The sequence below is a fragment of the Bidens hawaiensis genome, unplaced genomic scaffold, assembly GCF_021521415.1.
Source record: "Bidens hawaiensis isolate Kalapana, Puna unplaced genomic scaffold, B.hawaiensis_p1.1 tig00019091_1, whole genome shotgun sequence".
Classification (NCBI taxonomy): domain Eukaryota; kingdom Viridiplantae; phylum Streptophyta; class Magnoliopsida; order Asterales; family Asteraceae; genus Bidens; species Bidens hawaiensis.
In genome coordinates, this window is record NW_027492901.1 from 260723 (window position 1) to 332811 (window position 72089).

The window sequence follows — 72089 nt, forward strand, 5'->3', positions numbered from 1 at the left end:
GAGGTTAAGGTATATTATATTAATATGAACGCATAAAGAAGAATACATGTCGGTTCAATTAACCTAACCCCATTAACTTTAGAAAATGAATGACAAAGAGATTATAGAGTATTAATACGTGTGCATTATTAAACAGTTAGCCACGCGCAACTCAGGAAGGGAACTACTATTAACGGTGAACATAACATGATCCAGGTGAGTTCTAGCCCCTTTTATGTGTTATGTTTTCGGGGCTGTGTGCATACTACGATGTGTTTAGATTTATACACTTAACTTGAATGGTAAGTGTATATTAGATATATGTTTGCGTATGAATGTGAATGTTATGGATTGATTAACTAGTATGCACGTAGTTGTTATATTGGTTATGATTGAAGGAAGTAGAAATGAAAGGTAACGAAGTAGAATTATATGGTATGTTAGAGGGCACCGGGCCCTAATAATAACTGAGGTATGTGGGGCACTGGACCCTTATAATATCCAAGGTAAGTAGGGACTGGACTCTCAGGATATCCAAGGTATGTAGGACATCGGGTCCTTATTAATTCCGAGGTATTTAGGGTCTGGACCGCTATAATACCCAAGGTATGTAGGACACCGGATCCTTATTAATTCCGAGGTATGTACGGTCTAGACCCTTATAATATCCAAGGTATGTGGAGACCGGATCTTTAAAGTATCCGAGGTATGTAGTCAGCAAGAAGTATAAATGTATGTATGTTTGAGTAATAGATGAACAGGTAAGTATTAATGCGTATCTTCGGACGCGTATTAGTAAGTAAGTGATTGTAATGTATGTTAATTAACTAGAACTCACTTAGTGTAGCTGACTTTTATTATGCACATAGACTAGTATATCGAGGCAAGTTGCTTGATGAGGACACGTGGCAATAAGAGGAAGACTGTCATCGCTATGAAGAAGACACCCGTGTCATTTATATTTATATTTGAGACTTATGTTAATTCTATTTAAGTCTAAGATGTTTATGTTATGATTCGAATGGTTGACTTTTATTTTCGCGAAATGTTTAAATTAACTCTGATTTTATGAATTATGTGAATGAGTAAATCCAACCAGCGAGAAAGTGTCGGGGGCCTTACAGGTTCGTATCAGAGCATAAGTTTGAGAGAATAAGCATCCAGCATGCTTAGACTCGAACAGAGAATGGGACTTAAAGAAAAAAGAAAGAAGATGCCAGTCAGAGAATGCCATGTGTCACTCAAGCAAGCTCGAGAACGGTAAAGTATATGATTAAGTTCATGTAAAGATTTAAGAATATGTGTATATGCATATTAGATGAAAGTAGAAGAACGTATAAATGCTAGCTTATATTTCTAGAAAGGAACGTGTGTATGTTAGCTTAATTGCTAGAGAAGAAGGTGTGTATGCTAACTTAATTGCTAGGGATAAGAATGTAGGTTATTTGTATATTTGCATGATTTAGTAGTAGAAACTAGCACAAGTGAAATCATAAAGGGAAGTATGTAGGACCTGAGGAGTAATGTAAAGAGTTAATTACACTTGGCCACTGTCATTAACTACTTACGTTACAAATCATGTGCTAAATAATTCCTGGAGTGATAACGGTTGTGTTTCCTTAGATAAGGAAAAAAAATAATATGACGAATGTTGCAAAGAGACGAGCACGAGGACGTTGTACTGGATGCTCTGGTAGGACACGTGCCAACCAGAAACTTTTGAAGGAATGTGTGACGTAACGATATGCGAAAGCAGTAGGAGTACAACTACAGAAAGTAATGAAGAAGGATCGCACTTGGAGCTTGTGTTCAAATACATTAACGGAGTGGCTAAATTGTTTCGCATTTCAATACCAACAACGTTCGATGAAGCATTAAAGGCTACCCAGATTGGGAATCCAAGTGGAAGCAACATGAAGGAAAGTGAGATAAGTCAAATGAAATGAGCTAACCATGTAGCATACCTGCAGTAGTTGACTCTACAAGAGAACTTGTTGGGATCGTAAGTGATGAAGCGAATGTTGAGAAAGTAGAGATAATCGAGAATTAGGGGTGACGGTCAACGAATCCTAATTGAAAAGACATGAAAGGATGAGGCTACGTGGTGTAGCGAGTGTGAAGGAAGAACACTAGGAAGAATGTAGTTGTGTACCTGAGACTATTATGAAGAAACCACTAGCGATGCTTTAGTTAAATCTCGTGAATGGTTAAGAATTGTAACATAGAGTTAGAGGGACGTGAGTTCCCTGCAACCTCGTATGTGATGACCTTAGGAGGGTTCGATGTAGTAAACTAGGAATGGGAAGGAATTGGTTGTCTGGGTTTGAGGCTCGGATAGCATGTAAGAATAGGTTAATAAAGTTAAGGTCCTTGGATGGTGGTACAGTGACGGTTTATGGTGATAAGGAAAGTAAGGGGCTTAACGTCATTTCGATAATAAAAGCCGATAAGATGTTAAGGCGTGGGTGCGGTGCCTACCTGGCATATGCTATCGACGCTTCGGCGGAGGCAAAGGAAGTGAAAGATGTTCCAATAGTGTGCGACTATCCCGAGGTGTTCCTAGAGGACTTTCCGGGATTGCTACCGGAACGAGAGGTAGAATTTCAGATCGAGTTAGTACCAGAAGCACAGCCCATTGCGAAAGCACCTTATCGACTGGTGCCGTCCGAGGTGAAAGAACTGATGTCCCAACTGCAAGAACTCCTCGACAAAGGTTTCATACGACCGAGTGTTTCCCCGTGGGGCGCGCCGGTGTTGTTCGTGAAGAAGAAAGACGGAAGCATGAGGATGTGTATTGATTATCGTGAGCTGAATAAGCTTACAGTGAAGAACAAATATCCGTTGCCACGGATTGACGACTTGTTCGATCAGTTACAAGGTGCTAGCTGGTTCTCGCGGATAAACCTTCGATCAGGCTATCATCAGTTGAAAGTGAAAGAGGCAGACATTCCTAAAAACAGCGTTTCGAACGCGGTATGGATACTACGAGTTCCTTGTGATGTCGTTCGGTCTAACGAATACTCCCGCGACATTCATGGACATGATGAATAGGGTATGTAGGCTAATGTTAGATAAGTCGGTCATCATTTTCATCGACGATATACTGATATATTCGAAAAGCAAGACTGATCATGTTAAGCATCTGAGAGAAGTATTGGAAGTCTTGAAAGATGAGAAACTGTACGCCAAGTTCTCAAAACGCGCATTCTGGTTGCATGAAGTGCAATTTCTAGGGCACATAATCAATCCCGATGGCCCCGCGAATATTGAGGCGATAAAGAGTTGGAAGATTCTGCAAAACCTGATTGGAATACGCAATTTCTTAGGGTTGGCTGGTTATTATAGGAGATTCATCCAAGGTTTCTCCAAGATAGTCGCACCGTTGACCGGGATGACCCGAAAAAACTGTGGTGTTCAATTGGGGAAGGCATTAGGAAGAGGTGTTTGAAGAATTGAAGAAGAGGCACACGCAAGCTCCAATTCTTGTTTTACCCGATGGTAACGAGAATTTACTAGTTTGTGTTGATGCCTCGTATCAAGGGTTAGGTTGCGTGCTAATGCAACGAGGGAAGGTTATAGCTTATGCGTCAAGGAAATTGAAGGTTCATGAAAGTACGTACCCGACGCATGACTTAGAGTTAGCAGCTGTAGTACATGCTCTTAAGATTTGGAGACATTACTTGTATGGCACTAAGTGTACTATCTATACGGATCACAAGAGTTTGAAATACCTCTTCGAGCAGAAAGAGATGAATATGAGGCAAAGAAGGTGGCTAGATTTGATTAAAGATTATGATTGTGAAATTAAGTATCACTCGGGAAAGGCAAATGTAGTTGTCGACGCTCTAAACTGGAAGAATAAGGAAGTGTTAGCTATTGTAAAGTCTTACAAGCTGATTGTCAACACAGATCTCTTTGCAGAAATCAGCAAGGTTCAGACAGAAGTGTTGGCAGACGAAGGGTTAATGAAGAAAGAGAGGATTTATGGGCAACAGACTAAGCTAATTGATAATACACAAGGTGTAAAGATTAGATTCGATCAAATGTGGATTCCACGCCATGGGAATCTCATAAGTCGAATCCTAGACGAGGCTCATAAATCTCGATATTCGATTCATCCAGGATCTAACAAGATGTATCAAGGCTTTAAGAAATATTATTGGTGGCCTGGTATGAAGAACGAAGTGGTTTTTTATGTCAGTAAGTGCTTGACTTGTTTACAAGCTAAAGCCGAACACCAGAAACCGCATGGGAAGCTACCGCCTCTAAAAACACCTGGGAGGAAATGGGAACACATCACTATGGATTTCATAACTAAGCTACCACGTACAGCTAAAAATCATGATACCATCTGGGTGATTGTGGACCGTTTAACTAAGAGTGCTCACTTTCTGCCAATACGAGAGGCCATCTCGTCAAAAACGTTAGCGAATGTATTCATTAAAGAAGTGGTAACGAAGCATGGAGTGCCATTGTCGATGGTATCCGACAGAGATACCCGCTTCACTTCCCGATTCTAGAGGAGGTTCCATGAAGTGATGGGAACGAGATTGAACATCAGCACGGCGTATCATCCTCAAACAGAGGGGTAGTATGAGCGGACTATCCAAACCCTTGAGGATAAGCTACGTGCATGCATGTTAGATTTTGGAGGAAATGCGTAAGTTCTATCCGCATTTGTTTATGTAAAAGACAGGTTTCGAGGACGAAATCTTTTTAAGGGGGAGAGACTTGTAACGTCCTCGTTTCAATAAATAAATAAAATATCTCGAGTTGTTTTAGTTATCGTGTCGGGTGATGCCGTTAAATTAATTAAATATTTTAAGAAAATGGATAAGGTTAAGAGAAGTTAATGGATTTGAGAGTGATTATGGGCCTAAAAGCCTTTGGGCTTTGCCTATTTAAACCTTAAAAAAAACCATAATTTAATCCTTATCCTCATCATTTCACCATCATCTTCCCAATCATCAAGACACACACACACACATACCCATATACACATTCCATCCTTTTTATCCATTCAAGTTCTAATCTATCCAAATCTTTAAGGTATGTCCTAAAATCAAAGTTTATCTTTTTTCATCTTCACCTTCATCTCGTTCTTGTTTGATCTAAGCCACTAACAACAAATAAAATGGGTTTGGAAGTTAGTAGTGAAACGAGCCAACCGAACCGACACGAATAAACTCTAATAGAAACAAGTAAAAGAGTCGAATGTTGGTTTAAATGATTTAACAAAATGATAATAGAATCGACTCTAGTGAAACGAAATAAGGGATCTCGAACCCGACTCGAGTAGGTTACAGGTTCGAGCCTAACTCGTTCAAGCGATTATTGAGACTCGAACCAAATAACAGTACATTGTTTCAACCCCAATTAGTTCCCGTAACCAGGTGAACTCGGCTCAAGGCCTCGGGCCGAGTGGTGACAGCTAAGGTCATACTCCGAACCCGGGCTGAGCGGGAACGTAACAGCAAATCGATCCGATAGAATTATAAATCGGATTCAACTAAACCCTTAGGTGAACCGATTCAAAACACTAAGCCCGGTGAAAGAACTCATCGACACGATATCGTTCTCCCCTTATGCGACTCGTTGGTATGCGATTGAGTCCCCGTGCGATTCGTTGGGGTGCGACATGATTGAGATCCCGTGAGAATTGAACCTGTGAGATTCATTGGAGAAAAACAATTCGCACGACTCGATTTTCGTGCGCTTAGAAATCATGCGACTAAGTTAATCCAAACCAATCGCTCGACTCGTTTCCCCATGCGACTCATTTACGTGCAACTGAAACTCGTGCGATTCGTTTGAAGATGCTTGTGCGATCCATGTCGATGCGAGTTATTTAGAGTAGGCTCGACTCCATCCCGTGTTTACTGTGCCATCGCCATTGTTATCGATAGTAAGGGAGCCAAAGGTGGCCGGAAGGAAAGAAAGAAAGGGGAAGAAACAGAAGTAAAGACGGGGAAGGTGGGGTGGGTATGGCTTAAATAATTGGGGTTGAGTGGAGGCATTTTGGTAATTTGTTAATAATAATAAAACTATAATAAGAATTATAATAATAATAATAGCAATAATAAAACTATAGTAATAATAAAAGTACAATAAGGAAATGAGAACTTGGTTAAACCTGAACTTGGTACAAAATATGAACGAAACCCAATACCCGACTCGTTTAAAACTCGCAACCCGCCCTAAACTAAACCAACGATTTATGGGACCCGTTCAAGAAACACTTCAATATAAAAGCCCGTGATGTCAATGAAAGGAACGCACGAACGTAAGATAACTTGTAAAATATTATGTATATATATAAACATAAAGTGTGAAGACAAGAACTTAAGACAAGTTAGAATAAGAATTTAAAAAAATAGAAAAGTGAGGTTAATGTATATTAAATTAATATGAACGCATAAAGAAGAATACATGTCGGTTCAATTAACCTAACCCCGTTAACTTTAGAAAATGAATGACAAAGAGATTATAGAGTATTAATACGTGTGCATTATTAAACAGTTAGCCGCGCGCAACTCAGGAAGGGAACTACTATTAACGGTGAACATAACAGGATCCAGGTGAGTTCTAGCCCCTTTTTTGTGTTATGTTTTCGGGGCTGTGTGCATACTACGATGTGTTTAGATTTATACACTTAACTTGAATGGTAATTGTATATTAGATATATGTTTGCATATGAATGTGAATGTTATGGATTGATTAACTAGTATGCACGTAGTTGTTATATTAGTTATGATTGAAGGAAGTAGAATGGAAAGCTAACGAAGTAGAATTATATGGTATGTTAGAGGGCACCGGGCCCTAATAATAACCGAGGTATGTGGGGCACTGGACCCTTATAATATCCAAGGTAAGTAGGGGCTGGACTCTGAGGATATCCAAGGTATGTAAGACACCGGGTCCTTATTAATTCCGAGGTATGTAGGGTGTGGACCCATATAATATCCAAGGTATGTAGGACACGGGATCCATATTAATTCTAAGGTATGTAGGGTCTAGACCCTTATAATATCCAAGGTATGTGGAGACCGGATCTTTATAGTATCCGAGGTATGTAGTCAGCAAGAAGTATGTATGTATGTATGTATGTATGTATGTATGTATGTTTGAGTAATAGATGAATAGGTAAGTATTAATACGTATCTTCGAACGCGTATTAATAAGTAAGTGAATGTAATGTATGTTAATTAACTAGAACTCACTCAGTGTAGTTGACTTTTAGTATGCACGCAGGCAAGTAGAATGAGGCAAGTTGCTTGATGAGGACACGTGGCAATAAGAGGAAGACTGGCATCGCTATGAAGAAGACACCCGTGTCATTTATGTTTTATATTTGAGACTTATGTTATTTCTATTTAAGACTAAGATGTTTATGTTATGATTCGAATGGTTGACTTTTATTTCCGCGAAATGTTTAAATTAACTCTGATTTTACGAATTATGTAAATCAGTAAATCCAACCAGCGAGAAAGTAGGGCACCCGGGGTCGGGGGGCCTTACAGTCTGATTAGCAGGCTTTAGGTCTGATTCAGTTCAGCAGACTCTTGGTCTGATCAGTAGATTTAGGTGTGATTCAGTTCAGCAGACTCTTAGGTCTGACCTAGCCTTAGAAGAGTTATAGTCGTTTTATGAAAATATACTTTGTATTTATATGACGTTTGGTATGGCAGGCTTTGGCCTAATAGAGTTCATCACATTGGCAAACTTCTCCAAGTAAGTAAACGGGTCCCGCGGATGATTAGCATTTGTACTTATTACTTACCTTATGCTAGAATAGTCTACTAATGATATCCCCCTTCCAGTTACTACATCTCTGTCAAAATATTAGTTTTGATAACATTATTTCTCATGAAAATAACGTCATTATTTTGATAAACATTATTTGGAAAATTTGTTAAGTTTAACGACTATACCCTTAGCTAGGTTCTAAATAACTATGTAATAGAATAACTAAAGTATAATTCCTAACTTAGTCAGCTACTCGAGAATAAGAATAAGAAAATTGGCAGCTCGTCGGTAATGCTTCGTTTAATAGACAGCGGATTGCTAGCAGCGTCTCCGAACCTTGTTTCTTCTCGAAAACAAGCACTCGGAATGTCGGAAAACCCTTGGCATGAATTTCTATGTTATGTGTGTGTTTTAGAAGGTGTTTTGGTGTGAATTGGGTTGAACCCGCAGCTGCCCTATTTATAGCCAGATTTTGACTAACTTCGTGTCGCGCAAATCGCTTATGTGCCGCAATTTTATGCATGCCCATCTCGTGATGCAACGTGTCGACATGTGGTAGGAGACGTGGATTAGATTACTTAACCATGTTTCGCATCGCGTGAAGCCACGAAGAAACCCTTGAAGAATCAACTTTCTTGAATCGTGTGCCAGCTACTTCGCATAGCGCGAAGTAGTTTCAGATCAGCTTCGCGTCGCGCGAAGATTAATGAAAACCAGAATTTTCATTTTCAGTCCTTTGTTTTTCAGAATTTTTATTTTTAGCCCAAAATTAGATAGGGTATTTACACAAGCCACATAGTTAACTAAGCATGCCTAGTAAGCTAGTCAAATGGAAAAGAATTTAAAAAAATAGAAATACATATAAAAATTTAAAATAAAAAAATGTATAGAATAAATAAAAAACTTTACTAAAATGATAACCGTATTTAAGTTCAGGCGTAGAAACGCAAATCACTTTAAGAAAAAGAATTTTAATGTTCGGACTCCGTATGAAAACTTTATTTAAGTTCAAGTCTTAAGACATAAAATGGTTAAACAAAAAAAAAGGATTAATGTGTAAATCATTAAAAAAAGAATTTTTGAAGTTCTGGGGATCGTATAATAACTCTACTAAAGATTACGGATAGAAACGCAAATTCACAAAACATAAGAAGTCTATAATAATAAAGTTTGTGACATGTAAAGCACATAGTCTACTAAAGATCTTACTATACTATTAAAACAACATAGTTTTTCCACATGTCATTTAACTAGGTTATCCACATAGGATGCCAAGTATACAATTTCTATAAATAAATTATCCACCTAATAACAATTTAATTTTAAACATTAACTCATAAGTTGAAGAATGTTTCAAAATAAGTGTTATAATCACCATTTATTGAGTAGCAAAGACCATTAATTGTCTTCATTGTTATTTTCTAAAATTTTGAGACTTTATTATTTTATTTTATTTTTTTGGATTTTGGGAAATTATTTATGAACGTCTGGATTGGATGCATGGATGTTTGGATTGAAATGGTGGTTTAAGTCACGATGTTTGGATTTTATTGTTGCTTTATTAAACGGTTTAATCAAAATTATAATTGTTATATCTCATTGTTATATTCATATTTGTAGCATTCTTTATGTTGTGTACGTATATATTTCATAATTTCAATAAAAATAGTTCTTATAGCACACAACTTATGTTACAACATCTACATGTTTACGATTCATAGCTTACAACATATGATTTCAGTATATGATGAAGTTTTAATTAATATGTCTTTTTTTATTTCATAGTATAAGTTAGAAATATGTTTTAAATTGTTAATATGTCTTAACATATGATTTCAGTATATGATGAAGTTTTAATTAATATGTCTATTTTTATTTCATGGTATAAGTTAGAAATATGTTTTAAATTGTTATTTATCTCTGTTTTTTTGTTGTGTGCTCTATTTTTTAATTAAAACAACAATGTGATACCTTATATTAATAATGTTGGATTATTTGCCGTTTACAACTAATTAGAATGTATAACATATACATATATATACATCTATATAATATATTTCCACCCATGTGTAACATAGGATCTAATCTAGTTTGACACTATAGTTAAATATCGATATCTCATGCAGACTAACATCAATTTATGAAAACAAAGTTCATTGCGAAACTTTCATTCCATAAAATATAAATGGGCAAATTATTAATCATATGACTTGTATGTAAATATGGTTATCTGAATCCTAATTTCCCGATGTCTTTGAAAGATTTATGGTTATAAAATATAAATTTGTTAAAAGAAAATGGTCTATTAGATGATGATGCGACATGTTCTGACAAATTTATTAAACATGTTAGGTTTGAGAACAAAACAACCATATTGGAATCTACACATACAAAAACTAAATTAAGCCCATTCCAAAACAAACTTTGGGACAACTAAACAAGCAATTAATTAACGTTAATTAGGTGGTTGTTTCGATACAAAGATACGTTTACCAAACGAGTTACTCTCATATCTAAACAACCATTATCATAATCCAAACAGAAATGGCCAAAAACCTCTGATTAATTATTGTGGCCATTGTTTTGTCACCACATAGTTGTCCAAGACATCTTCATGTCACCATCGTCCCTTCTGGTGGTCAAGAGTATACAATAATTTAAGAGTTGTGCTCCTTGTGTCTGTGTAGGGTGGGACCTGAAACACCTCACCTCACCTCCTTTGGTCCATAGACGTTGGCTGGCTCGTTGAACTAAATTATTATAGCGGTTGAATTTATGTCACAAGTAGTTAGTTGTATATAACTTCCTTTTAAATGGACTAATAAATATCATTTTTAGAGTTTGAAGCTCGTATGAATTTCTTTATAAGGAGGTTTTCTTTTTGGTGTCCCATATTTAATTCTTGGCTATAAGGGAAGCATGCTATAAGAGGTATTTGAAGTTGGGTAACGGAGATGACAAGAGTTATGATCTTTTGTAAGAGACATCGTTGCTTCTAGAACAGACGTCTTTTGGAAAAACAAAATGGTTTTGTTTATCACTTGATTGTCATTACCACAATATAAGAGCTAACATATAAATAAGGGAGAGACATGCATAACATTGGTCAATATTGAATGTGTTATAGGTGAATATGGATGTATTTAACATTCTTTTTTAACTAAATGATGTTTATAATAATATGAGAAAGGAGAAGGTTGATAAATATTATGCAGCACATGAGTATCTTGAAACCTCAAAGAATAGGTTGGCAATCTTTCTTTATTACGTGGTCCTAACTAGACGTGCACAAAAAAACCGGTTCCGGAACCTAACCGGTGGAACCGAACCGGAACCGGTTCCAGTTCCAACCCGGTTGGAACAATACCCGGTTTGGGTATTTTTGTACCCGAAAATCGTACCCGGTTCTCCTATTTGTATGTCAGTACCAGTTCCAACCCGGTTCCTACCCGGTTCTTAATTGGAACAGGTTCGGTTCGTACCCGGAAAAACCGGTTCTGACGGGTTTTTTTTGAAGGGTCAAACAAAAGTCAAACTAGCCGTTTTAATTTAAAAACTAACTATTACAAACATTATTAAAACATAAACGATACTAAACATAACAACTAAAACATAAAAAACAAAGTCCGTCGTTTTAATCCGGGAATACTTATTTTTGGGTTGTAGAGCCGGACGACTCTCCCACTTCCGTTTTTTTAGCTTCCAATCTTCTTTTCTCTCGATAATACTTATTCGTATGTTTTCGTAATGTCGAGTTGGACCCTGCTTTAAGAAACTTCGAGCAATATTTGCAACGTGCCAACTCATGTGAGTCGGTCATGAGACACAAATCGTAATGAACCCAAACATCGGGGCATCTTGTTGTTTCGATCACCATAACAACGTCATCATTGGTTGCCATTTGTTGTCGGTTTAAGGTTAATTGTGGTTTGGAGTGTGTTTTATAGTTTTGGAAGTGGTTTAACAAGTAAACAAACAAACCTTGCTATTCATAGTAAGAAAATAACCTATTTATAGTTAAAAAACCAGTTCCAACGGTCAAAAACGGCTATATAGCCGTTGGAACCGGTTCCTAACGGCTCTAATTTTTAAATTTCAAAAAAAACCGGTGGAACCGGTTTTTACGTAAAAACCGGTTCCGGTTCATACCCTACCCGGTTCTTAAAAGTTCGCATATCTGGGCATCGGTTCGGGTCGGGAACCGAACCGGTGCCATTTTACAACCCGGTGTAAAAAAACCGGTTTGGAACCGGTTCGGGTTTTCCATTTGAACCCGATTTGTGCACCTCTAGTCCTAACTTCATTTTACTTCTATCTACAAATTAATTGTCCACATGATCATCTGACACGTGGCAGGCAGAGAGTGCTGTTTGGGGGTCCAAACCCTGTTTTCAATAATTAATATTTGAACTTCAGTTGAGTTTGATTGGGTTTGGGTGTATATAGTATATATACACACTAATTTAAGAATCAAAAGAATATATTCCTCACTTTGCTTAATTACTTTCTACCTTGGGAGTTCAATAAATATATGTGTACACACACAAACAAAAACCACTATGGTACTCCCTAGGATACCCCTGGTATAATTTAAGTACACGTTGTGCTGGTGTTGCGTTGGCAGAAGTGAAAGGATTATAAACTAATACCAAATCTCATTTCTTATATAATCTTAATGAACTAATAATAGTTTGAATCTGACACATCAAAGGTTTCTTATAAATGGTATTTAGAGATGATACATATTATATTTCTTTAACCATGAGTAGCCGTTACTGAAAAGCTCACAAAACCATCAAAATACTCTGCTAACCAATTATGGGATGCCATTACATGTTTACCGTTAGAACGGTTGTTTCAAACTCACAAGAAAATAAAAAACTTATGTGACTTTTAAAAGGTTATGGTATGTGAGAAATCAGATATTTATAACTACATCGTACCTTGAAAAGATAAATCGTTACATGTAGTGTGGATCACTTGTTTCGGGACATATCTTGGGTCTTAGCTTTCTTGGACCAATAGCTTGGTGTATTCTTGGCTCTTTTGGGCTTTACTTACTAAATCCCACTTAATGAAAAGATGCAAGATCACAATTCGCAATATTTGTTTGTAACTTGAACTGGAATTGGACTAGACCTAAGTTTTAAAATCCAGAAAGAATTAAGGGCCCTTTTCTATGGGATATTTAGCCCAATCTGTATCATGGGGGGAATTCAATATTCAATGCATTCGATTGCTATTTGCTGCCTTGTCTTCATACGACGCCTAAAGAGACAAAGTACATGACAGCTATGGTGCATGCCCGCATGTGACTACTGCCAAATATCCAATAATGAATAATCCACTATTCCTATATTGACCAGACCACTTGCGTATATAAGTTAACGGTCTATCTTTCAAATTCTTGCATAGATCATTCTTATCCTCGATCATTGGTCGACGTGCTCATCGTCATCTCGTTAGACCATCTTGGATTAAGAAATAATATTTTGGTACAGTTTAGGTAGCACTAAGAAGCTTCTCCTGGTTTAGCATATATGGTTTAGTCGGTACAAAGTTAAAGCAAGGTGATGTGTACGTTCATAGATAAAAACTTATGATCACATCATGACGTAAATACTAGGATTATGGGTTGTTTCACTAAGGCTGAGGGGTGTGGGGGGCTCTAACGGGGGTGCGAGTGGGGGCTCCAGCCAATAATATTGTGACGTGTGGCAGAGAGAGAAACTGGATAAGGGGGGTGTTGGAGCCCCCGCTGGAGCCCCTGGCCCTGGTGTGGAGGGGCTCTAGCGGATTTTTTTTTATTTTTTTATAAATGTATTAAAAAAACGTATTATTAAAAAAACTCATAAATTATTTAAAAAAACACACATTATTTTTAAAATTCAAATTACAAAAAAAAAAACATACTAAAAATTAAACAAACAATAATACTTAGCACCCGTTTGATTTTGCAAGAGATCGACCACGGTTGCGGTCAAAACTCCCCCTACATGAAGAAGCAAATCATCCTCTTCGGAGGAGTCGGAATCAGACGAGTACGACGACATTATTTTTAAAAAAAAATTGGGAAGATGGGTTGATTTTGGGTTTTATTTTGAAGTTGTGGTGATTGATATGGGTGAAATGGGGTATTTTATAGATGAAATGGAGTATTATTTAGGTAAAAAATATTTTTTTTTTTAATTTAATATGTTCCCAACGGCTATTTTCACACTTCCCAACGGCTATTTCTCTCTCTTCTCCCGCGACCAGGCTCACGCCTGCCTGGATTTCCGCGCTCGCGCCCCGGTGGTGTGGGGTTAGCGCCCCGGGGCGCGAGCGGAGGGGCTCACGCGCCCAGGTTAGCACCCCACACCCCTCAGCCTAAATATTAAATATTTTGATTTTGGGATGGTACAACTAACGTCATAAAAGAATAAAGCTGAATTTTTCAGTCCAAACTTCATTTTTAAGAAAACGATTCAATATAAGGCTGAGGGGTGTGGGGGGCTCTAACGGGGGCGCGAGTGGGGGCTCCAGCCAATAATATTGTGACGTGTGACAGAGAGAGAAACTGGATAAGGGGGGTGTTGGAGCCCCCGCTGGAGCCCCTGACCCTGGTGTGGAGGGGCTCCAGCGGATTTTTTTTTTATTTTTTTATAAATGTATTAAAAAAACGTATTATTAAAAAAACTCATAAATTATTTAAAAAAACACACATTTTTTTAAAATTCAAATTACAAAAAAAACATACTAAAAATTAAACAAACAATAATACTTAATAATAACACTAATCTAATACAAGATCATCGGGTCGCCTCGCCCACAAATGTTCAACCAACTCATGTCGAAGATCCCCGTGTATCTCACGGCTCTTGATATTTGCTATGTTATGAAGTTTTTGTTGATCACTGATTGTGGACGGTTGTGGCGGAATGTCACCTTGGTAGTTTTGGCAGATAGCTTTGCCCTCGTCTTCTAACGTCATGTTGTGTAGGATCAGACACGTGTAGACGACGTCCGTTATCCTCTCCCGAGTCCAATAACGTATCGGGTTCGCCAGAACATAATATTGTTTTTTTATAGCTCCAAAAGCTCTTTCAATATCTTTTCTAGCAGACTTTTGCTTCTTCGTAAAATACTTCCGTTTGTCGGCGATTGGATCTGTAAAAGCTTGAACTAACAAAGCCCATTCGTTTGTCGGAATCAGACGAGTACGACGACATTATTTTTAAAAAAAAAATTGGGAAGATGGGTTGATTTTGGGTTTTATTTTGAAGTTGTGGTGATTGATATGGGTGAAATGGGGTATTTTATAGATGAAATGGGGTATTATATAGGAGTTTGGGATATTATATAAGGGTTTTAAGGTTTTTTTTTTAAAAAATATTGAGCTCCAACGGCTCTTTCTCTCGAGCTCAACGGCTCTTTCTCTCTCTTCTCCTGCGACCACACTCACGCCTGCCTGGATTTCCGCGCTCGCGCCCCGCTCGCGCCCCGGCTCGCGCCCCGAGGCGCGAGCGGAGGGGCTCTCGCGCCCAGGATTGCGCCCCACACCCCTCAGCCTAAGACTACTATGTGTAGTGGTTTTAATGAGAAAATTCCTAAAATTGTCCAAAGTTTGAGAGAGAGTCTGTAAATAGTCCATGAAATTTCATTATTTCAGAAATAGTCCAAGTAAATCTATCGGGCCTGATAGATTTCCAAAAAATCCGATTGGTTTCGCGGTCCAGTTAAAAGGTGCTAAGTCTCCCACTCCCACCTACCCCCGTTGATTTTCCTCTCAAAACACCCGTTCCAGACTGTCTTCATATCAAAACTAGCTTCCTCCGAAAACCATCGACCCAAATTACTTCCCTTCTGCTTTCATCTCCCACGTGTGTTTTCAAAATCATCGGTTTTCTTGTTTCTTTGAAATACATCCGAGGAGATGTATTTCAAGCGTGTTCGTCTCCGTCGATGAGTTTCATAAGAACATCCCACAAGGTCCGATTATTGATGTTGTTTATCTTCTATTTTATTTTATTTTTCTGGTTGTTTTTATTTTAAGTAGAAGCATGAGGTTTAACAGAGGTGATTCCATTAAAGTCGTTGATATGGGCCGTGGATTCTTGGGTCATTTTACGACAGAACAATAATCTCCCTTGTGGGGAAGGAGTACATCGTTGTTTTCTGTACCCTTGTTGAAGCCGATAATTCTGGGTTCTTAAGGGAGTTTGTCAAGGCTGATAAAATAAGGCCAAAGCCTGCAGATGTTTTTGTCACCGGCTTTGATCTCGGTGAGAAAGTTGACGTTTTTGCAAACGATGGCTGGTGGGTTGGCTTCATTGCAAGCAAAATTGGAGAAAGTGAGTATCTAGTTCATTTTGACAGCACCAATCAAGACATCATTTACCCGTTTGCTAATATTCGCGTTCATCAGGACTGGGATGCTGCCAATGAGGTTTGGTTGTATACCCGCAGTTGAACAATGTTGGAAGTAGTTAAAGTTTGTTCAAATTTGGGTTGTTATTCCTGTAATGAATTATGTGTTGTTGTGGCCACACTTGTTGAAGTTCCTGTTTATGGTTGTAATCAAGTTTTTAAACTAAGTTTTCATCTTAGTGTTTATGTTAGATAGATGAGTATGTTTATGTTTTATAGTGTATTTAGTTTTTGTGTATTTAGTGCTAACAAAATTATCTAAATGTAACTCAAAATCACTGGAATAAACTAAAATTTAACATGAAATGAAATGGAAAGTACAATGATTATGTCTGGGTTAATTTTTCCATTAATTGTTTTCCATGTAATCGACAGCCTTACCGTTTTCTTCCTTAGCTTTTTTGGATTCATTTCTGTTGTCTTTCCAACCAGATTTTCATTAATCTTCAAGCCGCTAAATGCTTCCTCCCACGTTGCTTCGATGTGCAAATCGTCACCATCCCGTATGGCAAAGGGATCATCTGTCGTCTCTGTGTACTTTACTCGAGCCAAATCATTGTTTTCGTTGGCGTGCATTTCATTGAAAACGTGTATGAAAGTTTCAATGTCATCAAAATTATGAAGATCAGGGAGGCGTGTTTCCGGATCGTTGAAGTTCGGTTTTGCCATATGTTTATGTATTAGTATGATTAGTATTTTAGTGGGTTAATGGCTAAAGGATGGGGTTATTTATAATATTTATAATAGGGTTATTTTAGTGAGTTCGATAATTTAGCATGTGTTTAGTCTGGTCCGATAATTTTATGGCCTAATTTGTAAACCCCGTTGAAAGGATGGCCCAAATTCTCTTATCTGTGTTAAAGTGGCCCAAAAAAGTGTTTCCATGAGTTTTAGTCCCAAAACTATCGGCGCCAAAATATTATTGGAAAAAGCACTCGATCCTCAATCCCGCCCTTTCAACACCTCGAGACCACCCCCACGGTTCCCTTCTTCCCAACCATAACTGGGATCCCACCATAACCCCTATATCTTCTTCACTAATCCACAAGTGGATCTTAATCACCCGTTTTCCAATTTGGGACCACAAGGTTTTTCATATCTTATAGCCGACAACAAGACAAACCGTATCAACAATGAATCTTGAGCTGGAGCCTTCCAAGGTTGATGATGTTGGTAAAGAAATTCAACCGTTCCGTCAAGGCGAAAACAATGAGGACAAATCCATTGTCGGCTAGCAGCCTAAGGAGGTAATGTGAACCCTAATTTTGGGTTGAACCTATAAAACCCTAACATGTTTTTAAATTAAAGTTATAAAAATTTATTATTAAACCCTAATAATCAACTATGGTATTGTAGAAGAAGGCCCCTCAAACAAGAGTAGTTTGGAGTGATATGAAGTTGATTAATAGTGTTCTTGAGCGTTCTACCGCCCATTCGGATATTTGAAGGCATAATGTTTTAGTTATTGGACTAATGTCAAGGCCTATAAAGCTGATGGCCCTTTAATGCATGCCATTTAAAAGGCTACTTGAGGAGTAAAGACTTTGTAAGCAGCTTGCTTGAGGTACCTCAGGTGAATATGTTCGACAATCAGCTAGACAAGCTTATTAAAAGGCTGGAAAGTCATGAGAAAGAAAGTCAGGCAAATCACCAACAGTATCAGGTACTTTCTTTAGATAAATTATTCGCTAGTTTGTACATGCATGCTGTGTTGTGCTTAAGCTAATGACTATTTTCCGTAACGCAGAAGTTGTTCATCACCATGGCCAAGAATCAACTAGATATTATCACTGCTTTGAATGTAAGTAGTTTTAATGTTTTTGTTTAATTAATATTGAAACACCTAATCTTAGATTACACATTTAATGTTGTAGACTATCAAATCGATTGCCAAAAGGGAACGTGATTCTCCTAATGAGGAAAATGATAAACTGGTGAATGACCGGTGTTTTCTAGCTATTGACCAACGTATAACTTTCATTTCTTTATAACAAATATAAACAACCGCTTATTTTTTGTTGTAGACCGGTTCAGAATTGGAGGTTGACGAGTTGGATGTTCGTTGTTGTAGCCCTATTGTCGCTGATTCCGCTCTTCAAATAAGCCCAATGGTAAGTAGCATACACTAATAGTGTCAAACAAATTCTATGTCCTGTGACGTTATTTAATACCCCATTGTGTTGGCAGCCTATTGTTGAGGAAAAACCAAAAAGAAAACGCAAGTTGTCTAGGGCGTTACTATCACCATACGAACTGACTAGAAGTGGTTTGAAGGAAAGGGTTAGGGTAAAACGAGATGTCAACGAGTTTTCAGAAGATCTCATCAATGAGTATGCCAACAAAAAAGATTTATTCACTTACACATCCATTGACCCGGGCTTGTCCCTGAACTTTGAATTCTGGGGGGGACTGATAGGGACCCAACAAGGTGGTTGGTTGGATACAATGGTAAGTAGGCATAACCGTAACTAGATATTAAGAACACTCAAATAATATAATTCTTAATTTATTAATACTAGTCGGTTTTTATTGTTGAATAGCATTTAAAGCTGTGGATTTACATGTTGCTACTTGAAAGAGTGTCGGGATCGAACTGGACCATCTTGTCACCTGAATGGTTACTTGCGTTAAGAGAATTCCATACCATGCAATCTAAATATGTGGATGGAACAATGCATCCATTCCCAACTGTTGAAGGTGTTGAGAAAGTAAGGAATCCGTATACTTTGTGTTAGGGTCCCTTTGTGTTATGCTTTATATGATGCGTTTTAACATGCGTTTTATCATGCCAATTTTACATTCCTATCAACATCCCGCATAAACATTGGATACTTGTTTGTGTTGATATGAATGCTTGGTCGTTGACTATATATGACAGGTAAAGATTGTTGTCGTTCTTTAAAGTAACCAGTAATTTAGTTAACTAACATTGATTGATTTACGTTTGTGTAAACAGTCTCCCCGGATACGTTGACAGCGAAAGAGATGAGTGTTGCTGCTTTCTGGACGCAAATTTCCCAGCTTGGATTGCAAGTAATGGATAGAAGATGGGGACAAAATATAGGGAACCGCCTTTTAAGAGGATTTGTCCATCGAAGGTACCTATTCAAGCTCTAACTTTAGGCGACTGTGGTGTGTGGGTTTGCTTGTTTCTTGATCGTTTAACAAGAGGTGAGGACGTATATCAAATGGATGAGCATAATCCTAAGGTTATGGCAGAGGCGGTAATGGAATTTCAGTCGAAGTTTGCGCACATGATGTTTGAAAACAAGGTAAAGCAGTTTGAACAACCGAAAAAGCCGGAATTTGATAACGTTGACGAATTTAGGCCAAGATTAGAATTACCGTGACCTTTGTTGGGATGTATATTATTTATATGAAGTAGCATCTATGAACAATCATGCGTGAAGCAGATGTATATTATTTGTTTTGTTTGGTTTGGTATGGTTCGTTTGTACTAACCGGTTTTTCCAACATGATACACACATAACCATGCATGCAAATAAAACGCATGTATGCACACCACCTTGGAAGACAAGGACATATACCCATGCATGCAACCAAACCAAACCCTTAAACAAAGATAACCAAGCATCCACAATATAATATAATTACAACCGTTTTTGAACCATAATACAACCAGATACGCGTTTCAAAATACAACCACCAAAAAAAACCATTTGAACAACCATCCCTAATATAATTACAACCGTTTTTTGAACCGTAATATAACCATTTGAACAACCCAAAAAAAAAACAGACACCACATCCCTGATCGTGTTAACCATAACTTGAATCAGAAAGCATTTAAATCAACGGTCATTGCCTGAGATTGTGTTGCGTCGGCCGCTTGAAAACTGGTAGCCACGTTAGCTATCCTTGCCTTCTTCCTTAATTGGAGCACCTAAGATTCTAGTGGTTGTTTACACTTTCCAGTTTTGTGACCAGTTGCATGACATCGGGTACAAAAACTCGGACCCGTTACCTCACCACGAGACGGGATGCGTTTATTTTCTCGTGGTCTACCCGCATGTCTTTTCTCCATAACCGGTGGTAGTAAAGGTACATGATTTTCCGGCACCACCCACTCAGATTCATTTGGTACCGGATTTATGATACAACAAACTCTTTTGTATAATAATCCATTGCCAGGTGACTACAATCTCGCTGCTTCTTGAAACTGCAAACTGAGATTGCATGCCCACATGGTAACCCTGAGACCTGCCATTTGCGACATTCACATGTTTGACTCAACAAATCAACAACGCATCGTCTGCCACCGTCGTCCACGTTGTAATGATATTCGTCTATGCCCGTAACCTTCCACGCCCGAGATTTTGCCATTTTCCGTGTTGTTCTACTTTGAGCCCATTTTGAGAGTGAGTGAGTCCATTTTTCTATTATAAGGATTGTTGTTAACTCATGTAACGCATGGTTGTAAGTATATTAAATATATAAAACAAGGGTTACCTGCATCTTGTCTCCTTTCAAAGAACCATCTTCTTTGTAGTTCCACAAAGTAGTCCATTAGATTGGTAACTGGATATTTTCTTTCTTGTAAGCACAAAGTGTTTACAGATTCCGCACTATTTGAAGTCATTATATTATACCGAAGAACAGGACAATAGGATCTTGACCACTTTCCAAAACCGATCTTCGTAAGGGTATCCTTGACAGACAGCTGGTTTGAACAAAGTAAGTTAAAACTTCACTTAAAATCGGATCTCCTGTAAGCTTTACATGTTGCCCAATATATTCGTTGTTGAGTTTTGCCACGTAACCGTAGGTTTACCATTAAATGCCTACAACAAAAACCTTGATACGCAAGGGGAAATGCTTACATTATGCCTAACTCAATTGATTTTGCTCGATCAAAAATTATAGCTAGGTTGGGATGGTCACCTACACATTCTCTGAGTCTACTTAAAACCACGTCCATGAATCACTACTTTCACTCTTACCTACACCGAATGCAATCGGGAATATTTTGTTGTTGCCGTCCATACCAATAGCCAGAAACATTGTCCCTTTGAAGCTCCCTTTCAGGTGTGCCCCATCAATAATAATCACAGGCTGCAAACACCTAACAAAACTTCGAATCTGAAATGAAAAGCTAAACAATGAGTCTATTAACATAAGATAAATTTGAGAATTATACTAATGAATCACTTACAGCGGTGCCAATGGCAACAAATGACATCTCAAAATGGTTTTAGCCATCTCTGAGGAGATGAGTACGGGTTCCTGGATTGGCTAATTCTAAATTGTGACTATATATTGGAAGTCTTCCAAATGATTCGTCGGAGGTACCAACAAGCATTGATTCAGCGTAAACTTTTCCTGCCCAAGCTTTTTTGTATGACAAATCAGCCATGAATCTTTCATTTAATATGTTCACAATATCTTTCCCTTTAATGTTACGTGAGTTGTCTTTAACCAAGTCGTTAATGCAATGTGCAACCACCTTTCTATTAGCATTACGATGATGAGGATGAAACGAAGTCTTGGAGCATGTATGGATGAAAGACGTAACATAAAATGCGTCAGAATCTTTGATGTTACGTGACTGCAAACTCCACTGAAAATCTTCTGATACGCAACATACTTCAAGTCGTTGCTTATTAGATTGGGAAGTGATGAACTAAAAGCCCTCGGTTACTGCCATCGTTCCTAACTCCAGTTTTAACTCTTCTTTATTCACGAACAACTTGCTTAAAATAGGATGTGTCGACAACGTACTCTCTTTGAGTTTTTCTCCTTCCTTAGGTATGGAAGGATTGTCAAATTCAACTAGGGGTAACCCAACATTTAAATCAAGAGGCTGTCTACTTTCTCTCGACACACTGGGGCTACAATCACCGAAATCGTAACTTGGTTTATTCAAATCTGATAATAACTCTATCGGTTGGGAATTCAGATCAAGGATCGCTAGCTTTTCAGACATCGAACCATCAACATTTTGTGTTGACATACGATAACCACATTCTCCAACCACATACAAGTACACAACTTCAGAATTGTTAGTTTTCTTAATTCGTTTTAAAAAGAGACAGATCGTACTCATCATCTATATCTACAGGATACACGTAAGATGACATCTTGTATGATAGTTGAGATACATGACCTGACTTAAAACGACATTGAATTAACTCAATCAGCTTACTTTAACTTACGTCTGACGGTAGACTAAAACCACCCCGTTTACAACTTACTGGAACATACTCCAGGCTACACACACGTAGTTTACGAATGACGGAAGACAACTGACTGTTAATTACAAATTTAACTAGAGATAATCCAACAAATAAGTTTTAACTCAAATCCGCCGATGGCAACATCATTAAAATTAATTACATCGAATCTAACAACAAAAGCATCGACGGAACTGTATGAACCACAAACTACTTTAACCTTAAACCAATCGGATTTTAATTAGGGTCCACCAAACTAAGTTTTTCCACAAAAATATCGATGGAGATCCATTTTCAAACTATCAGCCACCATTAGATACACCCTAAACCTATCGGATAGTTTTAGGTTCGCTCGGATAATCTATCGGTCCATAATAAAATAACCATAAAACTATCAGATCTGACAGGGGTTAGGTAGCTTGGCTCCACCAAATTAGTTTCAAGCCAAAACAGTCGACGGAGATTTAATTTATACTTAACCTATCGATCCACCCTAAAACTATCGTTTACCATAGCTTTCAACCAAAAACAAAGTAGTCTGACAAGTGATTAGGTAACGAGATGGGGTCCAGCTAGCAACTAACATTCTATCCAAAAACATTAGCATAGAAGTTTTTACCTTACAAATTATCGTTGACAACATTTTTCAACCCAAATGATTTTGAAAAACATGAATTAAGCCACAAAACCTTTGATTCTTTTAATTTTATTTTCTGTTTTTTGTATTTTTTTTTAGGGCTTCTTTTGAGCATCTTCTATATATGTTAACATGATCAAAAACACAAGGGAGCATGCTGTGAAGAAGGGAATATTACTCAAACATGCATTTTGCTTACCAAATTTTATGGGAAGCCATGCTCATCACAAGACCGTGTAGGAAGCCACCTGACTCTCATTATCAGGTATCGTGAACATTCTCGTTGGAATCGGTGATCTTGGAATAGGGGGAAAATGCCCCTAAGGGGGTGGTGGTTAGACTCAAAATGCCGAGAGCCTCCCCAAGGAGGGGGTGGTGAGGCACAGCTGACCCCAATGACCCTTACCAATAAACGGGCTGGTAAACAGAAGGAACAAAAGGAGGTAGCATTAACCTCCTAGAGTTATGTGGACCAGCAGGCCGTAATTACATTACGTAACTGTTTGTATTTTTATGTATGTAATTTTGAAATAAATGCTATTATTTAACTCTGTATTAGTTTGTATGAATGCGATAAACGAAACATGACACATCCCCAACTTTAATCAACTACAAACATGCAAACAAAGAAATACACAACACAAGATATTGTTAAACGTGGTCTAATTTATTGAACTCAACATTAAAACAGACGATCATTCTAAACAAATACATAGGACAACATAACACAACTCAGGTACACTCCCTATTTCCAATGACAATCATCGTTTGACCATTCTGAGTCCAAATCATGCTCGCCTTCATATGGATCATGGTAATAATCAACATCCAAATAGTCCATTGTATAATCCCAAGCATATTTCAATACCTCAGGGTCATAATCATGCTCCGGCTCCAACTTAAACTCTTCGTTAGGTTTTAAGACTTCATCCTCTTGCACTACAAAGGCCACTAGTTCATCGTCTTGCAATTGATAAACTTCATTTCCGACATCACCCACAGGACCCACTTCCTTGTTAACCTTACCCACATGATCTTCTTCTTGTTCAACCTTACCCACATGACTCACCTCCTGGTCAACCTTACCCAAAAGTTCTTGTACTTTAACAACTTCTTGATGGTTGTGACAATACTGCGTAACATAAAATTTGAAATGTAAATAGATTGAACATAAACAAATACAAATAGAAACTCAATTCAACAATTACATGTTTAGAAAGTACACCTAAAAACAACACAACAACCCTAAATCGTAAAAACGTAAACAATTAAAAACATCCAACTAAGTCCTAATGCAATCTTCAATTTGGTGACTTCCTTCGATTTGATTCTTGCATACTCATCTTTCTTGTTCATACTCCTCACCAAAGCAGGAATACTTTCACAAGTGGGGCAAGTAGGAGTATCCGCCCACCTTAACCATCCACAAGAACCCTTCTGTAACGAAGAACAATAATCAACCAACCTAACCTTAATAAACTTGTTTATTTGACAATTCTCTTCATACCAATTGATATTTTTCAAAAGTACCCTAAAAATCAACCGACTATATTGACAGTTAAGGTGAATAACACCTTATTTCATTCATCATTCAAAATTAATCTAATAACAAACTGATTTAAATGTTTTCCAATAGTTAACAACGACTATTTTAAACAACCCGATTCAAAAATAAAAACAAACTGGGCAATTTAAACACTTACACAGCACAAGAATCTTTGGTCGGGGTTGGCATCCGTCCGGGATGTACGATAGCACGTACCTGAACCACATGAGCAAAACAAATCTGATGCACCAACACCCTGTGACTTTGATTTCGCCGAAGAAAAGGACAATAACTGATCAGACATTTTGTTCGCAATAAAAGATGAGAGTTACCAAGGGCTCCAATCCAATCGAAGAGAAAGATGACGACTCAGTCAATTTGGGTCGGGGAAATCAATCAATCAACCGTTTAGTCCCTGTTGATGGTTTAAGACAAAACTCATCGACGGAGACGAAACACACTTGAAATACATCTCCTCGGATGTATTTCAAAGAAACATAAAACCAATCGATTTTGAAAACACACGTGGGAGATGAAAGCAGAAGGGAAGTAATCTAGGCCGATGGTTTTCGGAGGAAGCTAGTTTTGATATGAAGACAGTCTAGAACGGGTGTTTTGAGGGGAAAAAATCAACGGGGGTAGGTGGGAGTGGGACACTTGGCACCTTTTAACTGGACCGCGAAACCAATCGGATTTTTTGGAAATCTATCGGGCCTGATAGATTTACTTGAACTATTTCTGGAATAATGAAATTTCATGGACTATTTACAGACTCTCTCTCTAACTTTGGACTATTTTGGGAATTTTCCCTGTTTTAATTAATTATGTAGTTAAAAAGCCACCTAGACGTCATGTTGGCAAAAATAAATTCACTAAAACCATTTTTAAATGAAGTGTAGTGGTTTTAACTAATTGCATTTACTACTCAATTAATTTTTATTTACTTAATATCTTATCATTCAATTCCTATTTATTTAATAATTTAAGTAATAAAACTACACAATAAAATACTAGAATATTGCAATAAAATAAAAGTTACAAGCACGTATGAATATAAAAAAAAGGATACTTGAAATAAGTTTGATTTTCGAGTTTAAACTTAATAATCAATTCACAGATAGTTTTTTATAACTCTTCTTCTTCTTCTTCTTCTTCTTCTTCTTCTTCTTCTTCTTTAGCAATTAACCAGTTTTATTTAACCAATAGACTGTTTTATTTAGTTTTCGTATAAAAACTTATTCACAAAATAGTACAATTATTTAATCGTAATAATCATCGTTCTCTACCTCGTTTCTCTCATCATCATCGTCACCAATTATATATGTGATTGTTCCATAAATGTTCTAATAAGTTTGCCCGAAGATTAAGTTGTGTGTACTCAAATTTATGATAATGATAAAATATAACCTATTTCAATAATAATCATCTTTTATACGTCTTTCAATAAAATAATCTTTCCTCAACCGACTATTAGTCTACACACGATTCCGATCTAGTGGTGGTCATCATGTAAGTGGTTCTGGTTGTGATGTTTAGCCATAATCTACTAAAAGTTCTACCCTCACTTAAACAACTTCGATTATTACCGCCTTTTTCCAAGAAAATAAGTGGTTGGCTAGTTGAATCCATTTTTTTATAAAAATATAAACTTATTAGAAAACGAATTATAAGTGAGTACGGACAAAAATATATAAAAGTTTATATAGAGACAAAATTTATTATTTTAGTGAATTAAACAATGAATTCTCTCTAAAATCTTTCCCTAACACTCACAAAAAATCAATTTCACATGAGTTTTGGCGTCGCAATAGGCTTAACAAGAAAAAGCTTTTAACTCCCAAATTTGAAATATTGTGTAATGGTGGTGCTTGGCTAGAATTTGAAATCCACGTCACCATTTTAGCACCTTAATTTTTACCACTACGTCTGGTCTGATTCATATTTTTTAAATTGGCAAATTTAATGTCTACCAATAAGTTTCGATAACATGAACATTAATTTCTAAATAAACTAAAATATTGGGGGAAAAAATCAAATAAACTAGCAACTGAAGATATCAACCTCAAATGTTTTGATATACTTATGGTGAGATGCTTCCCATATGATTTAAACCACAAATGTTTTAATATACTTTATAAATTACATAACTTTGAGGTTATTTTTTATTTATTTTTTTTAATTTGTTGAAACCCTACCCGAAATCCGAAAAAACCCAGAAAAACCCGGTCAAATACCCAGCTATACCCGAAATCAGTTCCTTCCTAACCCGGGTTTTGACTTTTGTTGACCTGATCCGGAACCGGTTCTTGAAAATACCCGGTCTGTGCGTCTCTAAAATTAGTTAGAAAAGTATTTATATGCCTATTTGAATAAAATTGTCTTAATTTTATTTATGTTTGTTAATTATTTTATAATTGATATGTAAAAAATATATTTGTATGATTTAAAAATCTTTAATAAAATAGACTTAATTGTTTTATGTTTGTTAATTAAGTTATAACTGATTTATAAAAAATGTATTTGTATAATTTGATAAATCAATTTTAAAATCTCATAAGGCCTGTCATAATTTCTTGGGGCCACTCAAGATCTAATTGCATATAAAGTATAAACTAAAAAAAATAAATAAAAAAATTCAAGTGGGGCGGTCACACCTTGTCCGGCTAACATAGGTCCCGCCTATTTGAAAATGATTCATTCAGCTCACGATATCATAAGGCATTATTAAAATAGTCAAAAAGATCACCTTCACACTTGGATCATTAATGATGGGTCGATCCTTAATTTCTGTTCAGATATGAAAGATCTATCTTTTCTGGATTCCAACTAAACAATAGTGATATAAAGTTGAGTGGCACAGTGCTACATAAAGACAGCTACATTAATTAGTATTTTTGTTTGATGACATGAGGTTGATGGTTGAATTTGGGATCTTTAAGTTCTCAGGTTTGAAACATGATAAAAAGGGGTTTTCCTGCGCTATTCTAAGTTTCCACCTTGATGGTATTTTAGAGTGAGCTAGAACTAGAGTATCAAAATCAGTATAGACTATTGACATCTTTTCTTAACAATGCTCATTCGGCTATTAGGGGTAGTTCTATACTCATGGTAAGAAATAAAAATATATTAGTTGATGTTTGCCAAGACTGGACACAACTGTCACATGGATGTTGGGATTCACTTTTAATGTTTTCCAGTCCTAGAATTTATGGTGTTCCCATGATTTCTGGTGCGACTAATGCCTCAGGCTGCTGCCATAAATTAAAGCCACTTTTTAAAAAAATTCAAATGTATTCATAAATAATAAATTCGTACCTACATATGACGTATCGGTTATGGATTCCTCATTTCTCACCATAATAATGGAGCAGAGAGACAAGCAGCTTTTAATAATGTAAATTCACACAAGACAATCCTAACTTTATCTTTAGGTCATAGATTTCCTCAAATGCTGAAATATATATAAAACTATTGTCCAAGTTCATATTTAACTAGGTTAACACCACATGTAATGGGCTCGTTATGAAGGCCAAAACGAGCCCAACACACCCCGCCCCTAGTTTTCCTCTTCTTTTGGCCCAGCTCGTTAAGTAGATAATGGTCATTTTCGACATGGCTTTCAAAATAGGCGTTGTTAATGGCTACATATTAAATAAAAAAGTTAAATCGTTTATTATTTTAAATTAAAACCTCATTTAAACACAACTATTTCTCAAAACTTAAACAGAACTCTGTCTCATTTTCTACAACAATTCTTCCCAACATTAAAAAAACAAACAATATGAATCCATTCAACCCGTCAAGGTTTGGTTTTGGCCAATTTTCAAACCAACAAACCGATTCTTTCAATCGAAGCCCGAAACCACCCAACCGACCCCAAATCGACCGGCTGGTGTTAATTTCGATCAAAACATGATGAACTACACGTGAATGCTAGGGGGATGCCCAACTAGCAACCTGGTTTTTATAACCAAGCCTTTTTGGTTTTCTACCCGGTTTCGAAAACGAGACGGAGCCGATGACAACAATATCCAGTGGCACAACCTGGGCCAAGCAAGAAGAAAGGCAAACATTCGCAAGCACAAAAGAAGAAAGCCGTGAACGACCCTCCGAATAAAAGAATGTTATACCGTGGACACAACCCGAGTACGACTGTACGAGACACTCACATGAGTGTCCCAAAGCTTATACGTGTTTAATATTATTTGTTTTCTTTTATTATTTTTTTTCTTTTAATAATAATATTGAGTTTTTAGTAATATTTTTTTTCTAACTTTTTTTTAGCCAATTATCAAAAGGCTGGACTTTTTTTGGAAAAAATTTATCGAACTTTTTCACGAATTATTGGGCAAAGGGAATGACTACCGGCCATAGGATTCTATAACGTCAAAATGGACCGATATAAACCGTAAATGCCAACTTTTTAAAGGGGGTTTACCAACAAGTAGATGTGGCAATATGAGTGTGTTGGGTTGGATTTGAGTGATGAGTTAGGATGGGTTTGGGTCAGGATGGGTATGGGTCAAGATGGATTTTTAAATAGAGGGTTAGGATGGGTATGGGTCAAGATGAGTAAAATTAATCCATCTTGATTCTTGACCCAAGTAAAGGTTGCAAGGGGTTTCAAAACCCCTCAAAAAAATATTCAAAAAATTTAATAAAAAATTAATAACTCAAAATCTAAATCAAAAACGCAAATGTAAAATAACCAAAATGTCTTCGTCGTTGTCCCCGTTTCATTAAAATAAAACTCGGTTTTGTCTCGGTTCAAGCTCGGTTTTTTTTTTGTTCATTTTTGCTTTTTTTTTTTCATTTTGGTATCTATTCGGTTTCAATTTCTCGTTTTCATTCGGTTTAGGATGGATATGGGTCAGGATGGGTAAAATTAACCCCATCTTGAACTAAGTAAAGGTTAAAATACAAAAGGTTCAAAAACCCCTCAAAAAAATATTCAAAAAAATTAATAAAAAAATAATAACTCAAAATATAAATCGAAAACGCAAAAAGTAAAATAACTAAAATGTTTCCCCCATTTTCCTCGTTCATTTAAAAAAAAAAAAAAAACCCGGTTTTGTTTCGGTTCAGGTTCAGTTTTTTCATTTTTTTCGCTTCGGTTTTGCTTTTTTTTTTTTCATTTCGGTCGGTTTTGACATATGTTTGTTTTCAATGATTTTGGTTTCGATTTATTGGTTTCTATTCAGTTTCGTGGGTTTTGTTTGAAATAAAATTGGATAAAGCTTATTTTAGTCCATTCTAACCTATAAACAAAACCCATTCTAACCTATAACCAAAAGTCACTAACATTTTCCCAGCCTATCTTGACCTTCTTGTAAATTCTTTTGATCCATCCTGACCCATCTCAATTTTAAAATTTATCCAAATTGACCAAAAACAACCCCAATGGGTTTGATTTGCCACCCTTACCGACATGTGAAATACATATGGGTAGCGACGCCAATGATGTGGACACCATTGAGTAGGTGTTGATAGAGTTTCTTAGTACAAGCGGGTCCTTCATTTAGATGAGTTGTTGGATGTTTATGAGGAATCACCTTAAGTGGGGCTTCATACTCCTCGTCTCGTCCGGAAGTAAACGACCACCAAAAAGATCAAAAACCTCGTCTTCATACGATCCAAAACACCAATGCCCGATACTCAAAACATCGACCTAAACGATAATGATTTTGTGAACCTCGATGAGGAGGAGGAATTGGAGCTCACTCGACCGGGCAGTAGAAGCAGTCATGGGAAGAGGAAAGGGTCGGGGTCGTCCTCAGGTGCGAGTGTCGATTACAAAGATCAATTCGACGAAATGAACTGCCAACTCCAATATATACACAACTTTGGATATGTGTGTCTTTAACTCAATAAGGAGGTCGCTGGGGTCATGAAATAGAAGAAAATTGAAAAAGATCTCAACATTTTCAGGATACCGATCAACACTGATCCTGATACCCGGGCTCTAGCCAAAATAATAAAGCATGAAATTAGGAAAAGATGCTAAATTGGAAAAGAGTTAATAGCCATTTTCGTCCCTGTGGTTTGCTATTTTCGCCACTTCAGTCCAAAGTTTGAAATTTTGTCAATTTAGTCCTTGTAGTTTTAAGCATTAGCCAATTACGTCCCCCCGTCTAACGTCATCCAACAATGCCGTTAGTTTTAGGGGTGTTTTTGTCTTTCTATTGTTTATTTTTAGTTAATGGTCAGTTTCGTTCCTGTGGTTTAATACTTTTGCTACTTCAGTCCAAAGTTTAAAATTTGTCAATTTTATGTTTAATTTATTTAGATTTTTTTTTCGTACTTTTGCTACTTCAGTCCATGATGGAATTCAATGGTAAAGTGGTCAGTGTAATTCCCTAAAACCGAACTATACCCAAAAAACTAAAATCGTTTCTCTAATTAATGCATAATATTTAGGGTTTAGAGATTAACATATCGTAGCAAACATCTGTGTCGAAATCAACATCAGGAGGTCGAATATCCCGCATTTTCATGTTTGCTCAAGAAATCGATGCATTACAACGCATGTGTGTTCTTCAAATCGTGGTATTATTCTTGAATTCGTCGAATTCAACCCTAGAATTGTAGTCAATATGAAGAATTCAAGAACAACATCACGATTTGAAGAATACACATGCAATCTAATGTATCGATTTCTTGAGAAAACATGGAAATGCTCGATATTCGACCTCCTGATGTTGATTTCCAAGATGTTTGCTACGATATGTTAATTTCTAAGCCGTAACTATTATGCATTAACCAAAGAAACGATTTTAGTTTTATCGGTATAGTACGGTTTTAGGGAATTACCTTGACCACTTTACCAATGAATTCCACCATGGGGAGAGTTTAGAAAATGTCTAGAAACGGGGTATGATTATTGTTATCGACAGAGTAAATGTAAACATGTTTTGGTCGATGCTTGATGGTTTTGGGCTTGGATTATGCTCTTAAGGGTTATAGACAAAAAAAAAAGAAAAAGAAATGAATAATTTAAACATAAAATTGAAAAAATTTCAAACTTTAGACTGAAGTAGCAAAAGTATCAAACCACAGGGACGAAACTGACCATTAACTAAAAATAAACAGGAGAAAGACAAAAATACCCCTTAAACTAACGGCATAGTTGGATGCTGTTAGACGAGAGGACGTAATTGGCTAATGTTTAAAACTATAAGGACTAAATTGACAAAATTTCAAACTTTGGACTGAAGTGGCGAAAGTAGCAAACCACAGGGATGAAAATAGACATTAACTCATTGGAAAAAGTAACTTTTTTAAGTACTAGTTTATGTTTTTTTAGTATTTTTATTTTTTTAGTATTGTAATGCAGTTTTTTAATTTTAATGAGTGGCAAAAGTAGTTTAATTTTAAACTAACGGTGAAGGAAAATAGTTTACAAGTTAGGACTGTAAAAGACAATTTCTAAAATTAGGATTATTAATGACAAAAGTGTAAAAGATATGATTAATAAAATCCAATTTCCCAAATATTAATTAAGTACGCATAATTTGAAAAGGTAAACTTTACCTTATTAAATCGTGTATAATTCTTCGTCTCTCATTAAATCAATATCTAATCTTAGTTTATTTTATCTTACTCTTTTTATAAAGTATAAAATAATAATTGTTAGGCAAATCAACATTCAATTCAATCTAAATTTATCCTCATAATCTTTTTTCTCTTTTATTATAGTTATTTATGGATCATATGTCAAAATCATTTTGGTGATTGGGCGATATAATAGTCAATTTTCTCTCATAATCTTCTAATATTTCATCTCATTCATACTAACCATCCATAGGTCAGGGGCCAAAAACAATTTTGGCAATTGGGTAATAAAATATTCAGGAAATTAAATATTGGTTGAATATTAAACAAGTAGAAATATGAAAGTTAAACAAATAAAACACAGACAAGAAACATATTTTTCTAGGGTTGGTTCGTTCCTTCGATGTCCAGTTTTTTTTCCATAGACACTATCTGCTGCATTATTTAGGGTAACTAGTAGACACGATCGTTGTATATAAATAGATTTTCTCAAATTTATTAATTTAGAATTGTAGAGTTCTTATTGTTTGTACTATCTACTCCATTTTTTTTTACATTTAATTTTGTTCATTTATTTCAACTAACAAACCTTATTTATTTTTATCATTTGACTAATCCCGTATAATACAAGGGTTCAAAAGCTAGTACCATATTATATATATATATATATATATATATATATATAATGATAAAAATTATTAGAACGGTTTAATTTTCATCACACCTCAAAAGGGATTTATTTCATCTATATATATGCTAATAAAAAAAATGACAAAGATGTGTCTTAACCATATTTAATCCAAACTTTAATTTCTCTTATATTTTCTAATCTTTATTCTTCTTAATCCATGCTATTTATGGGCTATGGGTTTAACTGGCATGACCCATTAGTACTTGTAACCCATATTAAAAATATGTTTATAATGTGATTTAAATCACACAAACTTCTACCATTAGATATAGAAAGTTTAATCATGATTTAAAAAAAACATATAAACTATTGAATATGTATAGTAAGTTTAAAATCACAAAGTGAATTATTAAATTAGTTAAATAATGATTTACGAACCATTATTGTATAATAATTAGTGACCTGCGTTTATATAGATATGTAATTTTGCATGTACTTCAAATTTCGTTGAATAATGTTTATAATCATACAATTTGTAAGACACTATTTAACCTAAATTCGTATTGATCATGTAAAACATCTTTAATATGTTTAGATAATCACCAATATTTGATTTTATGCCATCTTAAAACATTATTTCATACGACAATATAAAATTTAAATATGTAACATTTGAAGTGTGTGTGTGTGTGTGATAACATTAAAGTTAATCTATACATTCAATTGAAAATCTCTAAATTATGTATGATTAAATACCTAAATTTTGATTATTTGATAAATTCCGTGTAATATACGGGTTCAAAAAATAGTTTACTTATAATATAAAATTACATACATAGAAATGGGCACAATCTAAGGAACTAAATAAGGGAAGTAAGTTAATGTATTGATTAAGAATAATCATATGGATCCACGTTTATGGAGGTTTGTTATTTCCAATTCCCCACCCCTCAAGCGAATAGGCAGCAGGCATGGGTGAAGTTGATCACAAAATAATTCAACTAGTGATCTTGGTAACACCTTTGTGAAGTTGTCTGCTACTTGAAGGTTGGTAGGCACAATGCTAAGTTTCCATCGGACACAAGCTCGCGAATGAAATGACAGTCGATATTAGTGTATTTTGCTCATTTATGAGTAACTGAATTTTGAATGAAAAAGATAGCACTCAAATTGTCACATAACAATGTTTGGCAATGAGATAATGCCTTGAGGTCATGTAAGAGACGCGTAATCCATAAAATCATAGCTGACAAAGCAACTGTTGCCTTTTTCTTGGCAGTCCAAGAAATGAGAATTCCACCAAGGAAAATGAAATAGCCATAAGCTGAGCGTTGTGATTCGATACAGCGAGCTCAATCCGCGTCGGAGTAACCTACTAGAGAGGTCTTTGTTGGACATGAAAATTGCAAGCCACGAGTAATAGTACCTTTAACATATCGCATGATATGCTTGATACTTTGACCATGTGAAAGTGGTCTTTCATGGGATTATGAAGGAACTGTCTGGCTTGAGCGACCGCATATGATGAATCTGGTAGAGTGATGGTAAGATATTGTAAAGCACTAACCAAGAATCGATAGAGTGTTACGTCATGAAACGATCTCTTAGAAGTAGTGGAAACATCCTTAGTGGCAAGGGGAGTGGAAACTGGTTTGGAGTCAAGTAATTCGGCTCATGTAACAATATCTCGAGCATATTTAGTTTGACTAAGGAATAAGCCATCACATGTGTTGAGAAATTCAAGACCCAAAAAATAGTTCAACTTTCCCATATCCTTGATGGTAAACTCAGTTTTGCAAACGATCAATGAATCGGCGAATAGAAGGCTCATGAGTCCAAGTAAAGAATAAGTACATTAATATGTGTAAATGTATATATAAAAAATGCAACTCACATAAACGGTTTTAAAAAAGGAATCACCGAACTAAACCACACACAATTGGAAAGTATACCGGCCTTCGTGTAGTATAAAGGGGAGACTAGAAGTCAATCTGTGGACATTATAGGCAAACTCTCAATACTGAACCTCTATCGAATCCTATCCCAAATTCATGAAGTAGGCCTTACTGAACAACTAAAGACGTAAATAATGATCTAAAGAGAAAAACGAAAATGAAACTAAGAAACCAACTACAAGCTAGGGAAACTAAGATACGTAGAAAATGCTACCTAGGTAAGAATCCTATTTGTGAATCTTGGATCTCTCTCGACTATGGAAACTCTTCAGAACTGGGATCTAGCGATATGACACCTCAAGACAACCTTGTGGATCCCTGATCGTTCTCTGTGTGTAATCAGTAAGAAACCCTAAGGGACGTGTACTTGTTGGTCGGATTACCTTTCAGTTTCTCCAACAATGATAAAGTACCCTGAAAGACATATTAGTTCTCAGTTGTAACACCCCGGCTTAAGTGGAAATGTCTGAGTGTAATGTACAGATTGCTCAAAACATATGTGACACTATTAAGTAACAATATTATCATTAAGAGTTTGCCTATAATGTCTTTGAACATCAAGTACACATGCTTGTACACAAAGAAATACATTTATCATAAGAACAATGCGACAACTTGTCCATTTATTATTATAACCTAAGTTTTAGTGTCATCTACAAGCATCATCCTCTAATGATTGTCCATGCGGCATATATATAAAATAAAGGTCAACTAAATGAATAGCTGGTGAGTTCACACAAGTTTTGATATATATAATATAAAAACCATACAATTCCGTGAGATATGTGTAATAATCGCGCAAATTAGGCCCTTTCCAGTTGGTAACAACCAACGTACTCAAATAAACGAACAAGTAAGGTCCTTTCCAGTTGGTAGCAACCAACGTACTCGGATTGGGGGTCCCTTTTCCACTTAAAACAAAATGGTCCTGAGTGCAAAGGGGAGCGTATGATCATACTTATTGAGAATACCATGTGCAAGTAAGTTTTGAGTAAGTAATTAAGCAAACACACAAGTCCATGATATGAATTGTAGTTTTGTAAATGAATAAATAAGCAATCTTTTTGGTAGGATATATATATATATATATGTGTGTGTGCTACCCCCAAAATCTAAAAGAGTTAAAAGGAGGGGGGGATGAGAAACTCACATTTGAAATTGAAGATGAAATAAAATAAAAGCTGAAAGTGCGTTAAAGAAACCGAAGCGATGGAACCTCACGAACTACAATTGAAAATACAAAATTAAAGACTGACTAGTGGGATTATAAAAGTTAAATAATTTAGTTTTAGAGATTATGCATTATTTTAATATACATTTTATTATTTTATGGCATTTGATATTATAATATTATTTTAAGCGATTTATTGTTATTTTAATATTATTAAACTAATAGTTTTTATTAACATGAGAATTTTAATATTTATGGAACATGGAGTTTGACGGTATAAGATTTATCTAGCTTATTTTAATATATAATAAATATTAAAGAATAGAATATAATATTATAATATTAACGGTTTTTAGCGAAAACTTAATGGATATGAAAAGTTAGTTTTAAATGAAAATTGATAAAATTTAGTTTATAATTAATTTTATTTAATTTATAATAATTTATAATAATTTAATTTGGTTATATAATAAAGGAAAAGGTTTTAAAAAAAAATGAAATAAAAATGGCCTGACCCGGGTTCAAACCCGGGTCTCTATGACCACACATATGTGACTTAACCAGCTGGCCTAATTTGATTGCTGATTTAAGAACAAAAATAATAATATATATACAATAACACATGTTCATCATCTTTATTATAAATTCCCTAGATATCAAATTCAATTAATCCGCTTCATGTTTGTTAAAGTTAAGTTAGGAGTTTTGATTAACGGCTAAAAACGATCCAAAAGCATATAACAATTACATAAAATGGTTATGATTTGATGGTGAACTACGGTGGCCGGAGAAATGAACTTTGAAAAATGATTACGAGACTTAGTATATTAGATGGATTTGGTGATCAGGACAAGTTTAGATGTTAGTTTAGGTCTTATTTATAGTCTCAATTGGGGCGTTTGGTGTTAAATGATCGTTATTGTGCCGGATTAGTTCGCACATTCAAATTCGTTATAACAAGTTATGATCGATGATAATGATTTGTCGTTACGGTCTAAAGGAGTTACTGATGGTCGGGTATTATGCTTATATATTAGTATGTTAATTTTACAGTTTTATTTAGTTTATTGTGTGAACTATGGTGCTTCAAGCGTGCTTTTATATTTTAGGTTATTGTTCGTTAAAGTTATCTAATTGGAGCATTTACGAGCATTGAATGGATTCGCGGGATGATCAGAAAGGACACACGCGTTTAATGGAGCTTTTAAAGGTCAAATATGAAAGCCATGAATATAAAATGAGAAAATTGACCAAAGTCAGCACTAGGTTCAAGAGGATGAAATGCAAACTGATATTATTATTATTATTATTATCTCCACTCAAGTAAACTAATAAAATAATAATAAAAGAAATACTCACGTATAAGTAAAAGAAAAGAATGACAAATATGATGGTGGGTTATATTTATGTGGCATATAATTAATTGGGGCCCACGAGAGAAAGAGGAGGATTATTATGATTGATTCTACGAAAAAAGATAGGTACGAAAAGAGGCAGAGGCAGCAGAGGTTACAGAAAAGAGGAAAATCAAACCCTATCCATTGATCCTTTCATTCATGTTCATAACCTACCAAATAGGGAGTGAAGACAAAATCATCACCATGAGTGGCTAGTCTCCTTGAGTCATACCCGGGATGTAGAGTATTGTACTTGTTCAGTTTTTCTCATGTTTTAATAACTAAATATTTGTAATTATTAATTGTCGATCTATGAATATTGATGTTTGGTATTATTGTGCACCCAGTCGGTTTAGGTTTATCTCGATCAGAACGATTAGTTTGCCAGTTGCTGTGATACGTGTTCATAGGGTTATATTAATTAGTTTGGATGTGATAAAGCATACAATTGCCCTTAGTTGAGTCACACTGGCAGGGACCGTTTGATAACCAGTGCCGTGTGTTAGTCATTGTTGATGCCTAAGGTTTAACTAGTTGATTAATCAGATTCGATTATTAATATTTAATCTGTTAAATGACATGAGATTGCTGTTTGTTACATGCTTGAACCCCTGGTGTGATTTGCTTTCGTTAATTGTTTGAACTTTAAAATAATTGCTTGTTTGACATTAAAACTAAATCATTGCTAGTGTGATCAGCACTCTTAATAGTTACTTCATAATGTTAGGAATTAGTTTCACATTACACTGACCACATACTCCTGGTGGATACGATACCTGACTTACCCTAACTACGTAGGTTAATTAGGTTTTTGCATGACTCGAACAACGGTCATCAAAATGGCGCCGTTGCCGGGGAGTTAGTGCGCTTAGTGTTTTTGTGATTAATTGATTTCTTTGTTAGTTTAGTTTAATTTAGTTTTTGTTTTTATCTTTAGTTTAGTTTTATTTTCCCATTTTACACGGGGTGTGTTATTTGTGCAGGTAACAGGTTTATGCACACCCGCTATTCAGGAAGAAATTCTCCATTGATTTACGAGCCAGAAATTGAACGGTTAGCTCGGCAGAATCGAGCTCAGATTAGACCGCCAGATATGGAAGGTCAGAACCAAAACCAAAACCAAAACCAAGAACCACCACCCGAAATTAATGTTTTCCAACCCGAACCAAACCCACCGAATAATCAAAACCCACCAAATAATGACCTACCACCACTAATAAACACTAATCAACAACACAAAAATTCAGCCCGACACTCCAGAAACCGAAACCGAAACCATGAAAGATCCGGGCCATCAGCCCCGAACAATACCCCTCGTCACCGACAGACGATTATTCAAGAGTTTGACCATGTCAGTATTCACACTGAAGATGAAGAAGAGGGAGATGAGGAGGAATTTGGCCCGAGAAATGAAAATGCGGGTTTGCGTGTTGAAGAGGTGGATGAGGTTGAGGAACCAGTTAGGGTGAGAGGTAACAGGTGGAGGAACAGAAATCTTGATCGAGGTGGTATAGGCAGGTATTGGGAGGAACAGAGACAGCCGATTCAGGTTAATCGGGGAGGTTTTGAGGAACCGAGGGCTAGACAAAGGAATTACAGGCCTCCGGTTCAGGGTGTTAACAGTCGGTTCAGACCGGCTATTTCTGATGGTGCATCACCGATTGTCCCACAGGTGCGTGTTCAGGGACAACCGACATTTAAATCCTGTCCGTCCTACATCAACATAGTTCCTCATTTTCACGGACTAGGAGCAGAAGACCCGTATTCACACTTGTCAGATTTTTCAGCGATTTGCGGGTCTATTGGTGATGGTACATACGATCAGGATGAGGTTCGGTTACGGTTGTTCCAGTTTACATTAAAAGACAAAGCAAAACACTGGTTCAACTCGCTACCGATGCATAGTATTGAGAGCTGGGCCGAGATGCAGCAAGTTTTCCTTATCGAGTACTATTCACAGTCGAAGACTATCGAGGCCCGAATGGAGATTAGACACTTTTCACAGTTACCGGGTGATTTGTTTCACGAGGCTTTTATTCGTTACAAGGAAATGATTCGGAAGTGCCCGCACCATCAGATTGAGTTGTGGGAGTTGGTTAAGTGTTTCGTTGATGGGTTGACATATGAAGACAGAAAGCATTTGAAGGCTTCGTGTAATAGTAAGTTGTTGAATCAACCCGAGGAAGATGATTGGGAATTTTTGGAATTTATGTGTGAAGATTCCAAGGCAGAGGCAGCAGCAGATCGAAAACGAAAAGTCGGGGTCACCCGAACAGTTAAATCAGCCTCGAGCGAGTCAGACAGAATTGCAGAGTTGGAACGGGAACTCGCGGGTTATCGGAAAGAGAAAAAGAAGGAGGTTGGTAAAGTTGGGGTGAAATTCCCAGTTTGTTCAGATTGTGGTGGATTGGGGCATAAGGTTGAAGATTGCCCCGGGTTTGATGATGACGAGTACACCGATAAGGAGGAAGTCAGTTACGCATACGGGGAGTCCAAGGGCCAAGGGTTCAATTCGAACACTTATCACCCGGGCCTGAGGAATCACCCAAATTTCAAGTACGGGAACGCGTCGAATCAGTCGAACCCGAACTTTCAGGGGTCTAGTCAGAACCGACAGCAGAGCAGCTACCGACAGGGTGGTTCGAATAGTCAGTATAACAGTCGGGAATATAACAGAGATGGTTACCGGGGTAACAGTTCGTCGGGTAATCAGAATCAGGACCAGCAGAAGGGTAGTTCGGGAAATTCAGACGAGTCGATACATTCAAAGTTAGATGCGTTGTTGAAGGTCGTAACTGATAATCAAAAGGAAACGCAGAAACAATTTGAGTTGAGAGACAAGTCAGCAGAAGCAATGTCAAAGCAATTGGTCAGCTTGCAGCAGATATGGCAAAGTTGCAGAAAACCGCGGGTCAACTACCGAGTGATACCACAGTGAACCCGCAGCACCTAAGTTCGAGTTCGAATTCGAAGAAGCACGTCAGTCAGGTAAGTATTTTAAGAAATGGGAAAAAGCATGATAATAAGGTTGGGGTTCCACCATCTCGGGTTGATGGGGTGGTGGAAGATGTCGATGAGACAGTCGTCAGTGATGACGAGCCAAAACCGGCTATAATTGAAACTAATAAAAGCAAATCTAAAATAAATGAACTGGTTCTGAAGGATGGTAACAACAAGTCTAAGGACACGGGAAAGGCCAAAACCGTTCCCTATCCCGATGCCTTGTTGTCGCCATCAAAGGCGAAGATGGTATCTAAACGGGGCCCACTACAGGAAGAAATATGGGAAACGTTTAGACAGGTTAAAATTAATATTCCTCTTTTAGATGCCATAAAACAAGTTCCCGCCTATGCAAAGTACTTGAAAGATTTGTGCACACAGAAACGGAACCGAAAGATCCCTAAACAGATTGATTTAACAGATAATGTGAGTGCAATTCTTTCGGGTGCTCTTCCACCTAAGCTACAAGATCCGGGAACGCCCATTATATCCATTCAGGTGGGTGATTTTAAAATGACACGGGCACTCCTGGATCTTGGAGCTAGCATTAGCATCCTCCCGGGAAGTCTATACGATCAGTATGACTTCGGTCTGCTTCGGGCAGCCGCGACTACGGTTGTTCTCGCGGACCAGACACCGAAACTTCCCCGGGGAATGTTACATGACGTGATTGTTAAGGTGGAAGATTTTTACTATCCAGTTGACTTTTTGGTTCTCGATTATGTTTCGGGTGAAAGAACCAAACAGCCCACAGTTATCCTTGGTAGGCCATTTTTGGCCACCGCAAATGCCAAAATCTATTGTCGAACCGGTACTGTAGACGTGGCATTTTGTAACCATAAGCTTAGACTTAATGTTTTCACACATGTAAATAATTCCCCGGTCGATGATGAATGCTTTATGGCGGACATTATTGACGAGTGCATTCCGTTATACGACTCTGTCGTGGATCCGGACTGCACAATGGAAACGTGCTTTATGTTTGATAGGTTACAGGTGGAAACTGTTAAGCAGCTAGAAGAGGAGGAGACGAAGCTGGAAGTTGCAGCTTTACGGGCAGATCGACCCCCGTGGTCGGTTCAGGTGGAACAGCTTCCCGAGAAGATTGATACCGGGTTGAAACCATCGTTACTGGAAGCACCGAAAGTCGAGCTGAAGGAGCTACCAAGACATCTGAAATACGCGTTTTTGGGTAAGAATGACACATTGCCTGTCATTATAGCTTCTAACTTGTCTTTGGAACAGGAATCTGCTCTGCTGAAGGTGCTGGTGGCGAATAAGGAGGCGATCGGGTGGACCATCGCGGATCTGAAAGGGATTAGTCCTTTGATAGTGATGCACAAAATTTTGACAGATCCGGATGTTAAACCCGCGCATGATGCACATAGACGGTTGAACCCGAACATGCGGGAAGTTGTAAAGAAGGAGGTACTGAAGTGGCTCGATGCTGGAATTATTTTTGCCATTTCAGACAGCACATGGGTGAGCCCGACTCAGACAGTCCCAAAGAAGGCGGGCATCCAAGTCGTCAAGGACGACTTAGGTAACGAGGTTGCCACCTGGCCGGTAACCGGGTGTCGTATTTGTATTGATTATCGAAAACTGAACGCGGCAACATCGAAAGATCACTTTCCGCTTCCGTTTATCGATCAGATTGTAGAAAAGCTATCGGGTCAAAAATTCTATTGTTTTTTAGATGGTTATTCGGGTTATAACCAGATAGCGATTCATCCTGAAGATTAGGAGAAGACTACGTTCAAATGCCCGTATGGCACCTTCGCATTTAGGTGAATGCCATTCGGACTGTGCAACGCCCCTGCCACCTTTCAAAGGTGCATGATGAGTATTTTTTCCGATATGGTGGGGGAGTCTTTAGAAATTTTCATGGATGATTTCTCAATCTTTGGCACATCTTTCGAGTCTTGTTTACATCAACTTGAGAGAGTTCTAGAAAGATGTGTCGAAACAAATTTGGTTCTTAGCTGGGAAAAGAGCTATTTCATGGTCCAGGAAGGGATTGTATTGGGCCATGTTGTGTCGAGTCGTGGGATCGAGGTGGACCGGGCTATGGTCCAAGTTATTTCCACTCTACCTCATCCCAAAAATGTCAAAGCCATTAGATCTTTCCTCGGGCACGCTGGGTTTTATAGAAGGTTTATTAAAGGTTTTTGTGACATCACCAAACCCTTATGTAACCTATTGTTAAAAGATGCCCCATTCGATTTTAGTGAGGAATGTACTAAGGCCTTCGACATTCTGAAACAGAAGTTAGTGGAAGCCCCGATTTTACAATCACCCGACTGGGAATTGTCTTTTGAAATCATGTGTGATGCGAGTGATTATGCAGTCGGGGCTGTTTTGGGTCAACGGGTTGAGAAGAAACCCGTTGCCATATACTATGCAAGCAAAACCCTCTTGGACGCTCAGTTGAATTATACCACAACCGAGAAGGAGTTGCTCGCAGTAGTGTATGCTTTGGATAAATTTCGTTCTTACATATGGGGTAGCAAAGTAATTATTTATTCGGATCATTCTGCAGTTAGCTACCTCATGAACAAGAAAGACGCGAAACCCCGGTTAATCAGATGGGTTTTGTTGTTGCAGGAATTTGATTTGGAAATCCGGGACAAAAAGGAAGCAGAAAATGTTGTTGCAGATCATCTGTCCCGGATTGTGATTGAAGATAGAGACCGGGATGGACCCATAAATGAGTCTTTCCCCGACGAACAGATTTTGGCGGTTTCCCAAAACCCTTGGTTTGCTCATATTGTCAATTTTAAAGTTGCAGGTGATTTACCAGAACACTGGCCAAGGAGGAAGAAGAAACATTTGATGTCACAGGCAAAGCAGTATATTTGGGATGACCCCGATCTGTTCAAGATTGGAGCTGATCAGATGATTAGAAGATGCATACCTGAAGAGGATGTTCGATCAGTATTGGAGTACGCGCATTCATCTGCGTGTGGTGGTCATTTTAGCGGACAGAAAACTGCTAGAAAAGTGTTGACTAGTGGTTTTTATTGGCCAACACTGTTTCGGGATGCGCACGAGTTTGCGACACGTTGTTTAAAGTGTCAACAACTCGGGAGTATCTCCAAGAGGGATGAGATGCCCTTGAAACCGATCCTAGTAATTGATATTTTTGACGTGTGGGGGATCGATTTCATGGGCCCATTCCCGAACTCGTATGGTAATTTATACATCCTAGTGGCTGTCGATTATGTTTCTAAATGGGTCAAAGCGATAGCCACAAGGACAAATGATCACTCTGTAGTTTGTAATTTCGTACAAAGCAACATTTTTTCGAGGTTTGGAATTCCCCGAACTATTATTAGTGACGGGGGCTCCCATTTTAAAAACTTTAAATTTGGAAAGTTGCTTAAAAGATATGGAGTGGATCATAGAATTGCAACGCCTTACCATCCACAAACGAGTAGACAGGTTGAGGTTTCAAACCGGCAGATTAAACAGATTTTACAGAAAACTGTTTGGACGGACCGGAAGGATTGGTCAACGAAGTTGACCGATGCCTTATGGGCCTACCGAACCGCTTTTAAAACGCCGATTGGAACCACACCATATAGACTTGTGTATGGAAAGGATTGTCATTTACCGGTTGAGATTGCACAACGTGCTTATTGGGCTACTAAGGAAGTTAATACTAGCTATGATGATGCAGGTACAGCTAGGAAATTAGCATTGTGCGAGATCGAGGAGTTGCGGGATGAAGCGTATGAGTGTGCATCCGCTTACAAGGCAAAAATGAAAAAAATACATGACGCGAAGATCCGGTTGAAGAACTTTGAAGTTGGTCAGAAAGTTTGGTTATACAACACGAGGATGAAGCTCTTCCCGGGTAAGTTAAAAAGTAAGTGGATGGGCCCATTTGTGATAGTTGTAGTTGGAAACCATGGTCAATACGAGATTGAAGACTTTGACGACCATGTGAGGCAAGTGGCGAATGGCTACAGGTTGAAGCCATATTTGGAGATGGAGGACATTCATAACATGGGTAAGGAGTCGGTGAGTTTCATTGTAACCTCACTGGTTTATGAAGACACTTGATGGTCAAATGCACGTGTTTCAGGTTAGTGTATATTTTGTTGTATTTGGAACTTTGTGGGTGTAGTTCACTATAAACCCTCACTAGACCCCACTCGTCCTCCCGGGCTACCGGGGGGTTGAAAGGGCTTGTTGCATACACCAAATGCAACCGTCATTCCTACGAAAGTGAGTTAGGTCTTTTAACATTTTAACTCGTTTAACGAAATTTATTATGAAACTACATAATTCGGCTCGGTAATTAGTTTTTCTAAAAAAAAAAAAAAACAACTCATTTTTTATAACTCTTAAAAGACCTATGTCTTACACTTGTGAGAAGCTTGCTTCTACACGTCTCGAGATTCTGCAGATTCGGTTAGTCGGTTTTGGTATTTGATGGAGACGAGTGTTGTTGAGGGTTCACGGGCCACGCTAGCATTGCATTATCTATCATATCAGGTGATTTCAGTTTCATAATTTATTTTTTTATTCTTATTTTGAATGTTAGAAGTGTAATTGTATAATTCTAGTTTTAGACCCGTCACATTAGTGCCCCAGGTTTTTGAATTGTTAAACAGTCAGTTTAAAAATTTTAACATTGGGGACAATGTCAACCTCAAGTGTGGAGATAGGGGGAAAATTGAAAATTTTTAGCCCGATAGTACCTCGAAGAGTATTCAGAAACCTAAGTTATTAACTGTTGATTATTGCTATTAATGCCAAGTTAGAGGTTTTTTTGTCATTGTTGATTTTTCAGCTTCTTGATAGTTTTCCCGACAAATGTTTTTAAAATGAGAAGTTGGAAAATGGAATCGTTTAGGCCGGGATAACGAGTCAAGGGGACAGATATACATGTTTCATATCGGCAGCCCATATTTCCAGACATATTGTGAGATTGGCCCCTATACTTAATACACATATTATATAATAGATATAAAACATGTCTTACCATTTATTGAGGGAAACCGGTATGTTTTACAAAATTAGAACTTGCTTGTCAAATGCTTTTCGAGATCTTAATACCACCATCTGTATGGAGATTAGGACTTTAGAAAACCCATCCCGTACATATTTTCCTCACCAAATAAATTCCTTACCCGACATTAGTCCCTAGGAGCCCGTTTGGACCTTATTCCTTTTCGTTTGTTAAACTGAACATTACACACCATTTCAGCCTTGGCCTTTATTTTATTTTTACCCGTGTGATGAAATCCAGTTCGCTATCGAGTTGTATATATATCGAGTTGTACTTAGTCAGACGAGTTGTAAAGTTGTTAAGTACTGAGTTGTAATTATCAGTCATTTCAGTTAGTATTGATGTTTGGTAAAAAAAAAAAAAAAAAATCTTTGAAAAGTCAGTAAAAAGACAAAAGGAAGTTATCAGTTAGTATTTCAGTTGTAAATAGCAGTTGATTATGTAATTAGTTCGTTTGTATTTGTGAGTCTGTATATGGGTTTGTTTAACTGGGTTTCATCCACCTGAGTCACTAAATAAGCCTAATCCGCACCCAAACCTAAGCCTCAGCAAAACCCTAGTCCGAGTCTTTATGCAACCGGTGGTTAATGGGTGGAGATAAGAGTGACCTACAAGCATATTAAATTGTAAATCATATTTATTATTTGAGGGCAGAGACATATACTAGCACATCTTTTGCTAGTCCAGATATTAAACCGAGAGGAGTGTTGATAGTGTGAGGGGTATGAACATGTATGCCCTAACCGGAAACAAAGTACACTTGTCTGGGCGGTTTTATAGTTTTATTGTAGTATTAACTTTATTTGTGGGTTGTCAATCTAGAAAGTGTCAGTCTGGGAAGCTGGGTATGACCTTAAACCTTACTAGTATTAATGGTGATAATTGATATACCTATGATGGAGGTTGATGTTTGTTTTAGAGTTTTGCTTGAGGGCAAGCAAAAGATAAGTGTGGGGATGTGATGGTCAGGTATTATGCTTATATATTAGTATGTTAATTTTACAGTTTTATTTAGTTTATTGTGTGAACTATGGTGCTTCAAGCGTGCTTTTATATTTTAGGTTATTGTTCGTTAAAGTTATCTAATTGGAGCATTTACGAGCATTGAATGGAGTCGCGGGATGATCAGAAAGGACACACGCGTTTAATGGAGCTTTTAAAGGTCTAATATGAAAGCCATGAATATAAAATGTGAAAATTGACCAAAGTCAGCACTAGGTTCAAGAGGATGAAATGCAAACTGATATTATTATTATTATTATTATTATTATCTCCACTCAAGTAAACTAATAAAATAATAATAAAAGAAATACTCACGTATAAGTAAAAGAAAAGAATGACAAATATGATGGTGGGTTATATTTATGTGGCATATAATTAATTGGGGCCCACGAGAGAAAGAGGAGGATTATTATGATTGATTCTACGAAAAAAGATAGGTCCGAAAAGAGGCAGAGGCAGCAGAGGTTACAGAAAAGAGGAAAATCAAACCCTATCCATTGATCCTTTCATTCATGTTCATAACCTACCAAATAGGGAGTGAAGACAAAATCATCACCATGAGTGGCTAGTCTCCTTGAGTCATACCCGGGATGTAGAGTATTGTACTTGTTCAGTTTTTCTCATGTTTTAATAACTAAATATTTGTAATTATTAATTGTCGATCTATGAATATTGATGTTTGGTATTATTGTGCACTCAGTCGGTTTAGGTTTATCTCGATCAGAACGATTAGTTTGCCAGTTGCTGTGATACGTGTTCATAGGGTTATATTAATTAGTTTGGATGTGATAAAGCATACAATTGCCCTTAGTTGAGTCACACTGGCAGGGACCGTTTGATAACCAGTGTCGTGTGTTAGCCATTGTTGATGCCTAAGGTTTAACTAGTTGATTAATCAGATTCGATTATTAATATTTAATCTGTTAAATGACATGAGATTGCTGTTTGTTACATGCTTGAACCCCGGTGTGATTTGCTTTCATTAATTGTTTGAACTTTAAAATAATTGCTTGTTTGACATTAAAACTAAATCATTGCTAGTGTGATCAGCACTCTTAATAGTTACTTCATAATGTTAGGAATTAGTTTCACATTACACTGACCACATACTCCTGGTGGATACGATACCTGACTTACCCTAACTACGTAGGTTAATTAGGTTTTTGCATGACTCGAACGACGGTCATCAGTTACGAGTTTTAATTGAATTAAAATGCATGTTTCATGGTGTTTAAAGCTCACTAGAAACTGCTTTGGGTTGCCGGACGGCAGCCGGAGCTGGTGGCCGGAAAAGCGTGGGATAAGGGGCTGGGGGTGAGGTTATTTTAATAAAAATATAATTTAAATCACACATTGGACCTTTGATCTTCCCAGTTGTTTTAAGATCAGAAATTAAAATATAAATTACAAATTGGATCCTGAACTTTGAAATGCGCTATAAACATAATAAGAAGTTATAAAACTTAGATATTTATTATATTATACCCATATAGTTTGCAAATAATATAAATATAAACTTTAAATCTCAAAGTTCAACATGAATAGAAAATGAACGATCGATAAACTTAATTCATTAGAAATATTATATTAATGATAAACGATAAACAAGAATACATCGAAACGGGTCGGTTTAATGAAGACAAATACAAATGATGAATGTCACATAAAATACATGAAATGAAATTTGAGATTGATTAATAACATTATATATAAATATATATATAAACAAAACCGAAAATTTAAAATGAATCGGGTTTTCGGGTTTAAAATTTAACGAATGCTACATCAGTCTTTCTATCTCAATACACCCTATAGTGCAAGGGGTACCCTAAGAACATCGATAAAACACAAATTACAATGAAACCATGAAAATCTAGGGAAACATCCTCTCAGAGCGTTTAAACCTAAACACCTAACCTTAGAGAAAACCCGACTATCTATTAAATCGCCGCTATCTAGATAGGTAGAATAAGTTCTAATAAAACCGTAAGTAACATTCCTATGGATCATGCCGTCTAGGAAACCATAAAACTATTCACAAACACATAGCAAGTGACCTAAACATGCATTCATAATAGAAGGCCATTCAATAAAAATGCATGGCGAACAATAATCAATGATCAATAAGAAGTAAATACGCATAAACATATCAGGTCAGCGGAAATTATATTGTTTACAATAACGTTAATCCATCAACAAGAATCCATAAACCGATAAACAGCCCAAAACTCGACAAATAATCATCTAACCTAAGTAGCTAGGGATGATTATCCAAAAATCATGTTCAAAACCAGAAAACAATCCGTACAAAACGTGAACATAAGGTCTATTGGTCTAATCAAACAATAGAAAACAAGAATCAATAACCGAAGGATTAATACATACCCGATTCTTGACCCCTAGTCAAAATCGCCCAAAGAGTCCAAAAGGGACGACTTGATACGAGTTCCCTCAAATAGAATGTGTTAAGATATATATAATCATTTTTAGGGTTTGAGCCGAATTTAAGGGTTTTGACGTGTCGCAGGGGTTGCTCTCTTGATTTCCAGCGTATCGCTAGGAAAAAACTAGCCGGCTGGTTATTTTCCAAGGTTTCACGTTCTATCTGCGCAGCTAAAGGATTTCCTTAGTTCTCCACGATGCGTGAAGAACATGGACATACAGATTGTCCAGGTTCATTGTGAATATGGGTGTGAATGTTAACTAGATACATCCGGGTCTCATTTTTAATCATTTTTTTAATCTTTAATCCCATTAGTTCGTTACTCTTCTTGTTTAAACACTGAACTAATGTTTTCTACTCAAGCATCTTTCGTTTCTTGCTTACGTTCTTTTCCACTTTCATTTAAAATTTTTCGTTTATGCCATGAAATATGAACTTTCAAATTTTTCCTGTGCGCGTTTCATTCACGATTAAGCCTTGTTTTCCGATCTTGCACACAAACCTATAAAAACATAAATAATTAAATTTCTAGAATATGAAATTCTAATCCAGTTTTTGAAATCCTGGATCAAAATGTTGCGTTGGTTTAATTTATGTTTAATAAACAAAGAGAACTTAGGTTGGTAAACCATGCATTACTCAGTTAAATAATAATTGGCATACATCTTCAAATAAAAAGTTAAGACGGATGCGTGCATAACATTAAATTTAACTTTTTTTGCGCCAATTCAAAATTTGTGCTAAAAATGAACAAAAAACGATAAATTAAATAACTAAAACTGGATAAAAACGTAAGGAAAACCAGATGCGTTATGCAACGCATCAAACATTCCCATACTTAACCTTTTTTCGCCCAAAAAATGCATTGGAATCATAATCAGAAATCTGTCTTTCAAATCATTAGATTATATTCATTAATGGATAGATAAATGCAAACCTCGATTGTTGATATTTTTATCCAATTAAACCCAACTGCTGACAAATCAAGACCCAATCGTGTTTAGCTTTATGTTCAAACATATCATTCTATCTATGGGTCTCACACCTAGAAAACCACAACTAGATGAATATATACACCAAATCATGCAAGTATTAAGAATTACGAACACTAGATGGATAGATGGATGAATTTCCAAGCATTATTATATAATCATGCATTATGGGTCTGACACCTAGGAAGCCGCATCTTGATGGATATATCTGAAGAGGTATGTACCCGCCTCAACACCGAGCAAGGCGGGTCAACCCACAAGATAAAGACATTATGAAGGCACAAAGCCAAACCTATGCGCATGGCACATACAAAACATGCCCAGGCATCATATGCTCGCGCATCACATATGCGCGCGGCGCATCAACGCGCGGCGCATATCACATGCTCGTGCATATCACATCTGCGCGTGAGAATAAAGAGAATACCTCGCGCACCCTCAGGGTGGGCGCATATCTGCGCGTGAGAATAAAGAGAAGACCTCGCGCACCCTCAGGGTGGGCGCATATCATACGTGCACATAATCAACCTCGTCCTTATCCAAATCAGGATTAGGGCAACCTTGATTGTGCACGTCAGACGACCTTCCAGAAGGCATCTTTTTAAGGAGTAAGAATATGCTGATGTTGACAGCTGCCAAATGAAAGGTCGACAACTCAGCATGACACATGTGCTACCACGTGATTACAACCAACGAGAAAGCGCCAGGTGTCCCAGAGGACACGTGGCGCAGTGCGATGGGAGGAGGCCAACGAGGTTGAGCCCAATCAGTGGAAACCCTAGCATTATAAATACAGCATCAACTCCACTTTGATGACACATTCATACTCAATCATTGACAGTTTCAGGCAGTGATATCACATTCAATCATATTGAATTACATTCACTCACAGTCAGTTACATACAAACAGACAGTCTCACAATTAGAGGGTATTCAGCTATTCAGCAATACTCTTGAGATTCCCTTACACACATTATCATCTTCTCCACAATATACTGATTCTCACGCCGGAGGGTTACCCCAAAGAGGACCCCTCTGTCCCTTTCTGAGGGGTAAGTAACGACGCTGTTCATTTTGTAGGTGGAAGAGCACGGATCCAGAAGAACCATCGGTGAAATAGTATAATCACACCCGAGGAAAGTAGATCTGCTACCAGTGAGTATATCCACGTTTCTTCATTGGCGCCATCCGTGGGACAACAAACGGCAATCAGATCTCATCAGATCTATAAAAAAAAAAAATCAATCACCATGGTTTCTGGCGTTCGTAACGTTGATCAAGCTCTGGAGGATATTGAACGTGAGGGTGTTAACGACGGACAGCAGGTTCTGAGGGTTCCGCGTGATTCTACGCGCACCACCAGCAACCGTCCCTTCGTCACAACCCCTCACGGCCAGACTGAAACTCCTCCAGACGATCTCACGTTACAAAATATGGCCGGCGCGAAACTGAAAGGACCAATGGGTCCAGAAGAAGAAACAAATGATCCGAATGAATGGCTCATAAACTAGCAGCGGCGTCTGATGGAAAAGTACAATGAAATGGTCAAGCAGAAGAAGCTAGCCGACCAAACACAAAGGCAAGCTTTTGATAAGCAGACTACAAAAAGGCCGCGCGCGCCGGAAGAAGGACATTCTGTTCACACTGCACACACTGAGTTCAGTGATGAAGAAATGCATAGCATGAGGAAGACGCGGGATACTCATGCAGGAGGCTCACAGCTCCGCGCGCCTGTGAACATGGCGCCTGGAGCCAGAGCCGATCTGGATCTGCACATGCCGTATAGCCCACCAGTCAGAGGGCAAGTGGACGTAACCACACCCTACAGACCAGCCATCTTGGTGAAACACTCAAAGTTCACTGCGCGCATCGCGCAGGCTCCCATCCAGCATAAGACCAAGATGCCAAGTGGTTTGGGTAAATATGACGGCACGACAGATCCAGACGATTTCTTGCAAGGTTTTTACAACACGGGAAACCTAGAGAGCTGGACGATGCCAACATGGTGTCATATGTTTGCTCGCTGCCTAACGGGCGCGGCGCGAGTATGGTTCGAGAGCTTGCCGACTGGGCAAATTGATGGGTTCGAGGAACTATTAGAAAAGTTCCAAGCCCACTTCGTACAGCAGCGCAGGCACACGCGCGATCCTGATGACATCATGCACTGCGTACGCAGGAATGATGAGACGATTGAAGATTACATCACTCGGTTCAATCAGGAGTCTTTGGCAATCGGAGGTATAACCGAGCAACTACTGCGCGTGGCCTTTATACAAGGCGCGCGCAGTGATCAATTACGACGAGCTCTCGTAAGCAAAGATGGCATGCCCACCACGTGGGCCAAGTTAATGGAGGCATCGCGAGTTTTCGCGAGAAATGAGAAACAGATTGCCCAAGATAGGGCAAGAGAAAGAGCGCATCAGGCAGAATCACCGCGCAGCAAAGAGAAGAGGGCCAAACAGAATTCTGTATGGTCCAGGTTGCAGCCAACAAGTTTTTCTTCCGCGGAAAAACAAGCGCAACCAAGCTCACCCCAGCCCCAAAAAGATGTTCGTAATCGCGGGGAGGGTGACAAAAGGGAGGGCGGCAGAGATCCTAGCAGACCTCTGCCAAGAATATGGACACCCCTCACTAAAACACCTTCACAGGTGTTAAGTACTGAGAATGTCCAATTCAAGCCCCCCAAGCAACTACACTACAAGGGACCGCAAAACAGTGGCAAATATTGTGAATTTCACAGGTCCCCGGGCCACAACACCGACGCATGCCATCATTTAAAGGATGCGATCGAGAAGGATGTAAAGTCAGGCAGGTTGGCTCACTTGGTGAAAAACCAAAGAATAGAAGATGAGCAACCGGAAGGAGCCTCTGCCAGCAAGAAATACAAAAGAATCTGTGTGGCTGAGGGGGGACGACAAGGGCAGACGTCAAAAAAGAGAAGCGCGCAAATACACGGGGATTGGCGCGAGCAGCAAGTCATCTTCCCAAGAATCAGGGGAGGCCCCTCAATAAGCAGTCCTCTCGTCATCACCACACACATTGCTCATTACGAAGTGTCAAAGGTCCTGGTGGACACTGGAAGCGAATCTGACATTATGTATGAGCAATGTTTCAGAAAGTTAGACCCGGCAGACCAAGCGCGGCTCGAAATTGTGAACGCACCAATCTGTGGTGTTTCAAATGAAATCATCCATCCCCTAGGCCAGATTCAGTTTGAACTAACTATGGGGGATGATGAGCATAAGCGAGCAGAAGTTGTCAACTTCTTGGTCTTGCCCACCACGTCATGCCACAATATGATCCTGGGTAGGGGAACGATTGCCCAATTTAATGCTGTACCGTCGCCAGCGCACGGCGCATTGGGGTTCCCTACACCAACAGGTGTAACATTTGTTTACCGCGATCATTTGTGCGCAGTGACAAGCACTCCGCGGGAAGGGAGAATGAAACTTCCAATGGCGGACAATGCGCCAGAGAAGTGGATTTTAAACCCAAAATTCCCAGAGCAAACGGTCACAATTGGCGCTACCATTTCAGACGAAACGAGATTGAGAATGAAAAGGTTGCTCACAAAATACACGTCGGTTTTCACGTGGCAACACTCCGATATGACGGGGGTCCCGCGAGACTTGGCGCAACATTCTCTTAACACGTTCAAGTCGGTGGAGCCAATTGCTCAGAAAAAGAGAATCATGGGGGATGAAAAGGCGAAGGCCATGAATGAGCAAGTGGAGGACCTGTTGCGCGCAAACATCATCCGCCCGATCCGATACCAGACGTGGGTAGCCAATCCTGTGATGGTAAAGAAAAGCAACGGGTCATGGAGGATGTGCATTGACTTCAAGGACCTCAACAAAGCATGTACAAAAGACTGTTACCCCCTCCCAAACATCGACGCAAAGGTGGACTCCGTGGCGCCATTCAAGCTCAAATGTTTCCTGGATGCATACAAAGGCTATCACCAGATTCAAATGGCACCACAGGACGAAGACAAGACTGCCTTCAGAACCGACAAGGGTGTTTTTTGTTACACAAAAATGCCCTTTGGTCTAAAGAATGCGGGCGCCACCTATCAGAGACTTATGGATTCGGTTTTCAGTGAACAAATCGGAAGAAATCTAGAAGTCTACGTTGATGATTTGGTGATCAAGAGCAGGGAGGAGAGACAAATGCTCAAAGACATCGAGGAAACTCTTCAGCGCCTAACGGAAGTTAACATGAAGCTCAACCCGAGCAAATGTACTTTCGGCGCGGAAGAGGGGAAATTTCTTGGTGTAATGGTCACTAAGGATGGTTTCAAGGTGAACCCTGAAAAGGTGGAAGCCATCCTTGACATGCCTTCACCATCCACCATGAAAGAGGTTCAGAAGCTGAATGGTAGACTGGTGTCAATCAACAGGTTCCTAGCGAACCACGCCAGCAAATCTACTCCATTCGTTAACACTTTGAGGAACTGCTTGAAGAAGAGCCAATTCAAGTGGACGCCTGAGGCTGAGCAAGCATTCACTGAGATAAAAGAATGTCTCATAAAGCTGCCCGCGCTCACAGCTCCACTTCCTGGCGAAACCCTTACATTGTACTTGTCAGCTGGAGATCGCGCCATCGGCGCAGTATTATTGGTGGATCGCAAGGGGATCCAAACGCCAATATACTATGTGAGTCGGGTGTTGACAGACCCTGAGACGCGCTATTCCATCATGGAAAAGTTAGTTTTGTCACTAACACACGCGTCGCGCAAGCTCCATAGATACTTCAATGGTCATCCTATTGAAGTTCTGACTGGTTACAACATCCAGCAAGTCTTGCGACGCCCCGCGCTCTCCGGAAGGCTGGCAAAGTGGGCGCTGGAATTAGGTGAACACACGATCACCTATAAGCCCCGTCCAGCAATAAAGGGTCAAGTTTTAGCGGATTTCATCACGGAAATCCCAGAGGGAAAGATTGAAGAAGCTCAGCGCGAGGTAGACCCTCCGCGAGCAAATGATGAAGAAGATGTTTGGAGGCTATTCACTGATGGGGCCTCCAACAGCGAAGGGTCCGGCGCAGGCCTCAAACTGGTGGACCCTGATAATCATGAATATACTTATGCTATTAGGTTGGACTTCAAGAGTACCAACAATGAGGCTGAGTATGAAGCCCTGCTGGCTGGTCTGCGCATTGCGCGCAAGTTTGGAGTTAAAAGGCTAGAGGCCCATGTTGATTCTTACTTGGTAGCTGCTCAGGTCAACGGCCTATATGACGCCAAGGAGAACACAATGCCTCTATATCTAGAGCAGGCAAAAAAGCTCATTGAGCAGTTTGACTTCTTCAGAATCATACACATCTCGCGCAACGAAAACAAGTCCGCTGACGCGTTGAGTAAAATGGCGTCAACTAATTTTGATCACTTTGGCAAAGATGTCAGGGTGGAAGTAATGAGCAGCCCGTCAGTGCAAACGCAGTCGGTCCTTGTAATTCATACAACCCCTTCATCCTGGATAACTCCAATAATGGAATTCCTGAAGGAGGGGAAATTACCAGACGATCGCGCACAGGCGAGGAAGATAAGACACAAGGCGCAGAACTATGAACTACTTGAGGGTACATTATATCGACGCTCTTATCTTGGACCGCTCATGAAATGCCTGGATGCTGAAGAAGCAACCTATGTGATTAGGGAGATTCACGAAGGAATCTGCGGAATACACGCTGGCCCGCGCATGGTGGTTGCCAAGGCAATGAGCGCAGGCTACTATTGGCCAGGCATGTACTTGGATGCGCTAAAAGAAATCCAAAAATGCAAGGCATGTCAGAGCCACGCGCCAAACACCATGCGGCCAAAGAACAACTTGATTCCAGTGACCTCCGCATGGCCTTTCTACAAATGGGCCATTGATATTGTGGGGCCCCTGCCGCAAGCGCAAGGGCGAGTGAAATTTTTGGTAGTGGCAGTAGACTATTTCACAAAATGGGTTGAAGCCAAGCCACTAGCAAAAATCACAGCTGAGGCGATGAGGCAATTTATCTGGAGCCACATCATTTGCCGTTTTGGCCTTCCTATGGAAATTGTGAGTGACAATGGCAAACAATTCACTGATAGGAAGATATCCAGCTGGCTCAAAGAATTGCACATCAACCAAATCTTCACTTCGGTCTACCACCCTCAGGGGAATGGCCAAGTGGAGCGCGCGAATCAAAGTTTGTTAAATGGGCTGAAGAAAAGGTTGGAGGGAGAATCCCATTCTTGGGTCGAAGAGTTACCTAATGTCCTGTGGGCGCACAGGACATTAAGCAAAACTAGCAATGGCGAATCCCCGTTCAGCCTAACCTATGGGACAGAGGCTATGATCCCAGCAGAAATTGGATGCCCATCCCATAGGGTACTCATGATGAGCAAGACTGATAACGAGCGCGAAAGAAGATTGGACCTCAACTTGCTTGAAGGGCGCAGAGAAGCGGCTATCATCAATGAAGCCAAATACAAGAAAAAGCTGGAAAAATATTATAATCAGCGCGTTAGAGAATGCCACTTCAAGAAAAATGATTTTGTCCTTCGAAACAATGAAGCTAGCCGCGCGATACCCCCAGGAAAAATGTCCCCCAATTGGGAGGGACCTTATCAAATTTCAGAAGATTTGGGGAAAGGCGCGTACACTTTAAAAGATTTGAATGGAAAAAAGATACCGCGCGCGTGGAACGCGGCACAGCTTAGAAAATGTTTCATGTAAAAGTTCAAATATGCAATCAAGGCTTTTAAGCCATCATGAATGATGATTCGCGCTATCTTTCAATATTTGTTCTATTATCTTTGCATACATGTTTCACACTTCCTTTATTAATATGGAGCAATATGACAACACTATATTGACTTCAAAACAAAATAAAACGAAGTAAAACATACATGCGCGAGCCTTAGCTCAAACGCGTTAACGAGTTTTAACTCTAAAACGTCAGGGCCTTAGCCCAAACCTACGAGCCTTAAGCTCAAACACGTTAATGAGTCTTAACTCTAAAACGTCAGGGCCTTAGCCCAAAACAAAGAGCCTTAGCTCAAAACACTCACAAACATCCATTTTACATCCAGCGCAGCCTGATCATAAAAATCCTTAAACACAACTAAGGCAAAGTACATGCCATATCATAGTTGTTAAGGTCTCAGGTCGAGGTCGCGCTCGGAATCATAGTGGGTATCTGAGTAACACATGCTGACATGTAATGGCTAAAACTCATACTTCCATATAAAAACCGCGCGACAACGACGCGCGAAATAGGAATTGTGAAAAGTTATCGAGCATGTCAGCATAAACAAGATACTGCGAAACCAATTACAAAATAGGACTATGGTTAAGTGAATAATTTCCTTACAACCTTGTTCTTATTTTAACGTGCAAGCATATCTTATATCTATACAAGCAAACATGAAGAGATGAATGGAAATGCGCAAGATGTAAAAAAGAGAAAACAAGTTTCATTCCATAGCATTGAAATTTACAAGTATGATGAGTTACAAATTACAAGTATAAAAAAAAAAATTATAAAATTTGATGAAGGGCTTCTCAAGTCTCCACGTCGACGTCAGCCACTTCATCACCCTCATCATCTCCCGCAGCATCTGGCGCGGCCTGCTCCTCATCTCCGAACTGACTATAGTCAAGTTCTTCCTCCTCATTGGAGTCTTCTATCACGACGGTGTCAGGAGCAGATTCTTTCGCAGCGCCAGAGCCGCTGGCAGGGGCAACATCCCCCGCGCCACCATCATCGCTACCAGCCCTCTTGCATTCATCGAGCAACTTCTTTAGCGCGCCGAGGTCGGGCTGGTCAGCAAGCGCAGCTATCTGCAAAATCAATAGAAAAGTATTGAGTACAAAACACTTGGAAAATTAATCAAGTAAAACTCATTAAGGTCAAGGTACCTGCATAAGGATGGGGATGGGAGTATTCATGTACTTCTCCCCCACCGCGGCCATGTCCGCGCAGGCCACGTCGCTCTTGTAAGGGTACTCGGATGGGTTCTTCTTCAACATGCCATATTCATACCCATCCGTAAACCCTTCAGCGCGACCCACCAAGCGCGCGGCAGCATTGCAGTCCATCACAAGGGCCTGAAACACGGCGGAATATTTCATCGCCAAAGCGCAACGAGTCATGCCCTGTGACACCAGTCATTGGCGATCCTGCACGAGGCCAGCAACAAACGTCTCGAGGGCAGGAACCTGGGAGTTTAATAACTCAACAGTTTCCTTGGTCTTTTTTAGCTCCTCCTTATCAGACGCTGCTGCCGCCAAAATTTTTTCTTTCTCCGCCTGCGCAGCACCAAGTGCTTCCTGGCTGGACGCTGCCGTCGCCAAGGCCTCATCTCTATCGGCCACCGCGGCCGCCAACTCCCTCTTCAGGCGCGCAACCTCGCTCTCCAGTGATGATTTCTCAGTGACACTCTGGACGATAGCTTGGTCACGCGCCTCAGCCTGCTGTTCCAAGACACGCACTCTATGCGCGTACTTGGCAACTTCGGCCTCCGCCACCTGCTGCTTCTCCCGCGCAGCTTGGAGCTCATGCCCGCGCTTAATATAGGCGGTGTTGGCACTTGCTCGGTTTTCGCTGAGCTCCGCCTGGAGTTTCTCAGCTCGTGCGCGAGCATCAGAAAGGTTCCAGGCGGCCACCTTAGCCTCTCGCTGGGCTTCCACAAGAGCATCGCGTACTTTAATATAATCACGACGAAGCTCCTGGGAGGCAGCAAAGAAAGCCGACCCAGCGAAAATATGGTCATTCAGCAAGTCCGCGCGGGTGCGCTCCTCCTGATACCTCCTTTCAGTAGGAGGCACGGCATGAGCCCAGAAGTCCTCGCATACGCCCAAGGATTGGAAGGAGCTGTCTTCATTAATACTCCATCTCGGGCGGTAAACGTGGTTATCTCCCTGCAAAACACAAGAAATGTTCTAAGTCATAAAACATACTTATATGGAGGTACGCGCGGCGGAGCAACAAATTAAAACATACCTGCGGGGATGAAGCAGAAAAGTCAGCGCCAGCCCCACCAGAAGTCTGCGCTGCGAACTCTTGTGGCATCGCAGGGCTGGCGCGGTCTCCCAAGGAGTCTTCAGCTTGAGCCCCCTCATCCTCCTCATCTTCTTCAATAGGCCTCTTCTCCTGCGACCTGGAGGGCTCCAAACCAGTCTCGCGGGGAGGGCTGCGTGTAGGAGGAGGCGAGGGAGGTCTCGGCGCCGCCAGTTCGGAGCGCAATACGGTTTCCTGCTCCTTGGTAATCCCAATAAGGGGAGACTCAGCACTAGCAGGAGCAGGAACAGAACCAGCGGCGCCGGCAACGGCGCCAGGAGTGTCACCAGCAACTTGTGCGCCAGCTACAACTCCTATGAACAAATCAACAAGGAAGAATGGTTTATGACTGAATCCAAAAGAAAAAATTCAGAAGACAAATGTGCAAAACATACCTTGGCGCAATTCTGTTCGCGCGGCGAACATCGCCATAAAGTTCATTCTACCCTTTTCAGAGGGTAGAACAGGGGACTCCGAAGCAGCCCCCGGCGCAGCCTTAGCACCTTGTGGCGCCTGCGGCTGATCTGCTACCGTCGCCGGTTCTGCAAACATCCAAAGGAGCAAAGGTTTAATAACAATTCAACCAGATGAAGACAAGCAAACTATACCTGTGGCAGGCGCGGCACTGCTTCTCTCTTCAGCCGCGCGAACGGAGGAGGTGACGCCACCATACCTCAAGTGGACAGGAGGTCTGCCCACTCTCACAGGCAGGGAAGCTAAAGAAACCTTGGTGGTAAACACCTGGGTTTCCTTAGGTCCCTTCGTTTGAGCATGGGGATGAGCGACAGGGGTGTCATCTTTCTTCTGTTTCTTACTGGCCCCTGCGCCAGATTTCCCCTTAGCTTTGCGCTTTAGTAGGGGCGCCTCCTCTTCCTCCTCCTCCTCTTCCGCGAGCTCCAGCTCGTAGTTTTCAAGCGCATCTGCAAAAACAAGCAACAGAACTGTTAATAAACTTGGGTATTCTAAAGGAATGAGCATAAGTGCAAAGGCTTACCAGGCGCGTCACTGTCAAAGTCAAAATCCAGATCCACTGGGATGAACATGTCATCGAAGCGATCTGGGAAACCAACCTCCCCAGCGCCAAGCGCGACGGAGCCACCCTCCACTTGATCATCATAAGCGGCAAGGATATAATCCTTGGTGACTGCGCAAAAACAAGTCAAGTGATATCAGCAAAAGAATTATGCTCGCGCAGAAAAAATAAATAAAGCAATGAAATAAACTTACACAACCCGTCGACTTGGATAACGGGCTCAAGCGCGCTATCGGCCCATAGCTTACTCATGCCGACCCCCACCAGCGCCTCCTCGCAAATTTTCTTCGCGGGGGATGGTTCGGCGGTCAGTTTCTTAACCCAGGCGCCAGTTGGGTTCTTGAGGACACCCACATCCGCAGGCGCAGAAGAGATGGAGCGCATGGTCATACGGATGGGTATCACACCAGCCCTAATGTAGAAGAACCTCTCAGACCAGTCATGAAGGCTCTTGAATGAAACAGTGGAGCACTTCACCTTCTGACTGCGAGGAATAAAAGAGAACCAATTGTCTTGGATCTTGGCCTTATAAAAATACTGAAAGCGCCGAGGGGTAGGTTCCTCGCGCTGGGATTTGCACATGAACTCAAAGTGAGTCACGCGCACGAGTCCAAACGGATGGACTTGGGATATATGAATCCCATAGAACTTCAGCAGTGCACCCACAAACCTTGTTATCGGGAGACGAAGGTTGCAGTGGGTGAAAAAGTGGCTATATAGGGATATATAGCCGGCAGGCGGGTCCGCCGCCGTTTGCCCGGCCCCAGGCAACATGCAGCCAAACAGGGGGAGAAAGCCCTGAGAGGCGATGAGGCTGTCGAGATCGGCCTGCTTCAATTTGCAGGGGATTTCATTCCACCTTTTGGTGGCCTTGGTCCTCCCTACTTCCTCCGATGTGGTCTCAATAACCCTCTTACCCTTCCCCTTTTGCTTCAATGTCGACATCACCACAGATTTCACACGGCGTCTTCGAGAGGCAATAGAGGTGATTGAGGGGTTAGACGAGTCTGAACTATCAGACATACAACTGCAGCAGCAAATAATAGAAGTTTCGAAACGATGAAAATACTCAATTCAGAATATGAAAGGCAGAAACTCGAAAATTAGCAACAATGAGGATGAAGATAAAAAATTTCCTAAGGGCATGCTTTTATAGGCACAGGGGAGAGAAAAGTGGTAACTGATGGGATTTCACGCGCCCCCACTCGCAGGTGTAAGCCAACGAGGGCAAGGCACGTGTCCCTAACACTGTTGAGGGGACATAAAAACGTAACGGACCTGCCACGGAGCAGAGACGCGCCCCCACTCGCAGGTGCAAACCAATGAGAGCGCGACACGTGTTCCAGACAGCTGTGTGAGGGGACATGAAAGGCAACTGTAGCACCTCGAGCACACGAAACGTCTGACACGTTTACGGCGCACGTCACCACCAACCAGCCACGTGCTTCGACCCTTCGTTTCAACCAAGTAGATAGAACTTCGCGCAACGATGGAAACAACCAAGAAAACGACAAAACCACTTTTAAAAGACCAAATCAGTAAGTCTAATATCTATCTTACCGCGCTCGCGCGAGATAAGACACACATTAGACTGGGGGGCTTGAAGAGGTATGTACCCGCCTCAACACCGAGCAAGGCGGGTCAACCCACAAGATAAAGACATTATGAAGGCACAAAGCCAAAACCTATGCGCATGGCGCATACAAAACATGCCCAGGCATCATATGCTCGCGCATCACATATGCGCGCGGCGCATCAACGCGCGGCGCATATCACATGCTCGTGCATATCACATCTGCCCAGGCACACATATGCTCGCGCATCACATATGCGCGCAGCGCATCAGCGCGCGGCGCATATCACATGCTCGTGCATATCACATCTGCGCATGAAATATCTGCGCGTGAGAATAAAGAGAAGACCTCGCGCACCCTCAGGGTGGGCGCATATCATACGTGCACATAATCAACCTCGTCCTTATCCAAATCAGGATTAGGGCAACCTTGATTGTGCACGTCAGACGACCTTCCAGAAGGCATCTTTTTAAGGAGTAAGAATATGCTGATGTTGACAGCTGCCAAATGAAAGGTCGACAACTCAGCATGACACATGTGCTACCACGTGATTACAACCAACGAGAAAGCGCCAGGTGTCCCAGAGGACACGTGGCGCAGTGCGATGGGAGGAGGCCAACGAGGTTGAGCCCAATCAGTGGAAACCCTAGCATTATAAATACAGCATCAACTCCACTTTGATGACACATTCATACTCAATCATTGACAGTTTCAGGCAGTGATATCACATTCAATCATATTGAATTACATTCACTCACAGTCAGTTACATACAAACAGACAGTCTCACAATCAGAGGGTATTCAGCTATTCAGCAATACTCTTGAGATTCCCTTACATACATTATCATCTTCTCCACAATATACTGATTCTCACGCCGGAGGGTTACCCCAAAGAGGACCCCTCTGTCCCTTTCTGAGGGGTAAGTAACGGCGCTGTTCATTTTGTAGGTGGAAGAGCACGGATCCAGAAGAACCATCGGTGAAATAGTATAATCACACCCGAGGAAAGTAGATCTGCTACCAGTGAGTAGATCCACGTTTCTTCAATATCCATATTGTGTTTGTAATTCTTAATACATGAAAGTCGAGAGTCAACGGTATTTATGATCAGAGCCCAATTAAAAATACGGTTCATGCCAGCTCCAACTCTTAGACCTAGATAAGAGAATGTTAACGGTGTAAATTTGTAACCCAAGATCTCGACAAAAATATACATCTCATCTTGATTGACCTCAATACCAAACAAGTCCGATTTGTGGAAATTTATTTGTGAACCCAGAAACTCAAAGAATCATCTCAACAACCGGGCCCATATTGCTTACATTCGACCGGTTTCATTCACCAATAATAAAAGCATCGACCGCGTATAAGAGGTCAGATAAAATGGGCCCATTATTAAGAGTATGAATTCCTTTAAAAATGCCTTTACCACAACTAATAATAATCTCTTTATACATATTGTAATTATATAAAAAAGTGAATATGAGGCTGTTAGGCATCTAACCTTAGATAAGAAACCTTGAAAACAACATAGTTTTGAGTCGAATCCATTAAAAGTTAATTTTATTTATTATATTCTTCTAATTATCTATGTTAGCAAATGCATTGAAGCACCATATTATATCCAAACTGCTTGATTTTGTTATATCTAGACCAGCCTGATTTTTGTTAGATGAAAGTTTAAACATCCGAACCGAAGCACCATTTCATTGTTTGGAGCACCGTTTCGAGGTAAGTTTTATATCAATCGACTCGTATAGTTTTATATCAATCGAATCGTATAATCCTGTCGATCAAAATCCCTAAAACATCAATTTGAATATGAAAAAACTTAACGGAGTTAAGTTTTTTTAACAGGGGTCTAATGAGAAAAATATGGCAAAAGGTGGGACTAGTGGCAAGAATTTTTTGAGGCTGGATTATTATCGACGGCTGCAAAAATCTAGGATTATTAAAATCCAATTTGGCACATAATATAATCTTAATCAACAATTTTAGAATATACATATACATAACTAATAATAATCTTTGTTATATAAACATGAAGTTAATAAATTAGGAATATTTAAACATCTGAGTTTGAAAACAATAGAGCTTGAGTTCAAATCCTACATATGACGACGATTAAAGAAATTTTGCCGTTCAAAAATACATGAAGTTTAGTCACATGGCTAACACGATTTTTCCGGCAATAATGAAGCTAGAGTGCTAGACTGAAAGAACAAAATTTGTCTAAAATTACCATTTTAATATATATATTTAAATGAACAATGTTTTGAATATAAATACTCTTTTAAGCAACACTCTTTTGAAAGAAAAAACTGATAATAATTGAATGTAACAACTAATAATAATAAAAAATTATCTCTTATACATACACATAGACTTATATATATATATATATATATATATATATATATATATATATATACTACCTTTAGAGCCTGTGTCACACACTAGATGATTCAAATTATAAAATTACACATAAAACAAATAATTACATAACGTATATGCTTATATCTATACCATGTGTACATAAATTGATTTATTTATATCACAAAATGATTTTTTAAATGAACTTAATAAAAAAAAAATACACGTGCAAAAACGTACCCGAGAACGCTCTTTATATGAAAATTTCATTTTCAGGGTCATCTGTGTATAATTGAAAGAATTTTGGTTATGAACCAATTTCAGAAATAAGACTTCTCATACGATAGTAGTTCAAACCATTCAGCCTAAATACAGAATGAGTGTTACCTTTATTGATATATTTATCAATTTACCACCTATCGAATGGAAGGAGAACATTAAATTATAACGATAGATGTTCTTTAAGAACTATGTTTTTCTAAGCTACACCATGAAAAAGATTTTAAGAAGTTTCAGGGGGCTTATCGACTTTGTCATAATGACGACATAAAAAATAACATGTTATCCCATTCAATTTTGTGAATATTTTGCTTCATTTAATCATAGTTTTGCATAACATGCTTCTCATACTACGTTTAGATCATAATTGAATGAAAAGTTAATGCAAATACAAATATTTCAAATTTGATAAAAGTTAAAAGCATTGATAGACCTTGGGTAGCATGTCGAAAGTGTTCGCAATAATTTCTTAAATTTTAATAGTCGAGGGAATAATAGTCAATTTGCCAAATTCTAAAACTTTTGATTATTATCAAAAATGCCCTTGAAAATAAATTTGAAACTCGAATCATGTTTAAAATTCTAACTTTCATCCGTGTGACATTTTCAAGTCAACACTTTAAACCCACAACAAATTTAACGATAAGTCTATTTGCATTCTCAAACTTTTAAAAATACTCATATTTCCCCATTTTTGACCCGTAACAAATTTTGACATAAATGTAGTTAATTTTTACAAAAAAATCTATTTACCATATTTTGACCCGTAAAAATCAAATTTAAGCTCCACAGAAACCCGAAACAATCCTTAATAAAAAAAACTAAGAAATTAAATATGATAAACTTTGTTATGTCTGAAAGTGATTGGTATATACTATAATTATATTTTAACATATATATAGTTTACTAAATTAATCGAAAAAATAAATGGATAGATTTAAAGCATATATTTATAATTTATAAACATATATGACAAATTACAATAATAATAATAATAGACAAATGAGTTGATTTAAAAAAATAGATTGACTTTTAAGCATATATTTATAATTTATTGATTAAAAAATTACTTTGTAAAAAAATGTATTCGAGTTTTGTTTTTCTTTACAATCTTATACTATATATATATATATATATATATATATAGTATAATATGCTAATGATATCATTTGAAATTATATTCTTTTCAATATTTGACAAACATGGTTTGTTTATAATTTTTGGATTTCACTAAGTATTTTGGAATATATAGTAAAATAATATGTTAATAATTATTTTTTTTAAAATGTATATATATAATATAAACAGAGAGTAACAGGAAAGTGAATAATTATTGATCTATTGCAAATGTTAGGTTATATTAAGATATTAATTTTGGAGGTAAAAGAATTATGAGAATTAACCAAAAGATATTAAGGGACAAACAAGGATGTTTTAGGGAGCTAATGAGGTGCACGAATGAGGAGCGAGTGGATTTGAGGGACAACTACAAAACGGCCAAGATAGAGGCAAAGAAGGCAGTGGCGGAAGCAAAGAAGGCGGCCTTTAAACGGATGTATGAAAGTCTAAAAACAAAAGAGGGGGAACATGCTATGTTTAAGATTGCCAAAGCCAGGGAGCGTAGAAGGCAAGATCTAGGACCGGTGAAGTTCATAAAGGATACAGATGGGCATGTACTGGTCAAGGAGCAGGACATCAAGCTAAGATGGCAAACCTACTTCCACAATCTTTTTAACAATGGGAGAGCTTACCAAGAAGAACATGACAACACAAACTTTCATCGAAAACAATCGAATAACTGCTACTGCCGACGGATTACACGAGAAGAGGTGAAGGACGCACTTAGGAGGATGGGAAGGTATAAGGCGGTTGGCCCAGACAACATACCCATCGAGGTGTGGAAGTGTCTGGGGGAGGAAGGAGTCATGTGGTTAACTACTCTGTTCAATAGTATTCTCAAATCAGGTAAGATGCCAGACCAGTGGAGGAGCAGCGTTGTAGTTCCTATCTATAAGAACAAAGGAGACGCCCAATGTTGTGGTAACTACCGAGGAATCAAACTACTAAGTCATACTATGAAGCTATGGGAAAGAGTGATTGAGGTTAGACTTAGACGAGAAACTCAGGTTACGGTCAACCAATTTGGCTTCATGCCGGGGCGTTCCACCACAGAGGCAATACACCTTATAAGAAGATTAATGGAAAAGTATAGGGAGAAGAAGCGTGATCTACATATGGTGTTTATTGACCTAGAAAAGGCCTACGACAGTGTGCCACGACAGGTGCTCTGGGAGTGCTTGGAGGGTAGAAGAGTACCCAGGAAATACATAGAGATAATTATGGATATGTATACCAGGAGTGAAACAAGTGTCCGTGCGCCAGTGGGGGATACTGATTTCTTTCCTGTAGAGGTAGGTCTTCACCAGGGGTCAGCGTTGAGCCCGTTTCTTTTTGCAGTAGTCTTGGATGAGTTGTCAAAGTCGATTCAGGGGACTCTCCCGTGGTGCATGATGTTCGCAGACGATATTGTGTTACTTGCTGAGAAAAAACAAGATCTAAACATAAGGCTTGAGGAGTGGCGAACAACCTTAGAGACAAAAGGTTTAAAGATTAGCCGATCTAAGACGGAGTACCTACACTGTGATTTTGGTGAGATAAACGACAGTGAAGACGCACACATCACAATTGAAGGGCAGGTGGTCCCGCAGGTAACGAAGTTCAAGTATTTAGGATCATTTGTACAGAGCGATGGGGAATTAGACAGTGATGTGACCCACCGAGTTCAGGTAGGATGGTGTAGATGGAAAGCAGCCACATGTATATTATGCGACAAGAGTTTCCCGACTAATCTGAAGGGAAAATTCTATAGGGTGGCAGTTAGACCTGCAATGCTATATGGAACAGATTGTTGGGCCATCAAGAAGGCACAAGTGCGGAAGATGGAGGTAGCAAAAATGAGAATGCTACGTTGGATGTGTGGGCACACAAGGCTAGACAGAATAAGAAACGTTGTGCTTCGCGAGAGATTAGGGGTGGCGAACATAGCAGACAAGATAAGAGAGTGGAGATTGAGATGGTTTGGACATTTAAAGAGAAGACAGACGACGAATCCTGTTAGATCCGTAGAAAACATTACTATAGAGGGGAGGAGGGGTAGAGGACGACCGAAATTGACTTGGGATGAGAGGATTAGGCATGATTTGATAGACCTAAACCTCTCCGAGGACATGGTTGAGGATAGGAATTCGTGGAGAAGTAGAATTAAAGTTAAGGATTTTTAGAGAGAATTGAATACCTTAGGGCTTAGACTTAACTTATTTAGGTCACATACCATAATGGTATTTCCCTTACATATTTTATTATTATTATTATTAGCTTTTATATTGCGGTTAAACTGTGACCTTTTTATTAATATTATTATAATTAGTAGTAGTTTTTTATATAACTGTTAAACTTTGATTTCCTTTTTTTGCTTCATACACATGTTCTTAGAGCCGAGGGTCTCTCTGGAAGCCACCTCTTTATTCCTTTGGATAGAGGTACGGTGTGCCTACATCCCACCCTCCCCAGACCCTACCTATAGCTCTGCTGTCGGTGGGATTTTACTGGGTATGATTGATTGATTGATTGAACCAAAAGATGATAAGTGTCTACAATTATTTTAATTTATTAGAATAGGGATATATATATAAAGTGAATACAATTATAGGCTAAGTATAAAATGAAAACTCACTTGAGTTGTAAAAACTCTAGAAACTCATTCTCAACCATATGTTTTTAATTAATGTTTAAATCTTGTGGTCCACAATTAAAGTGAATAAAAAATGTAAATATAAATATAATTTTTTCTCTCTTCTGAAAACATATATAAAAATTAGTAAAAAAATAGCAAAACATTTTTTTGATGTTTCGATGTTTTGTATTAAATGTTACAACATATATTACATGTAACAAAAAAAAAACGATGTTACATAGGGTTTTCGCGGGTTTTCCCAACTCAACTGGGTTTTCATTTTAACCTTACCCTATATATATGTATATATTGTATTATATATATATTTATATATATATATACATTTATATATATTTATATATAGGGTGGGTTCTAGTGAAAACTCCTTTTAAAGAGAAAACTTAAAAACTCCTAAAAACTTCTAAAAAACTATTTTTAAATTTTTTTTTGAAGTTTCTTTTTTTTCCATTATTCTTATATGTTGTTAGTGGTTCAAAAAAAAAAACTTGTCGGTAACCTCATCGGTATAATGCGCATGTGTAATAGTGTGCATTGCATATATGCAAAAGTGTTTGTATTGCATAGAATACAACACTATTGCACTTATTTGATACACACTATTGTATATATGCAATATAAGACTAATACACACATAAAATACACATTAGTATGTATATGTAATACAACATTAACGCACTTGTGCACCACATCGACTTTTTTTTATTATTATTTTTTTCCATATAATACAACACTACTACACATATACAATACACAAATAATTGAATATATGCAATAAAACATTATTAAACTCAAAAATACATAGTAATACACATGTGTAATACAACGGTATCGCACAGTAAAACGTATGTGCATTACAACGGGTTTTTTTTATTTTTTTTATATTTTTCGAGTGAAATATAAGAAAATATAAGAATAATGGCTAAAACAGAATTTTGAAAATATTTTTTTATTTTTAATCAAAAATAATTCTTTAGGAGTTTTTTAGTTTTCTCTCTAAAGGTGAGTTTTCTCTTGATCCTCTCCCTATATATATATATATATATATATATATATATATATATATATATATATATATATATATATATGAAAACCCATTTGAGTTGTGAAAACCCACGAAAACCCTATGTAACATCGTTTTTTTTTTGTTATATGTAATATATGCTGTAACATTTAATACAAAACATCGAAACATCAAAAAAAAATGTTTTGCTATTTTTTAACATTTTTTACTAATTTTTATATATGTTTTCAAGAGAGAGAAAAGTTATATTTATATTTATATTTTTTATTCACTTTAATTGTGGACCACAAGATTTAAACATAATTAAAAACATGTGGTTGAGAATGGGTTTCTAGAGTTTTCACAACTCAAGTGGGTTTTCATTTTATACTTAGCCTATATGTATGTATGTATGTGTATATATATATATATATATTAAAGTTATGAAGCACGGATCAAAAATGAGGGAAAATAATAATTCCGGGGTTCGGTTTTATAAGAAACTTTGTTTATTTGGAGTTATATATGTATATTGAATACCAAAAATGTTTTATAATGTATGAAAAAAATAAAATAAGAAAAACCGGGTCCAGGGGGTTCGAACCCGCACCCTGGTCCGGTTCAGTGCTTTTAAACGAAACGCACCAGCCATCAGGCTGGTGCTTTAGCTTGCGTTTATTATTACGTTGCAAATTATTTAAACAGACACAAGCAGAACCCATTTCAAATACAAACCCTAGGTTTCGAATTTGGATTAATCATTTGATGTAAGGTTATATTGATTTGGGGTTATTGATTTTTGGTTAAAGATGAACTAAATACATGCTTCAATTACCGAATATGATGATGGATTAAGGGTGAACGGCGATCCAAGTCTTGCGGCTTCAAGGACGAATTCAAAACGGGTTCCTACGGCTTTGTTGATTGCGATTGGGTTAGGGTTTTGGATGGTATGTAAGGCCCCGTTACCGGTAGCCCTACTTTCGTGTTGGATTTACTCATAAACACAGTTCTAAATATCAGAGTTAATTAAAACATTTACGCGGAATATAAAACTTTCATAAAACATTACATAATTCATAACTTGTCTCAAAACATCCTTTGTCTTTCAACATTAAAGCATTAAAATTAAAACATCATAAGTCTTCAGATACCAGACTCTTATTCAGTGCCACGTGTCTCCTCAAGCGAGCTGCCTCATCCTACTCACCTACGTGCATACTAAAAGTCAGCTACGCTGAGTGAGTTCTAGTTAATCATACACTATAGAATACACATAAACTTATATTCTTACATTCATACTTTCATACTTTCTTTTGTATTAACTTACTTTCATATCTTACGTTATAAAGAGCATTACGCCCTACCCTCCTCGAGTATTATTAGGGCTCGGTACCCTCCTTCCTCGAGTATTATTAGGGCTCGGTACCCTCCTTCCTCGAGTATTATTAGGGCTCGGTACCCTCTTTCCTCGAGTATTATTAGGGCTCGGTCCCTCTTTCCTCGAATATTAGTAGGGTTCGGTTCCCTAGTTCTCGAATATTAGTAGGGTTCGATTCCCTCTTCGTTACCATACAACCATCCTTTCCTTCTTTTATTAATTCTATCACATTCATACACATAAGCATACATATCATACTTACCTTATACTTAGCGTTACAACCTGACAGTACGTGCAATATCCGAAGATCGTTCACGTACCATCAAGCAATCATTCATACATATCACATCATTCACATAAGGCATACACTTATCTCTTAGGATAAGCGTATTAACAAACATATCGAGTATGCACACAGCCCCGAAAACATAACACATAAATGGGGCTAGAAACTCACCTGAACACGGTTACGTTCACCGTTAATCGTAATCCCTTTCCTCAGTTGTGCACGGCTGACTGTATAACAAGTATACATATCAATTAACTATCACTACTTATATCATCTTTCTAGTCTTAATTACTACCCACAACGAACGGGGGTCCGGGGGCAGCGCCCCTGGCAGCGGGGTCTAGGGGCGGCAGCCCCTAGCAGGGTCCAAGGGGCAGAGCCCCTGGCTGGGGTCGAGCTGCTAGGTCAGCTTGGAAAAATTTTATTTACATTAACTTTCTTAACACATTTTTCATTAGGTTTTTAATTTATTTTCTAATCGAACTTGACTTTAGGCGAAGTTAAACCTTAGGCGAACTTAGCTTTAGGCGAAGTTGTCATCAGGCGAACTTAGCTTTAGGCGAAGTTGTCATCAGGCGAACTTAGCTTTAGGCGAAGTTGTCATCAGGCGAACTTAGCCGTAAGCGAAGTTATCAATTAGTTGGCCTCAGGCGAAGTTATCGCTTTGAAGGCGAAGTTATCGCTTTGAAGGCAAAGTTATCGCTTTGAAGGCGAAGTTGCCCAGTTGCAGGCGAAGTTGCCCAGATCAGCCGCTGTTTTGGTTTTTATTGAGCATTTTGGCGATTTCAACACCCTTGTTAAGGTTCGACATCACCCACTACGCTTCCCGACCATTTTCGATCGTATCTACACTATAAAACTTGGATCTTTAAACTTCAAAGATCAAGAATCATACCTTTCTGAGCTTGTTTGGATGTTGTTTAACTTGTTATCACAACTAATCGCTCTCTCTCTCGGATCTGGCTCGGTTCTTCCCTCAGCCGGCGGCGGTGTTGGTGTGTGGTGTGTGTGTTTTGGAGTGTTAGAGAATATGGTGAAATGAAAGATATTTTAGAGTTTAGGGGATATTTATATCCCTTAAATCCCATGGACCTAAGGCCCATTCTCATTTAACCCATCTCAATTAATCCAAGTCCATGATCCGCTCCTTACTCGATATCCAATAATTAACGCGAAATCACTAAACATAACTTTCTTTATTCAACATAAAAATTTTAGGATGTTACATGGTAATGCTGTAGGGATTGTGTGTGCACGATTAATTGAATTATAGATGCGTTTATATAGTGTTTTAAGGTTGCTTTAGCCGCGGGTTTGATTGAAACGAATCAGTTGTAATTTTGATTAAACTGTCGGTGTGATCGTTAGTATGTGGAGAATCAATTTGGTTAAGTCAATTCCATGATTTGGGGCGAAAAATGCGAGTTATCATAGGTGGGGAGGGGAGTGTTGACCGAGCTTGAGAGGGAAGAAGGAGAAGGAAGTATTTTAAATATTATTTGTAGTTTGGTCCCTCATCTTTTGTGGTGGGTGTAAACATGGTTAAAGGTTTAGTTTAGGGGTTGTTTTTGCTCATTCCTAGTAGTTATTCACAGTTAATAAGAAAATAAATAAATAAAATTAAATTAGAAGTACTAATCAAACTCGGGATTCTATTTGTGAAATAACCGAGTACAAAGGCGGGTGTAGTGAAACAAAATAAATGA

The 72089-nt window shown here is 38.5% G+C and overlaps 1 protein-coding gene across 1 annotated transcript; it reads left to right on the forward strand.

Annotated features, from left to right (window-relative positions):
* Positions 1 to 40867: 40867 nt before the first annotated feature.
* On the forward strand, positions 40868 to 44278 carry LOC143557724 (uncharacterized). Its single transcript, XM_077046730.1, has 6 exons — positions 40868 to 41296; positions 41459 to 41779; positions 42818 to 42969; positions 43027 to 43263; positions 43600 to 43892; positions 44109 to 44278. Exons 1-6 carry the CDS (start codon positions 40868 to 40870, stop codon positions 44276 to 44278), a joined length of 1602 nt encoding a protein of 533 aa, XP_076902845.1.
* Positions 44279 to 72089: the final 27811 nt, after the last annotated feature.

Coding starts and splice junctions, on each gene's coding strand:
- LOC143557724 (XM_077046730.1), top strand. CDS start 40,868: ATGTTACATGACGTGATTGTTAAGGTGGAAGATTTTTACTATCCAGTT. Junction 43,264..43,599: donor CTGTTTCGGGATGCGCACGA/GTTTGCGACACG, acceptor GTTGCTTAAAAG/ATATGGAGTGGATCATAGAA. Junction 43,893..44,108: donor TACTAGCTATGATGATGCAG/GTACAGCTAGGA, acceptor CATTTGTGATAG/TTGTAGTTGGAAACCATGGT.